The sequence below is a fragment of the Mixophyes fleayi genome, chromosome 4, assembly GCF_038048845.1.
Source record: "Mixophyes fleayi isolate aMixFle1 chromosome 4, aMixFle1.hap1, whole genome shotgun sequence".
Lineage (NCBI taxonomy): Eukaryota > Metazoa > Chordata > Amphibia > Anura > Limnodynastidae > Mixophyes > Mixophyes fleayi.
The window spans coordinates 26,678,224-26,750,312 of NC_134405.1; the positions used below are offsets into that span (position 1 = coordinate 26,678,224).

The 72,089-nt window shown below is 41.2% G+C and overlaps 1 protein-coding gene across 1 annotated transcript; it reads left to right on the plus strand.

Annotated features, from left to right (window-relative positions):
* Window positions 1–2,705: 2,705 nt before the first annotated feature.
* LOC142150586 (galactose-3-O-sulfotransferase 4-like) lies at window positions 2,706–55,775 on the plus strand. Its single transcript, XM_075205787.1, has 5 exons — window positions 2,706–2,824; window positions 35,666–35,770; window positions 44,447–44,477; window positions 46,290–46,547; window positions 55,008–55,775. Exons 1-5 carry the CDS (start codon window positions 2,706–2,708, stop codon window positions 55,773–55,775), a joined length of 1,281 nt encoding a protein of 426 aa, XP_075061888.1.
* The last annotated feature ends 16,314 nt before the right edge of the window (window positions 55,776–72,089 follow it).

The following is a 72,089-nucleotide window of genomic DNA, read 5'->3' on the forward strand; positions in this document are numbered from 1 at the left end:
AATGGCCGCAAATTGGTATTTCGTCAGTGGCATACCATTACAGTGACATAAAAACAAGCAGGCCTGAGGTCTCCTATTCATCAACTGTGACACTAATGTGACCGGACAGATATTACTATTTGGCTGCTTTGTTAACTGCACCCATGATCCCCTGCCACTCTGATCAGTCTTAGATCTAATTATTTTACAGGCCACAACCCCCTCACACAGGCTGACATGCTCCGCCCTCAAACCGGACTCTTGATGCCCCCTGGACCTAGCTACCAGTTCAGAAACCCGAAAAGCTCCGAAAAATGCCATTGAGAACGTGGTGCTGAATAAGAGCTTCTCGTAATCGTCAACTGCGACTAAAACCAGGTTCCCTATCAACTCGTCTAGAATGTTGATGGTGATTGGTAAACGCGCATCAACGTGTGAGGGTCGTGCCCTAGCTCACCCTTTCAGGGCCTTGCTGATCATAAATCCCTTGGTGACATCCGGGTAACCTTGCAGCCTAGCCATGAACGATATCCCCGCCAGGGTAGATGCCATAGAGGCTCTAGATTCCCCATTGGAGTACCTCTCCCACATGAATGCTAAAATAGCGTCACGCTTACCTGCCTCAGACTGATCTTTTTGCTTGCTGTACAGTGACCACCGTCTCCATGCTGACTGATATGACCTCAGGGTGGAGGTAGCTACCGCCTGCTCCACAAGCCCTCTTATGCTGGCTTGATGATCTGCCAAACACAAGAGGGACACGGAATATCAACACTGTGCGCCTGGGGAGCCAGACTGCGGAACCTGCTCCATTGGAAGCGAGACAACGCATCGGCTAACCCATTCTGCACCCCCGGGACATGTCTAGCCCTAAATGAAATATCATGCTGCAAACAGCGTAAAACTAGATGACGCAGCAGGGATATGGCATGATGCGCCGAGGCACTCTGTTTATTGATCGACTGGACCACCCCCAAATTGTCGCACCAAAATACTATGTGTTTCCCCTGCAAAACAGTTTGATTGCTACCACAATAGGGAACAACTCCAAGACCAACAAATTCTTGGTAATCCCCAGCCTATGCCACTCATCAGGCCAGCTGTCCGCGCACCAGTGCCCGTCCAGGTAAGCCCCAAAGCCGCACGCTCCGGAGGCATCTGTAAAAAGGTTGATATTAAAATTTGTTACGGGTGATGACGGCCAAATTCGACTGCCGTTGAACTCCCTTAGAAAGATGAGCAATATCTGCAAATCCTCCCTGATCACTTTGGATAGTCGTACAGCCGCATGCGGCCTACTGCTACCCGCGGTGGCTCTCTGTAGCTTTCTGCAGAAGACCCTACCCATGGGAATCACACGACAGGCAAAATTGAACCTGCCTAAGTGAACTGGAGCTAGAGCCTAACACCTCCGCAATAGCCTCGCACATCTTTGAAACCTTATCAGCTGGGAGCCTACAAATCCCCTCTGCTGTGTCGATCTCAATTCCGAGGAATGAGAGACACGTGGCTGGGCCTTCCGTTTTGTCGGCGGCAATGGGAACGCCTAGCACCTTAAACAAGGCCTCGGTGGAAAACAGCATATCCCGACAACATGTGGAATCAGCTGGCCCGATAACCAAGAAGTCATCAAGATAATGCGCGATCCACCGACACCCCGTTCCCGTCTGGATGCACCAATGCAAGAAGCCGCTAAACTTCTCAAATAGCGCACAGGATATCGAACAACCCATAGGAAGACAGCGATCGATATAGTATCCACCACGATGCCGAAAACCCATGTATTGAAACGACTCCGGATGAAGGGGCAGTAACCTGAAAGCCGACTCGATATCAATTTTAGCTAACAGGGAACCCCTACCGCATTCTTGCACCAATGCAAGCGCAGACTCAAACGACTAATAACTTACTGAGCTCAGAGTGGCATCTATCGCGTCATTGACGGATTGGCCAGCGGGGTATGACAAGTGCTGTATCAGTCTGAATTTCCCTGCCGCCTTCTTGGGGACAACCCCTACCGGGGACAAAATCAGGTTGGGGATGGGCGGAAGTCGAAATGGGCCAATCATACGACCCAAACCAACCTCCTTCCCTATTTTTTCATCTAGCACCTCTGGGAGAGTGAGCGCTGACTTCAAATTAACCGACGCTGCCGTAGAAATGCTGCCCTGCACTGGGAGTCTAAAGCCGAGGTGAAATCCGTCATGCAGGAGGGAAGCGGTATCTCTATCCTCATGCCACGTGAGCCATTTGTCCAGCTCCGCCAAATTAATTGGCGATGGACCTTTGACTCGGCACAGCTGGATTTGCGCTTCTTCCCCTACCCCCACTTCCTCGGGCCTTTGCACATTCGGAGGCTGGATGCTGTCCGCCACATGATGTGCAGTTGTGTTTGAATCTGCAGGATGAACCTCACTGACAGGCGCCTGTGTTAAAATCATAGCACCTTCCTTTCGTAGGGAGGGTCGCTTGCGCCCTCCCCGGCCCTTGAAACCGCCTTCCTAAGTTGCCCTCTGCCGCCTGGTTGCTCGGCCTCATCAGTTCTAGCCAGGTGTCTATGTCCTTCGTTCCTAAGGGCAATCTCTCGCGTCCACTCATACGCTTCCTGAAAAGCTCGTCGTATGCCCTCCAAATCCGCGGGCCGTCTTTCACATACATCCTGCTAAATGTAATGCAATACTTCCGCCTGTTCGCTGGGCCTAGTCTCAAGGTATATTGTCGCAAAAATGCAGAAGGCATTCACCCATCTGGAGAAAGATCGGTACTTCTCCTCCCCCATGCCTGACTTATCACAAGCCGCCGCCAAGGCCTTCGTATCCTCGCCCGTCAATGCGTACATGTCCACGTACTTCCCTCTTTTTATTCTATCCTTCACGCTAGGCCTGATACCATGCGTTATTTCTAACGTTTCGACCTGCCCTAAATTACTGCGGACTACTGGCTGTTTGGTGTCTCCTGCCTGAGTTGTCTGCTTACTGCGCTTTCCTAGCAACTGAGTCTCTAGCAATCTAATCAATTTCCTAGGTCTATCCTCAGAGTCAGATGACCCGCTGCTAGTGGATAGTACAGGGGACCCCAACAGCTGTGTTTTATGTGTAGTAGCGGAACTGGACTCACCCCTGATCGCGGGATTCCCGACTCCGGCAGACGACTCCGCCTCCCTTGCAGGCGCAACCAGGCCCCCTGAAGTCCCCGATGTCGACTCCTCGTCGCCTCTGGATGTCCTCTGATCAAGCGACTCAGACCCGGAACGTCCACCAATGTTGACCCTTCATCCACTATTCGCCGGCTCTGAAATAGAAATAGGAGCAGTAAGCTGCAGTCTGGGTAAATAGTTTAAGCGCCGCGGCGCTAAGCCAAGTCTATCGCCGCCATATTCATGGGCTGGGGCAGGATGACGGGCTGGACTGGAAAACCCCCTTACCTCCTCCCACCTAGGCGCAACCAGACTACCGTACCGCGGCAAACCCCCACTGTGGCCGCTTGAGCGGGCCGCGTCGTGGTGAGGAGGTGACCGGAGGGACAATTGGGCCGAGCTAGCGTGATGATAATCGAAAACTAAACCGTCCCCCCCAGAGCTCCGACCCCCGAAAACCAGCCCGCTAGCAGTACTATCCAGCGCATACTCCCTTCGTGCCAGCCATGAACCCCTCCCCGGTGGTGATAGGCTGTAACGGGTTATGGGAGGCCACACAGGCGATTCCCCCTTCTCACAAAATTGCTCGCAATACCGCTGTCAAAGGCGTCCGCTCCCGCGAAGCCCCCACTCCCGCCTGACCCGTGGCGCAGGCCCCCCGTGTGTCATAGGCAGACCATACCCACCCCTAGCCACCCGCGAATCTACCCCCTGCTGAGACCCCCATGCAGAGCCCCGACCGCTGTGGGGCAGGAAGGGGCTTGGTGGAAAGTTCAACTGATGCGGGGCTGGGGGATTGTAAGCAAGTGATCCCACCCGCGTGATGAAATGGGGGGGGGGGTGGTAATGGGGCACTGCGTGAAAGAAGGATCCCTCTGTGTACTTGTCCCAGGGCTGGTGACCATCCCCCTTCCTACATCCACTGTGCTGCCCGCATGCTGGATTCTACCATCCCCCTGGTCCAGGCTGAGACTCACGGTCTCATGAACATTCCTGCTGGCACCCACTTCCCCCCTCCCCCCTCCCGCCACACTAAAGGAAGATGCCACGGCCGGGCGCGATGGCGCCCTAGTTCTGCACATGCATGACCCGGCTGCCGGACGAGAGCCCACTGACCGGCCCCTCTGCCCGCCAGAGCACCTAGGTTGATGTACCGCCGATGGGCGGACAAGGATAGGGGAACCCGATGACGGGGGAGCCGCGGGATGGACGTTGAGGCTGATGTTAACAGGGGAGCCCTGTATGGAGGCAATATGGTGGGCGGGATGGGAGGGGGAGGGGGACCTGAGGCGAGCCGCCCGGGCTGTAATGCGCCTGGGATGGGGCATGGCGGGGGAGAGCTGAAGGGGGTGACAGTGGGAAAAAGCAAACAAATATGGAGGAAGAATTAAAGGTAAAGGAGGGACAGAGGAGCGGACAATGAGAGGAAAAGAAAAACAAGAGCAATAAGGGAATGGCAGGCTATATGCAGGGGAAGAAAAACAAGAAGAAAAAAAGACAGGCACAAAGAGAAACAGAAAACTTTTAACAGTAAAAGGGGATACTTATCCATTTTGCTGTTGCAGGTTCTCCAGCTGATCTCGTGCTGTGGAATGAGGCATTCCAGGAAGTGCAGCCAACTATATCCCTCAGGGTCCCTCCCCTTGGAGCTACCATTGGTCGGGCCCAACCCAAAGTTAACTCCTTCAGGTTAGTGTTCAGCTTATTACAAACCCTGTCGCCCTTTAAGTGCGTTCGTCCCATGAAGCCTCACTTGTCATTATGTGCGATAATCACAAGTTATCTTCACGGATTAGAGTAAGTAATCCATTAAATATAAAATGATTATTTGGTTTAGTCATACTTACCAACTTTCTGAAGTTGGCGCCCGGGAGCCTCCCGGGGGAGGTGGGCTCCGAAAATTGCGCCATTTTGGACCTGCCCCCGTCACGCAATGACGCAAACGCGTCATTTGACAGCGGGGAGGGGCCAAATGCTGCGATTCCCGTAGAATCTCAGCATTTTGGACCTAATTCTGCCCACTTCACTAGGAAGTGGGCAGATGCGGGAGATTGCAATACTCTCCCGGGAGTCCGTGAGACTCACCCAAAATGCGGGAGTCACCCGGACATTCCGTTTGGGTTTAGTACTTTGAATATATGAAATACCTGGTCATTCTATCAAACCTCAAGAAAATAATGAAGGCAGGGGTTCCTTTAGGTGCTCAAATCAAATCCCACAATAGAGCCGTTGTGCCTACAGGGTTTCCAACCAATTACAATAAACAACATTTCACCAACAACAGTTCTGTAAAAAAAACCTTCTTCAATTCCTGAATTCATGAAAAACAATGTGGCATTGGCTTTAAAAACACTTTATCAATATATTCTTTTAAAACATATAATTATAAACATAGGGCCTAATTTTGAGTAAAGCACCATTTTTCTTTTCTGCCACTGCTGTGTGCCCATGTGTCCTAGATGTGGTAGAAACTGCCGTGTGTTTGAGTCATTGCTCTGTCGCTTACCATCCAGTTAGGTCGCTGCAGTTTTTGTCCGAAAGTGTATGAAAATATTGTGATCTGTGAGGTGGTCAAAATTGACTGCAAATAACTACTAATGTAGGAACAAGAAAAGAGCAAAATTATGGAATTTTAGCATATTTTAGGATTTTGTCTAAAAAAACCAAAAACAAAACCAAAACACAAAGCTAATCCAGATCCAAAATCAAAACCAAAGCAAGTTCACGGGGGTCAGTGAGCATCTCTATTTACAACGCAGGGGGTACAAATTGACTTATTTTTTTGCACGCAAGGAAAATACTGGCTGTTTTTTCATGTAGCACACAAATACTTAATAGCTTATTTGTACACTGAAATTTAAAGTTAATCTAGAACATTCCCTACCCCAAATATAAATCTGTCCCCACATTTTAAATTTACCTCCCCCTCTAATGCAACATGGATTTGCCAAGGTGCAAATTTGTTCCTTTTCTTTGCTAATTCAAAATCAGACCCTTAGGGGCATATTCAATTGTCAGAGATATTTTTTTGTCCCCACGGCGTTAAAAAACAAAAAGTCCAGCGCGGGTTTTTGCCATCAATAGCGACCGTCTGGAGTTAGCGCAGCGGGAAAACTCGTGCAATTCAATTGCAAAAGAGGTAACGCTGCCCCCGCGCGTTAAAAATTGTGTTTGCGAGACATTAGGGGAGTGAAGGGGAGTTCTAACGCGGTCATGTGTAACACAAAAAAAAAGTTTTGTATACATTTCGATACATTAGATTGCATTACACATTAATAATATCTACATTACAGTACTTTCTTTAGCATATTTTCTATTTGAACAATTTTTTACCATACAATCATCTATACCATGTCAAAACACATTACTACATTCATAGTTGTACCAAAAACATACATAAATATAATCAATAGTGATTTATTTATTTTTATGCATTTTTTTTTTTTATTTCATTATTTTTTTTTAAAGAAAATCAACTTACACAAGTTAGGCATTAGTTATAAACATAAGTTTAACTTTTTTTCCAAATTTTTACATGATTTCAGCTACTTTTCAGAGGTTTTTTATTTTTAACACACCCCAAGGAGGTGCGAGATAAAACAGCATATTTGTCTGTTTTACCTGCCGCGTTAAAAAACAATTGAATAGCTTTTATCATCATCATCAACATTTATTTATATAGCGCCAGCAAATTCCGTAGCGCTTTACAATTGGTAACAAACATTAATAAGACAATACTGGGTAATACATACAGACAGAGAGGTAAGAGAACCCTGCTCGAAAGCTTACAATCTATAGGACAATGGGAGTTAGAAACACAAGGGCATGTGCTACATCATATTGCACAATGGACCAGCCAGACTGCAAAGGTAAAAGTACTGAGTGGGCTATGTGTGTTGCAATGTTGGTCAGAAGGTTGTTGTCTTGTGTTAGCTGTGTAGAGGATGGTAATAGGGTAATCTAGGGAAATTAAGATGATGGTAGAGGAATATCATAACCTTGTCTGAAGAGGTGGGTTTTCAGTGAACGCTTGAAGGTTTGAAGACTAGAGGAAAGTCTTACTGTGCGTGGGAGGAAATTCCACAAAGTGGGTGCAGCCCGGAAAAAATCCTGTAACTGAGAATGGGAGGATGTGATGAGAGTGGAGGAGAGACATAGATCTTGTGCAGAACGGAGGTGTCGAGTAGGGAGATATTTCGAGACAAGTGAGGAAATGTATGTCGGTGCAATTTTGTTGATGGCCTTGTATGTTAGTAGAAGAATTTTATATTGGATTCGTTGAAATACAGGCAGCCAAGGTAGAGACTGACAGAGTGGCTCAGCAGAGGAATAACGGTTTGTAAGGAAAATCAATCTAGCCGCTGAATGCAAAATAGATTGTAGGGGTTCAAGTCTGACTTTGGGAACACCAGTAAGGAGGGAATTGCAATAGTCGATGCGGGAGATGATGAGTGCATGAATTAATGTTTTTGCGGTGTCTTGTGTCATATATGTGCGTATTCTGGAAATGTTCTTTAGGTGTATGTAACATGATTTAGATATAGAGTTGATGTGGGGAATAAACGACAGTTGTGAATCAAGGATTACACCTAGGCATCGAGCTTGCGGGGTGGGATTTATGGTCCTGTTATCAACAGAAATAGAAATGTCAGGCAAGAAGCTTCTGTTTTTGGGTGGGAATATTATTAATTCAGTTTTTGAAAGATTGAGTTTGAGTTGGCGAGAAGACATCCAAGATGAAATGGCAGAAAGACAGTCAGTAACGCGAGACAACACAGATGGTGAAAGATCAGGAGAGGATAGATAAATTCGTGTATCATCCGCATAGAGATGATACTGAAATCCAAAGGAGCTTATTAGTTTTCCAAGAGAAGTGGTGTAGATAGAGAATAGGCTGCCTCTCGCACACCCTATACTTTCAATAGACCTTCTACTGGAAAGGACCGTTTCATGAAAAAAACCGTAGCGTTAACAATGGAATTGAATTGCGGGTAAAGTTAACCCGCTCAAAAATGATGAAAAACAGTGTTAAAATGACTTAACGCGCTCTAAAAAAATCTCGCTGACAATTGAATACCCCTCTGTATATAAATAACCATTATTAATGTTTTCCATTAACAAAAGGAAAAGATATAAGGAACTGAACTAAGTAAGCATGCTCAAACAAGTGCAGCAAAAAAACTAATTTGATATACGCAATTAGAACATAACAATGACTCACTAATTAGAAACTAACCATGTCCAAAATGCAAACTAGGGGGATAGATTTACTAAACTGTGGGTTTGAAAAAGTGGAGCTGTTGCCTATAGCAACCATTCAGATTCTAGATGTCCTTTTGTAGAATGTACTAAATAAATGGTAGCTAGAAACTGATTGGTTGCTATAGGCAACATCTTAACTTTTTAAAAACCTGCAGCTTAGTAAATATACTCCTAGGAGTCTTTCAGCCAATAGTCCATGCTCATGATGTTGTCTAATGGGGATCCCTGTTCCAAACAGAGCAGGTTTTTTTTTTTAGTAAAAGCCAGTTCATCTGTTCTTGTGGACAGTCATTGCTTCATACAATGCTAATAGGGAAATCTTAGAGAATATATATGATTCGGGTGGCTACCTTGTGTCCACTCCTCTGAACTTAAGAACAAAGGAAACGTGTTCTCTCCATTCAGTGCTGTAATCCAGTCTAATAACATCGCTCTGTAGACCAGACCCCATGCTTGTGTCTTAGCTCTTAGACCCTCTCGTAATTTTTTTCCTTTCTTTTTTTCCACTATTATTTAGCATTTTCAAACTATAACTTATTTTATATTTATTTATAAAAAAATACTCCAGTATATTAATACATAAATAAATTTCAAAGCATACTCAAACACTTCAATGCACGTTCACCATGTTACCACAATAACAAAGCATTGTTGTCCGCTTTGGTGAATTGGGATGGTTTGCTCTTGCTCCTTTTGGCCTCTGATGCTAGACAATTGCCCCCCTCCAATCTGCCGTTACAGTTGGTTGGCTAGTTTAAGTACGTAGGTGTTGTCATTCATAAATCCTTGCCCAATTATAATTCTTAAGATTTATAGCGTTAGTGGAGTTAGTGGTGCTTACCGCTTGGGTTTGAGAATGGATAGCAGAGGATGAGGAGAATTCAAACAAACCATGGTTGGTCGGACACCGAATTAGTAATGGCAGCACAAGATCAGCAACAAAGGAAAGGTCAAGTTAAATAAGACTCAGGGCTGGAGGTAGTGGCGGAACTGTCATTGGAGCAGCAGGTGGCATGCACCAGGGCCCATGGAGATAATGGGGCCTGCTGCATGGCAGGTGCAGAAGGTGGGAGCCCCCCGGTTATACGGTTAGAGTTAGGGTAGGGTAAGGGTTAGGGATAGGGTTAGGGTAAGGGTTAGGGATAGGGTTAGGGTTAGGGTAAGGGTAAGGGTTAGGGTTAGGGTTAGCGATAGGATTAGGGATAGGGTTAGGCTGTTACTTACCTGATGTCACAATCTAGCGCGGCATGCAGTATCTTTGGAATTACCAGCCGTCGCATGCCAGACTCTTCGGAAACCAACGCCGTTGCTGTTAAGGTCAGTGTATATTTTTTATTCATGTCGTCATTTTACTATTCATTTTTTTTTCGTAGCGATAGTAGGTGTCGGTATCCCAAGCGTCGGGACACCATACCCCACCAAAACGATGTTGATTAAATAAATTAAATCATTGCAAATTGAATACGAATGTGCAAGTTCTGATGTACCTACAGATTACATCAAAAGCTGTTTGATGATGCCAGGCAGAAGACATTCATATGCTTTGCAGGTTCATGTAGATGTCATCTGCTGTTTAAAATTAGCATTCACGCTGACAAAGAAGACTAGCTTGTGACTCCTTAACACAAAATGTTTTTTTTATGAGAACATCACTCAATATCATTCTATCAAAGTAACGAGAGGGAGAAAGTGTGACTAAATAAAGTGTGAGTATCTATGGCAATACCTTGCTACAAATGTTATGTGTCTGTGCATCGTCAACACTTTCACTGTGTGAGGATAGGCTGCAATACCTGATATGAATGGCAGATGGCAGTGCACTGTCAAAACTGACACTGCAAATAGAGAGAGATTAGGGCTATTTATTAAATGTGTATCCTGTTAAATTAGCGTCAGGGCTGCCTGTCGGAAAATATGTCTATTTATTAAGTGTGAATGCAATTCACTTTATTTATTTTAATAGGATTGGTTGCAAGGAGGAAGGCCTATTTATAAAATGTAGGTGTTATTGATTTACCGCCCCGGGTTTGTTGTGGCTTTCTATATTTCACGTACTTGTCTTTTTTACAAATAGGTCACCAACATTCCAGGCTCCAGATAGGCAACACCTGACCATAAAACATCAGCAGCCGCAGGTAGTGAGAGCTGCAAGAACAGGTAAGGTGACATACTAATAAAAGCAAATAGCTATTTTTATTTTTACGTTGCCTAACATTTCACTATTAATCAGCTGGTGAATCCTGATTTATTTATGTTTAGCCTTATGTCATTTTGGCTTAAAAAAACCCCCCCAAAACACCAAGTCTGGGGGCCTTGGCGGCCCCCAGCCTTTTTATTTCCAATTTCAATAGCTGCACTTCTAAATCCCCACTGTGACCACTGTCTCAGAGAATATAATTGGATTAATCTATCTCATGATCTAAAATATAACACCTTAAAAAATGTGTCAAAGATAGATTGGTTCATTGGTTATTCTGGCTGATCGTTGCAAAGAAGAAGAGAAACAAAATTATTATTATTATTTTTAATAGAAACCAAGTTCCTCTATCTGAAGTTATTCCATGTATGACAAAGACACTGGGCTAGTGTATGATGGGAGGTATATATTAGCTAGGTTCCTAATCTACTTGTTTTAAACTGCCAGGAAAATGTTATTGTGTATAAGCTGCTGAAGGGCTATAGACCTGTTGCAAAGCAGGAAACGGGTTATGGATGGAGAGTAAGGGCGGGCTCCATCCACTAGGCCCATTAACTGTGTCTTCCAAGTTACCAGTGATTCTGCAGGTTGCACCTGAGTAGTGCTAGTAAAAGGCTGCAGCTCAGCTCAGTCCGTCTCTCACTGCCTGGGGACAGGAGTTGCAGAGTCTTTGTGAGAGAGAGCCTAATATCTGCCTGTAAGCAATTGCACTGAAAGTTCTATTTGTTTTGTCTTAGTCAGGAGTGACAAGTGTTTAGTTAGAGCTGGACGGTGCGTGTATATTTTGAGGTTTTCTTTCTTACTGAATAAAGCTAGCTGAGGTCAGTTGCACGAAACCTTTGGGCTTGTGTGAAGTCTCTCTGCTGCTATAAACGCTATCTACTCCAGATCATGGTAACGAGCCAGACATTACAAAGGGACAGCAGTCTAATAGGGTGAAGTGGAACTTAAACCAATCTGTCCATTCTCCTCTGACCTCTCTCACTAACAAGTCATTTTTCGCCCACAGAATTGTTGCTCAGTAGATGTTTTTTGTTTTATGCTCAATCCTACGTAAACTCTAGAGATTGCATGAAAATCCTAGGAGATCAGCAGTTTCTGAGATACTAAAACCACCCCCTACGGCACCGACAATCATTCTATGGTCAAAGTCACTTTGATCACATTTCTTCCCCATTCAGGTGTTTAGCCTGAACAACACCTGAACCCTTTTGACCACAGGTGCTTTTATCCATTGAGTTGCTGCCACATGATTGGCTGATTATATATTTTCATTAAAGAGCATGTATACAGGTTTGCCTAATAAAGTGGTCACTGAGTGTATATTTCTTCACATCTGGCTGTTTCCTTACAAATAATTTGTCTGGTTTGGTTCCAATGAAGGGAATGGTATTTTCGGAAACAGTGTTATTATGGTGAGAGTGTTACAGGGACAGAAGGTATAAATATACCTTTTAAAGTATTACTAGTGAATGTGCACAAGTGTTTATTGGACGAAATGCAAGAATTATAAATACACATATTACATTTATTTCTGTCGTTGTTAAATACGAGTGTGGTAATAACGGGTGTAGTACGTGTTCACGATGCTGTAAAGACAGACTAAGCCCAGTTCCGATGTGAGAAGACTCCGACAATTTAAAATGACGTCACTTTGAACCGTGACTTGAATATTTAAAATGGCAAGATACCCAGCGTACAATCATATATATAATGTAAGTACCCTAATCCTAACCCTAACCCTAATCCTGGTACAGTAAAGTTCATACTTACATTCCATGATCGTACGCCGGGATCGTTGCATTACCTCTATAAATATTCAAGTCGCGGTTCAAAGTGATGAGTCTGTGCAAACGTGAGTCTGGGCTGAGTCTGTGTAAATGTAAGTAGTGTTTTTAACATCTTGCTGTCTTTACAATCGGATTATTTAGGTCGTTAAGGTGACTACCACCGGTAATAACAACCAACACCATAATCATGGTATGAATTCTACTATTTAGTGCTTCTTGAGAATGAGGATTACATATTACTGGTTAATGAGAGCATAAGTAATAGACTTGGTGTTGTATAGTGCACATTGATATGTTGCAGACAATAAAGCATTTACATATAAGACAAGAAATAGTGATGAATCAATTGCTTTCAGAATATGGAATATTTAAGAATATTTCACCATACGTTATTTTCACAGTCTTCCATTAGGCAAGGTAAGATTTTTTTTACTATAATTCTGACCTACTGTCAGTTATCTGCCACTGTGCACAGATTCAAATATCCTGGTCCATAGTGTATAGTGACCCCATCACTGCTCGGAAAAGCATTTGTTTTATCTGTTTAACAAAGTGCTAGAGGCAATAAAGGCTACTCACGCATTTCACTTCAAAACCCACTCATTATCTATGTCTGTAAAAGGAAAACTGAATGCAGATATTTTATGCCTTCAGTAGCCAGATAGATTGGTATAACCCAATACCAGGGGACAAGGAAGGTCCAAGCTAGAGACTGTAGGTCTAAATCCCAGTTACTGTAAACCATACATTCTTCTATAATAAGGAAAATACTTGACTAGACACTGTATAATAGCATCCATGGGTCATGTTCTTGATGGTCCTGTTGAGTTCTATTGTCTCTTTGTAACATCTCACTTCTAGACACCAAGCAATGTCAAAGGATGATAATTCCTTTTTCTTGGAAACCAGTTATCATAAAAAAATATAATGCAATAGATTTTATAATTAGTAACATTACAATAGTACTGGCACACATATTTATAAGTATCATCATACATCTTCTATATATATTGTGATGATACCAACCTTAGTTGGGATGGCAGTTACCCTCTGTGGGATTCAACTCACTCAGATAGACCAGAATATATCCAAAATAAGACTTTATTATGACAGCTAAACACCACAAGTCGTTCACAAGTTACAGGGTAAATGGTAGCATGTATCCTCCAGCAGCCTCTTGCAGTCTGCACTCCAAAGTAATAATCTCAGTCTCTTTTAGAGTCTTATCCTCCTGTCCTGGTAGGGTTTCCTCCAGCGGCATCACGATGCCTGACCCAGAGTCCCTTTTGCTGATCTACCATACACCAAGATCATTCAAGCTACAATAGCTCCCCTGGCATTCTCCTCTCCCTATATTCTTCGCTGTATACACAGGAAGTAGGGTCAAATGTCTCAAACCTCCCCCTTACAGCAGGATTCTCTCAGTGGACACTTTAGCTGTTAGACATTACCTTGATTATACAATGGAATGGCTTGACTCAATTAGCTATTTTGGCGGGATACACTAAACAAAGGTCTACAATATAACATCAGGGAATGAAACTGCACACTTACATGAAAGAAGATTTTTGACACATTGTATCAGCAGTGTTACGCCATCTGAATCTGTGATACATTTTGATACAATATAATTTATATTAATACTTATTGATACATTTCTCAATGCTATTTCAGCTAATATATTACTGTGGAGGCACATTGCATATCATCTAAAGGTTTTAACCTAATTACCTCTCAGATTACCTGTTGACCTAGCTAATTAACATGGGCTGCCAGCTGGTTAACTCAGACATTGTTCTGATTACATACCAACTCTAAGCTGCACCTATTAACAATGGACATTTGAGACAAATGGTAATTACCTTAGCTAACACAAGCAAATTGACTTCTGCTGTCCTGTTATTTTCACACAGTATGGCAATACTCTTTATATTTCTACTACATACATTACTACAGGTAATAGCAAGGGCAAAATGTACCTAATAACATGAACTAATGACACACATAATACACCATTGCTCTGGTTTATATACTTAGACAGTGCCAAGGATTAAAAAGTACATTAAACCATGAGAAATGGGTGATGAATACAAAGTTCTCAGTCCATTAGCACCCCGTTTCCTCACATATATAATTGAACAAGTTAGTTGTTTTTTTTGTTTTCTGGTAAATATCTTTGACACCCTTACACTGATTGGGATAAAACCAATGCGAGGTGGTCCAGTTGGATCCTGACCAGACTTTAAGGGGGTTAGGGTCCATGTCGGAGCTCCCCTGGTGTACGCCAGGTTTTAGGGGAGTTGAGGTTCTGGTTGGACCTCTCGTTGGTGTATGCTGACCACAACTTTGACCTGGGGAGCCTGTTCTGGGTCTTTCACTAGATGGATTTAGACGAAAACTTCACAAACTGGTAACCTTGGATCTCAGAAGACATACTAGTGGGTTGAGGTCTTCGTCGGACCTCCCGTTTATATACGGTGGCCAGAACTTTGACATGGGGAGTGTGTTCTGGGCCTTCACTAGATGGATTTGGATGATATTTAATATAAAAACAAAAATGACATTGGGCATCCACCTCATGGGAGTGTTGAAAGAGCTGCTAAGCTGCTAATTATTTTTGAAAAAAGGGTGACAGTTACATCCAACTCATTTATAACTTGAAGATCTAAACTCGGGCAATGCTTGGTACTTCAACTAGTAAACAAATATAGGGCATAAGCTGAATTGCCATTATTGAACAGATACAAAAACCACTTAACTACGAGTATGAGCAATGCTGGTACAAGAATATATTCTGCAATTAAGCCGTCATCCATAAAACAAAAACAACTTAAAAAAAAACCGAATTACTAGCTTACTGTTGCCTCATCACTGCAATTTATTAATAATATTTGAACACATAGAAATGACATGTATAATAAAGACAGACCCTATTTTCCCTACGCTCATAATTCTCCTAAGGCATAAATTATGCTAAACTGAGAAGTATTTTAGGAAAACCTGAAAACCAAAATGAATTATGAGGTGGTTCTAAACTCTTATTCTTTTAGACTTTGATGTGATGTCTACTGTGTCCTCAATGTGCATTTTCAGAAAACTCATTCCGGGATTTGGCAACCAGCATCTTGGGGCCAGGGGAGGACTGGTAAATTTTAGCCTGGGGGGCAAGATTCAACTCAGCAGCCTATTTGGAACATTTTAAAGAGAAAAAATGCAGTTGGCCCTGTGACCCAGCCCAAAGTAGCCCACAATGGGACCAGCCACGGGGGCAGAAGCCCACTGCCCCCCAGCCCAGCCTGGCCCAGCGTGGGGCCAATGTTGCTATTACTGTGACAGTGGTTCAAATGCACTCTGAAGCAGATTTTAAAAAAAAAAGCTGATTTTATAAGAATTTAATATAATTAAAATGCATAAATATATTTTACATGTCATTCATCATTCTTTTGCTCTTTACTCTTCACACAGCAAAAAAAGAACACATGTGAGAGTGATAAAAACATCAGTGGTAATAATCATAAAAATGAAATTCATAAAACTGTCACCAACACTCCCAGGGAAAGATCTATTCTATTATAACAGAAAATGATCCAGAAGTTTATGTTTTTAGACAAGGGCTATGAAGAGCCACCGAGATTAGGAACTTGGACAGAAAGAGATAGAAGTACCTGATTTATCCTATCAATCAGTCATTGAAGTGGGAATTGTGCAGGTATAGAAATTTGAAAAGGCTGCCTAGGTCCCCAGGAGCTTTTGGGGAATTTCATAGTGTATTGTTGGATGCATTTTTACAGTATATAGTATAATGTAAAACATATTAAATAATGCAAGGCTACCCCCCTGTTTCTCCCACCATTCCTGTTTCTTCACCTCTCCCTTATGTATTCCTTGTGACTCTTCAGCTATCTGTTATCTATCTACTCTGCCCATGTTACCCTATCGTCATCCAAGGTTACCCACTCTCTCTCTTCCCACCTCCTCTCCTCTGTGCCACACTCTCTGCTCCTCTCACTCTTATTTATCCCCTGCTTCTCTCACTATGTCCCTTACCCCTCTGCTCCCATCTATCTATATATGTCCCTGCTCCTATATTCCTTCTCAGTAGTAAATTCAGGAAAATCTAATAAATGTTTAAGATATTTTTTATATAAGTAGCCATTGTGGGGAAGTTAGATATATGTGTTTGCATGTGTGGGGATGAGGGGGGATATTGTTTTCTTTAAAATGCTAAACGATTGATGACATAAACATAACCTTAACCCCTTACTCTTATCCTTAACACTACAATATAAATAAAGGACAGCACACGCAACTTGTTGGCAAACAGACAGTTGTTTATTTAGTTCAGTAAACACACTACATTGTGGGAGAACACTGTAAGCAGATCGACAAAGGTCCAATGCCCAGATGTCCCATTCCAAGCACCTCACTGCAAGAAATGTGCACCCCGCCAACCTTGCCAGCCAACTGTACAGTGTTCTCCTGACAGCCAAAGGCTGCACCAGCCATAGAACTCATGCACCATGGATCGTCACAAACCATCGGGTCTGCACCAGAACCCTACCTAAAAAAACACTACCGAGCTTCACACACCATCAGATCTGAACCAGAACCCGACTTAGAGATGGGGGCGCACCTTCCTCACCACCGGCAAAACCAGAAGGAAGGCAAACTCCAGAACTAGCAAACAAGAATGGGAGGGAGGGCAGTTTTTCCTGAACCCAACAGAGCAAGATCACTCGTCCCTGAAATTTTATAGCCCTTTCCTTAAGATTTCCCCTCATGACACCCACATGTTTCTTACCCAAACCTTCCCTTGTTTTGTTAGCCCTTAGTGGCTAAATATAGGGCCTTGACACAAGCTGAGTCAATTGTTAGGCCACTTAAAAATAAATATAGCTATTTATTAATAGCTTTTAATAGTATGTCACCTTCCCTGTTCTTACAGTTTTCTCTACCTGCGGCTGCTGGTGTCTTCTGCTCAGGTAGAATGTTGGTGACCTATTTGTAAAAATGACAGGTATGTGACCTATAGAAAGCCCCAAAAAGCCCCAGTGTTAAATCAATAAAACCCACGTCTTATAATTACTCCTCCCTCCCTGCAACCAGCGCTATTAAATTAAATTAAACTAATAGTATTCACACTCCATCCCCCAACCAGTCCCAAAATTAAATAGTATTCCCATTTTATAAATAAATCTATTTCCATCCTTCCAAACATCCCTGGTAATAAATTAAAAGCACTTACATTTGAGAAACATGCCCTCAACCATCTCCAACATTAAATAATTCATAATCACATTTAATAAATAGCCCTCCTTCTCTTCAAAGTAAGCTCCCACCAACAGTCCACCATTAAATTAATAGCCATCTCTCATCCTCATTACATTAAAGCAAAACCATCTTCCCTTCCCTTATTACATTCATTGATAGGGAGGGCAGGGAGGACAGACACAGACTCACACAGGGAGGGCAATTAGGATGGACACAGATAGGGTAAGAGAGGGAGAGGGGGAACTGATAACAGATCCGCGGCTGGAAATCTTACGCACACCTGCTCTGAAAGGCTAGCAGAGCACTTGTGCAGCTTAAATAAAGTGAGGATAAGAAGTACAGGTATGTCATACCGCCCCATTTTGAACACTGTTTAAGATTGTAATATATTATTAAATGCTGGAGAACTGGCAGAAGAATGTGGACCAGCAGCTGGAATTCTCAGAATTCTCCACATTTATTGACTAAATGTGTGTTCAGTGCTGCCTGAGGAATTGTAACGGAAAATCAACGTCAGTTACCCCCCAAAAATGTGGAAACACTGACATTCACTAAGCTATATAGTCAATAATCCCTGCATTCACCACCCACCCCAAGAACAATAAGTGCATGATATGAAAAGGTTACTGTGTATGTAACATCACACTGAATAGGAACATAAAATATTCTGCAACAAGGAGAAGCAAGGTTCCATAACAATAAATTGCAGATCATATTATGTGTCCAAATTGCTTAGGTTCCCAGCGTAACTCTCTTGAGATTTATTGATTTGGACCCATTTTTAACATATGGGAATTGCCTCCTAATTCCAAACATATTGGTAAAATAATTATGCTGTACATGCAGAAACAAAATATGCCTGTATATGCCCGTATATACATTTTTGCATATTATTGAGTTGCTTGTTCGTAAGCCTAGAGAGTGTTCATGGGGAGTACAGTAGCAGCTGAGAACAACAAGAGTGTGATCATGTAATTATAGTACAAGTAGTCACGGATGCATGTCTCATGGGTGCCGGAGGGATGAAACAATAAAACACAATGATGATGACGTGATAGCCAGTGTGCCTGGAATGTGTCAGACTGTCATATTTACAACTAACACTGTAAACACATAATTCTGTCTCGTGGAAGTCACACCCTGTGGAATTCACCAATAAAATGTTTTTACAGTGAGATATTTTGGATAAAATGCACAACACTGCGTCACGCAAGATATTTCTATGCTGTTAAGTAGAACACAATTGTTAAGTTACAATATTAGAGTGCCTAACTCCCAACTGACCTGATATAGGGGGACAGGCCCTATTTGTTGGCTCTGTCCCAATCTGGACAGCTTTGTCCTGCTTGCGCTAGAATGATGGGAGGTAAATCAATCCACTGGAGCATGCAGTAATGAAAGGGTATTTTGTGGATAGGTGAGAAGGTTAAGGAACGTCCAAGTGATAACAGAGGACAAGGCACTCTCCCTGAGGTGTAGCCATGCCCCCATTGTGACACAAACATACCCCCATGATGAAGCAGACACGCATCCTTTGGTCGACCGTACCACTTTGAAGGAGTCAAGTGTTGGGAAGTATGAGAGTGCAGAGTAGCATTGTCAGGGCAGATGCATGCCCCCCCTCTGGCATCATTCGAACCATCTCCACTGCTTCTTACATTAGCAGGCAGGCGGTGGGATTGGCACCTTCTGCTAATCAGACTGGAGCTAGGTTGTGAAATATTGATGCCCTAGGCAGACACCTAGATTCACCTAAATGTGTCACCGATCTTCCACATTATTAATTTTAATCTGTATAAGGTTTCTTGCACTGGAAACATAAGGCATTGTTTTCAAAACATGTATCATATAAGCTGCAGATATGTCTTAACTGTTTAAATCGGTGGTAATCGGATTTCCGATTACCGCAATTACGACATCACCAATCCCTACAAGAAAAACACGAAATAATCAAAAAACCACTTGAAAATAATGAGACTTAGTTTGAACACGACGCTGGAGATGACCGAAGAAAGCCCCATAATGACAGCAAGGTATTCCGATTGCAGAACTGACCGGCAGTGCAGCCTGACATCATCACGACGTGTGTGAATAAAACTTTAAAGCGGGAATGTGGGGACCCCTAAGGTTAAGTATTTAAACACTTAACCTCACATTGCCGCTTTAAATCTTTATTCAGACTACCCTGACAACCCTTACGCCGACATCTTCACACTGAAGGGTCCCTTCTAATGTTCTATTAGTGAAGTGTAAGAAATATGCAAAACATATAGTTCAGATAGGTTAATAGTTGCCCTTCCCATTATTATTGGAATTGAATAGGAGAAAGCAAATGCAACAATGACAAGCTTTCAAAAACCTTCATTAAGTCAGTTTGCTGCAGACTTTGGCCATAATTAGTGACAATTGGGGACATTTGTGTAAGGTTCATTATAAAATAGACTGGAAATGATTGAAAAAGAAATGTTAATGCTATAAATAGTAATATAGCAGCAAAAACAGCTCACAAAATTTAGATCCAAGACAAAGCCTTTCGTGATTTTTTGGGCAAAAACAGTTGCAAATCTAAAACACGAACACGTTTTGGAACCAAAACCATATCCAAAACCAAAACACGGTTTTGTCAGTGCACATCTCAAGTAATTACATTAAGATGCACTTGATGGGAAACCCAAATGAATAATAACTTTCATTGCAAAATTTAAAATAGTATTAGCAAATTCCTTTAGGTGCGAATTCAAAATATAAAAACAGAATAGTGTAGAAATAAATACACAATGCGAAAAATCATTTTTATTTGGGATATTAATATTTGGGATATTAAAATATGAGATGTCCAGACCTGTAGCATCCTAAGGTATCAATATATAATTAAATCAGCTCTCAGCAGAGTGGAGAGATACCTCATGCAATCTTCACCTTCAGCACCTTCATCTGCAACCTCCTCATTATTAGTACATGGTCCAATATCCAATTTCCAAAAATGCAAACGGGCTGCTCTAATGTAACCCATGTTTCCCAAGAAGAACCCTTGTTCACTAGAGTTATATGCTGGGGATGAAACTTCTATTCAGAAGGGGACCAAGGATACTAAGTATAGTTTTAAATATCAATTGTTTTGTAAAACAATCATTTGCAAGAGGTACCAAATATGACAGCCGGCATTCTGTTACACTAAAGCCATGACAGCTACGTTAGCATTGGATGTGCATCCAATTTCCCTTATCAATGCATCAGGATTTAGCAGATTATTTGAAGTTAAGTGTCCACGCTACCAATTCCTCAGCTGTGCTGAGATGTTAAACAGAAAGTCATTCATTCCCTAGAAAATGCCATTGTACTGACTATCCACTTAACTATGAATATGTGGACAAGCGGTACTGGTCAAACAAAAGACTACATAACCATGACAGTCCACTGGGTAGGTGTATCGCCTTCAGCAGCAGAAGTGTCTGTAGCTCCATCAACATAAGAGTGCTAGCATACAGGACAGTCACAGACAACCCACTGTCTGTTTCTCTGGCTTCTCTAAGGAAGCCTGTTACAAAAACTCAGGAATGTCATAGCAAAAAGTCTCACCCCTCTAAGATTCATCTCGAGATTCCTCTTTGCTGATAATGGAGAGAACATTGTGTGTTTTGCTTTCAGAATTTCCTAAAAAATGAAAGGTCAGTAATTGAGATGCCTGTAACAATTTGGGACATTTTGGGAATTCAGAAACCTGCTGAATTCTACATTGAATGAGCAAGCTGCTGCAATGTAGAAAATTCGAGCCCACCCAAACTCTGTCAATCCGAGAAACGAGCCAAGCCGGCACAGTACTTTCACGTGCCCTCGGAAGTGAAAACGAGGCAAAACGTCATTGTTGCGTTGTCGGATCTTGAGAGGTTTGGATTCCAGAAGTACCGCCCTCCACGGTGATCCAGCGCCATTTCATGGAAAGGCACAGGAAGGGTTATTGGCAGTCTCTAGTGCAGTTGGGCAGCGTCATATCTAAAACAGAAAGAGTAGGGGTGACAGTTTTCTTAAGTCTCCAGTGACATTCTACTGAGTTATAGCTCACACAGAAACAGGAGAGGTCCATTGCTCCATTGCTAATTGTCATTGCTGAAATAGAAATAATAGGGCTGTCAGTGTTCTTCAATCACTGCAGTCGCATTGTACTGCGTTATTATAGCTCACACAGAAACAGGAGAGGTCCCAGTGTTGTTGCCAGTCTATAGTATACATTGCATTGCTCCATTGCTAGGTGTCATTGCTGAAATAGAAATAATAGGGCTGTCAGTGTTCTTGAAAATCTACAGTCACATTGAACTATGTTATTATAGCTCACACAGAAACAGGAGAGGTCCCAGTGTTGTTGCAAGTCTATAGTCTACGTTGCATTGCTCCATTGCTAGGTGTCATTGCTGAAATAGAAATAATAGGGCTGTCAGTGTTCTTGAAAATCTACAGTCACATTGAACTATGTTATTATAGCTCACACAGAAACAGGAGAGGTCCCAGTGTTGTTGCCAGTCTACAGTCTACGTGGCATTGCTACTTTGCTGATTGTCATTGCAGAAATAATAGGGTTGTCACCGTTCTTCAAAATATGCAGTCACATTGTACTGTGCCATAGCTCACCCAGAAATATTAAAGGTGTCAGTGTTTAGTGCTGAAACAGAAATTCAAATAATAGGGCTGGTAGTGTTTTTTAAAGTCTCCATTCACATTGTACTTTGCCATAGCTCACCCACATATAGGAGAAGTTGCAGTGTTTAGTGCTGGAACAAAAATTCAAATATTAGGGCTGGCATTGTTTTTAAAAGTCTCCAATGACATTCTACTGTGCCATAGCTCATACAGAAACAGGAGGGGTTGCAGTGTCCTTGTCACTCTCCAGTCTCCAGTCACATTGTTCTTGTTACTTTCCAGTCTTCAGTAACATTGTTCTTGTCACTCTCCAGTCTCAGTGCCGTTGGTCACACAGAAACAGGGATAGCAGTGTTCTTGTCACTCTCCAGTCTCAGTCATGATAATACTAATCCCTCTACGTCATGTGCTAAAGCTTACATTCAAGTGCACAGTGGTTTTAAGTCAGGGAAACAAAAATGTAGAAAAAAGCTTGTACCTTTTAAAGACAAAGACACCTCTCTAATAAAGGTGAAAGTTTACTGTAGAAAAACATAAAATTGTCAACATGCCATTCTACCCAAAATATTAACTAGCATACCAGCATCAGCTAGCTCCCTTCTCTCAGCTAGATCCCAGCACCTGCAATCTACACTGTCATCATACTCACCTTTATCAGTGTGCACATCATCCTCACACAATACTAATTCATGCCCACTGGAATCCACCATTACAGAAGTCTCTGTACTTTAATGTAATTGCCGGTAACGGACTTCCCTGTGGAATTTGTAGTTCATTTTCATACATAGCTGTCACAAATTTTGGGCAATTCTTTTACACCAGACCAAATGTCAATATGTTGTGCTGACTCATCTGCATCACCACTGGGTGTCTTGGGAAAATGAAGTTTTTTCCTAGCAGCCATTGCTAAAGAAACTGAGGGAGGATGAGTTATTGTGTCATGTACCACTTGAGCTGTCAGCTTGCTGACCAGAAGCTCATTGCATCTCTTGAGATCTGGGTCAGCTGGAAAGAAAGAGAAGACAGCTCTTAAATCATGCACAGTTGCCAAAATGTAGTGATCTGATTGCAAGATGTTGATAACTCTTGGATCCTGGCAAAGCGAATAAAGTACTTGATCTACAAGTCCTTCACAGTTAGCGGAATTGCTTAGTTTCATCTCCTCCTTCAATTTCTCTAGCTGATTTTCCAAAAGTCTAATTAGGGGAATCACTTGATTCCAGCTTACAGTGTCTGAACTCACTTCGCAAGTGACTAATTAGAGTGGTTTCAGCACCTTGCACAACAAGGAAAGTATTCTCCACTGCGCTGGACATTCCCTCTCAAATTTGATTCTTCTTCTTGCAGCAGCAATCTCCTACATTTTGTTGCAGAATGCCGACAATGACCCAAATTATTTCTGGACACAGACAGCATCTCCTGCATGTCACTGTCATTTTTAAAAAAGCTGCTTGTGAGGATGGAGTAACAGTGAAAAGCACGCTTACTCCACAAGCCATGACATTGGGAAAGGAAGGGGATGTATTTTAGTCCAGGGCAGTGGTGAAATTGAAGTAGCTTTGCCAGGAACGAAGAGTTATCAACTTCTGGAAATCGTATCACTTCATTTTGGTGACTGTGCTTGATCCTAGGTTCAAGAGCTATGTCTTCTCTTTATGTCCCACTGTCCCAGATCACAAGAGCTACAATGAGCTCCTGGTGAGCAAGTTGACAGCTGAAGTGGTATCTGACACGATGTCGTCCCCTCCGTCAGTTTCTTAGGCTGCTGATGCTAGGAAAAACTAAGCTTTTCTAAGAGACCCAAGGATGATGCAGATGATTCAATGGAACATTTTCACATTTGGTCTGGTCTGAAATAATTGGCCAAAAATCGTGACAGTTTTGTCATAAAATGAACTAAAAATTCCATGAGGAAGATCTTTACTGGCATTTAGATGAAAGTACAGAGACTTCTATAATGGTGGATTCTAGCGGGGATTAATTAGTATTAAGTGATGATGATGATGTACACACTGATGAGGGTGAGGATGATGACAATGTAGATTGCAGGTGCTGGGATCTAGCTGAGGGAAGGAAGTGAGTTGATGCTGGAATGCTTATTAATATTTGGGTAAAATGACATGTTGGCGAATTTTATGTTTTTCTACAGTAAAGTTTCACCTTTATTAAAAATGTGTTTTTTTCTTCTTTTTCATTTTTGTTTTTGACATTTATGTTACAGAGACTTCTGTAATGGGGGTTTCCTGAGGGGTTGAATTTATAGTGGGTTATGATGATATACACACTGATGAGAGTGCGGATGAGGCTAAAGATAATCACAACATCTTGCCACTGTAGAGTTCATTGGCAGCACTATTGCCTTAGCTGCCTTAAGCCCATTGTTACCTTATTTTGTGGGGGCCCAAACAAACCAAGCACTTCAGCCACAAACGTGTCACTCCTTGTTGCTGAAGTGCTTGGTTTGTTAAAGTGTGCATGTCCTTTTTAAGATCCATTATAAGGGTGGGTGGGAAGCTCAAAAGAACAATTCCATCTTGCACCACTTTTCCTTTCAGCTACCGCTGTGTGCCAATGTTACCTAGAGGTGTTATAAGTGCTGACGTTTGTTTTTACTCATCCTTTCAATTGCTTCTCTCTCTTACGTGTGATCACATACTTTGTTTTTTTACTGGGTTCACCATCTCCAACTGTGTTATAGGAGTGCCCTGGTTGACGGCAATTCTGCAGGGGCCGGTGACACACCCATTTGTTTTCTCATGTCTCTTAGCTGTTCTTTAAACTGGACATATTTATTATCCTGCCTCAGGGCCTCCTCTGTAATATTCTTCTGATGCACAGTGTATCTCTCTGGGATCTGGGATCTCATCCGGTGAGTCACTTTTCCCCGAGAACCGAACCCACCCAAACTTTGCCTAACCGAGTACCGAGCCGAGCAGGCTCGGTACTCTCCCGCCCGCTCGGAATCCAAATCGAGGCTGAACATCAACGTGACGTTGTCGGATCTCGGGGCTTGGTTCTCGTGATACTTGAAAATTATAAATACCTGCCTCCACAGCAATCCATCGCCATTTGACAGAGGGAGAGAGCAGGGTGTAGTCACAGGCTGATTAGAGCAGGAACAGACAATACAATTCTGATTCCAATTCTGATAACAATCGATAGAGAAGAGAGGAGGATAGAGGAGTCTTTTTTGTTTTTCAATATTTGGCACTATACGTGCTTTGGGGTGTCCCCCATTCTTTTGCATTAATATGTCTGGCTGTCAAAAGTACTATCTGTCAGCAGATTTAAAAAATAATTTTTAGCACTCCCAAGTTCTACAATTGGTGCACAACTACTGTTAAGCGTCAAAGCCGAGCTGCGAGATAACAGTAAGGTATTAGAGGATAATGTTTGCTCTGAATCACAAATGACACCAATCCCTGTGGAGAGTCCATCCAACAGTGGGATGTCTAATCGTGAGCATTCTGTTAGTATACCCATAAAGAGGGACCCTTTCAGCAGTTCTGCTGATGTGTGCCTGAACAGCCCGAGTGTAGCCGGTGATACACAAATTGAGGATGCCACTTTGGAAATAAAAGAGGATGAGGGGGAGATTTGTGTAGGCGACGAGGGCGCTAATGAGGATGTTGATGATTATGATAGACAGATACCAAATTGCCTTTCTCAATTTCTATTTATATTCTAGATTATATAACGGCTGAATAGTTTTCTATTTTACTCCTAGTGGAGAGGGGATCTGATACAGACAGATACCAAACTGCCGTTGTCCATTTCTTTGTATATTCGAATCTCTAGTTCTACAGTCTATGCAGGCTGCTTTTTTCTATTTTACTACAAGTGGATGGGGGGGGCTGATGCAGACAGATACCAAACTGCCTTTGTCTATTTCTTTGTATATTCAAATTTCTAGTTCTACAGTCTATGCAGGCTGCTTTTGTTCTATTTTACTACAAGTGGATGGGGGGGGGGGGGGGTGATGCAGACAGAAACCAAACTGCCTTTGTCCATTTCTTTAGATCTTTGACTAGAAGTGTAGGTTGTAATATACACCCAAAGACGATGGCTGCATTGCCAATAGACTAAGATGGAGAGGAAGGCAATCAGGTCCGTGTGCAGAACTAATTACCAGGGATTAAACTGTTTTCTTTCTAATTTATTAGCTTTAAAACTACCTTACTTATCCAAGAAACAGGTGGAGCACTACATTTGGTTACTTTATGCCCAAAAAAAGTGATTTTCCAACAAAATAGCAAAACAAAACCAAAACCAAAACCAAAACACTCAATGGCGGTTTTGCAAAACCAAAACACGAAGGTAATCCAGATCCAAAACCAAAACCAAAACCAAAACACGGGGGTCAGTGAGCATCTCTAATGAAAAGACAGAATGCTTTGTCATATTTTGGGATACCTAGTGCAGGTGAACTGGTTAGTGCTTGTTTGGTGCTGCACAACATTCCTTTGCTTCCGCAGTGTGTATAGACAGGATCTCGTGCTGTGCTCTCTGTGAGCTCATACACTGAGGTGTCTAGAAACAGGTGAAAGGCAATGACTGATGTATTTAACTATTTCTGGCACAACTGCATTTTGTCTTTAGAGTCCTTGTGACTATTGCGTGCAATGTATGAGAACAGTTCTTTAGTATCTGTAAAACAAGTTTCAAAATTAGGTGAACAAATAAGAAGGCTAATAACATACAGAATCAGGACTGAACCAGCTTTGGGGGACTTTGAACCACAGATGTCAGTTACATTTTGATTGAAAAGAAATCGCTAGTAAAAGTATCGATCAATTCTTGACAAAGTTTGACTCAAACATACTGTCGACCACTAGGCAAATAAGCCTTTACTCTTCTTATCTATGGGAATAGGTAAAAATGCATAAATTAACAACAGAGAAATATGCACTATGCATTAGTATACATTTGCATAAATATAGTGACTTGGAACTATAGTATATAGTGAATTGGATACGAAAGTAACTTTCATCATATAAAGCAACTTACCCACTCAGTGTCTCAGCAAAAAAAGGAACCAGGCGACCTAGCTGGAATACCAGCACTGTATCACAAGTCAAATTACTAGCAAAAATCACTTCAGAATGATATTCAGAGATTTATTAAATTATTCTCATACAAGTTTGGAAGGTTTACAATTACATCTCCCTGTCTATACACATATAAAATATAAAAGCAGAAAACAGATGTTACTGTACACTCTCTAGCAGGGTCAGAGTGGCCCAACGAGCTACAGAGGAAATCCCCTGTGGGCCCTACCATCTGGGTGCTCCTCCCCTTACCACTGGGTTGGTGCCCGCCCCCCCCCCCCCCCCACTGGGAGGGATGGGGAACTCAACTTTTGCCCTTCTGCTCCACAAGAGTTTTCTGTCCTCCCTGAGCTCGCCTCAGGACATCTGCATTACGGTTTTGACAGGTGCACCACCCCAGTCAAACTCCCCACATGCCATTGTCCTTGGAGTGGGTTGCGGGCCAGGAAACACCCGGGCATGGAGCCGGCCTGCTTGGAGTAAGAAGCAAGTCTCCCCACTGGGGGACGGGGCCTTCAACACCACTCATGTACTTGTCTCCGATGCCTTACTTACTGTCTGCAGTGACCAATCACAGTAGCCTACGTGTGCTGTGCTCCTCCAATCGGAGCTCAAAGCACACTATTCTGACACTCAGTCAGGTGATTTGTAGCAGCAAATGAAATGCAATGGTGGAACAGGTGACCTGTATGTAATAACAGTGCACAGCTACTTGATGTCAGAACCAACATGCTGCATATGAGGAGCTGTGACAGTGTTACGAGCCGCGGCGGTGCCCAGCCACCGCGACTCCCTTACCTCCGTCCTAGGCAACGGTCGGGACGCTGAGTGTGAAAGCGTCACGTCCCAGCAAGGGGAACTGCTGGGCGTGTGCGCATCTAGATAGCCTGCGGGCTAATTAATACAATGGGCTGTATTCTTGCAGAGCTAGGCTCTGATTGGTTGGGGTCACTATTTAAGGCAATGAGGTCTGCTACCTTATTGCCGGTTATAGCTTCTGACTCCCAGTCTGCTGACCTGCTTGTTCCTGTTCCTGTGTATTGTATTCTGCTGAACTCTCGTGTATGACCCTGGGCTTGGATTTGGACTTCGCTCGTGTATCCCGTGACCCTGACCTTTGGCCTGTTTACCGTTTCTCCTGTTTGCCTGTGACCCTTGACCCCGGCTTGTTAACTGGAATTGTAACTGGCTGCCGGCCCTTGACCTCTGCGTGGACCTCACTCCGCTTACCTGGGTTCTCCCCAGCCGGTACACACTTCACGACCCTCTGTCAGTCTGCAGCCCAGTCTGTCCCCACCATCAGGGGCTCCAGTGAACACCTGATTGGCAGAGTAGACTCCGGGTTGTGTTGTGCGGGCTGGAGGGGTTCCTAACAGACAGGATGTTTTATGGTAGTAAAGTCACAGTTGGTTCCAAGAAAATTGGTGACATAGACTGGGCTGGGAGCTCTGTGTATTGGTACAGTTCCCCCCCACAGGCACTTGCTAATTAGTACAGAATCTGGGCTACACATTTTTTAAGTTTTTTTTTTACATACTCAAGAAAATAAATCTGTTTCTAGTGGGAGTGGACAGGATCATATTTCAGCAGGACTGCAGGCAGTTCTATTGATGTGTGATGGTAAACATAGTGAGAGGTGTGGACAGCAAATGCACTTACTGTAGAGTAGAGGGGATGGGGAGGAAGAGATATAGGAAGAGGGAAAGTTGTTACTTGCACCGATTAAATGGAAAGGTTATAGGGTTATGTTGACAGGTTGTCATTGTGAGTAAATGTCATGGGATGTCTGCCTTATTACAGCAACGCTCCAGACAGTGAGAAAAGAATGAGCCTGCAAATCAGGTTAGTGATAATGTGAATAAGCTGCAGCAAATATAATCAACATGTGGTGCAGGTTGTACAGGCAGCCAAAGGCTGATGGTGGATGCTGGGACTTGTAGAACCACAAATTGGAGAGCCATAGGCAGTCTAAGCCTGAGGGATAATTAAAAAAATGTTCTGCCTTTAATATTGTGGTGTATACCAGATGTCCTACATCACCACTTCCCTGGTCACATATTTTCTCTTAAAAAGAGTATGATGTCCGGGACAGCCCATTTAAAAGGAAAAATAAATGTATATTTGATAATAAGTCCGATTATAAATACTGTATCATGTATTTTTTTTATCCTGTGTATTGGATGTCATTCTTCTTATTTTTTCTTTATTTTTATATATTGATAACTATAGATAGTCCCTTCCCTGCTCTGTGTGCTGGTTAAAATTCTCATGTTCTGCTCTGATTCCATCTGTACAAACAACCTATGTTTATTGCATTTGGTTTAGGTCTCTATTGTCCTCATATATTGTTTTAATTAATTCAACATTTTTGTGTGTCTTTTAAATATACGTGGAGATCATGCTTTAAGGTAATTTGCATACTCTTAATTTGATCATTTTATAGTATATTGGCTTCATGCCCCAAGAAAAGATTTAAAATCAGTTGGATCATTTTTTGGGCATTATTCATAAAGACAGTACACGGATGAATATTATATACCTGTGTGTGCATCTTATGACAACACCAATAGGACCCATGTGATTTAGACTCTTGAGTGCCAAATGGCTGGATCTGTCCATTTTGGCTGAAATGGAAACAGATATATATTGTTCTGTGTGCGGCCAGCATATAATTCTAGTCTGGGTAAGGCTGGGTGCACACTAGAGAAATTTTCACCCGATGTGTTATCTATAATGATTGTACCAACGGCTGATAAAAACAAAAGTCCCAATCAGCATGCCGATTCCTGTGTACACAATATATATGTTTTACACCATTTACCTTCAGATCTGTGCTCTTCATCTGCCATAACCATCGGCTGTAAAGATCATGACTATGTAAACTCCATGGAGATTCTGATCGTGAGTGCATACGACATTGTTCCATCGTTGAACAAGATTTTTAGTTTGGTTTAAAAATCAAATGAAATAATAGGATGAGCTTTGGAATGATAATAGTTCATTGTTGCAGTGTACAGACTTATGCGATATCAGGCTGAACAGTTGTTTATCGGTGATTGGCCAGTTAATCATCTGAAAGCCCTGTGTTGTATACCAAGCTTAGTCTGCACTTCACATGGTCACTTTCTCCCAAGTTTAGAAGCTGAAATCCCTCCCCTACATGTATCTTATTGAGAAGCTGCTTAGTTTACTCATGTAATGTCAGTTTTCTGAATAAGGGGATGTATGAAGGAATACGCCTCACTCTGCTGCAGAAGAAATGCTATAAACCATAGAATTTTCTTCTAGATAAACCTGCGCTCCCCTCACACGCAGCCTTTCAAACTAAACGTTTCTTCCAACAAAATCCAAACACTAAATACCAATATAGTGCCTAATAGCACTTGTGAAACAATCTAATGTCCGTTTTCATATAACAACATATAATAATAACATTTGTGGCATGGACATATTATACAACAAATCCTTCTATAACTTATTCAATTGTATAGTCCAACCATCAAGTTAAAATCCATCCAAATCTTGTGTAACTCTTATCTTGTGGAGGACAGTACTTTTCTTCTTCTACTTTCTACTTCATCTTCTTTCAGTGTAATGTGGAAAAATCAGAAAATAAAACTCATCATAGTGTAATCTGCATGAATATCATCTTATCCTATGTGTCAAATTAATTAAAGGTGCCAGTATGATTTTATTGCCAAAAACAAATCCGGGTTTGTCTATAAGCATACACTATCAAATAGACTGAAATATAAAATCCGTATAATCTTTTACCAGAATAAGAATCTGGATATTAACATGCAGTTTCAACTACACATATATCTCATTCTCAAAATGTTTGTAATAATTTATCACTAAAGCAAGTGAAATCACTTTCTATTACCATAAAAACATCCAAATATATCTGTTAATAAAGTCCTATTGTTTTATTGCCCTAAAAAAACCAAATGTATCTGATATACACTCCAAAAACATACTGGTAGGTTAATTGGCTGCTATCAAAATTGACCCTAGTCTCTCTCTCTGTCTGAGTGTGTGTGTGTTAGGGAAATTAGACTGTAAGCTCCAATGGGGCAGGGACTGATGTGAGTGAGTTCTCTGTACAGCGCTGCGGAATCAGTGGCGCTATATAAATAAATGGTGATGATGATGATGATGATATATGTTAGTACATAGAACTTATATATTGTACCATTAAGCTCGTGGGCTAAAATAAAAACATATTCTTTATTACCAGACACATTGCTGGATATAACCATAAAACAAGCCGCGCTTTCAATCTCATATAAAATCGCCGACACCAGTGTGCAACTAGATGTGCAAACTGCTCCACAGCTCCCAGGTTCACAGAGCTCCTCCCATCCTGCTGCCACCAACGCGTTTCAAGTTAAAAATCTTTATCAAGGCTAAGGGATAACTCCGATAGTTTCGGTATTTAAATGAATCCGGAACAATCCAAGTAAAGTTTGCACCTATGCCTCAATTAACATTGCTGTTCACACGGCACTTTTAACTTTAAATATGTATAAAAGAAATTGCTATTTGTGACACAAATCCTAAAAGTTTACATACACTTAAAAAGACGTATAATACAACAAATCTTTTGAAACATAGAAACAAACAGTACATCTCAATATTTATAAATACAGGTGTATTCAACAAACACTCCTCATATGTGTAAGAAGTCCATTTATACAAATTGTAAACAAAATCAACAAACTTTTACTGTTATCTGAAAATCGGCACCTATACTTATATAGAGAGTCTCATATCATAAGACCCTTACAACATATATATATATTTAACCTTCTGAATGTCCTCCCTACATATTGTTTTTTACAACTTTTATTCTACAATGTAGATGCAGTTTTTCGAGTTACAAGTTATAAAATCGTTTATTTGATACAAATATCCTGTAAAGAGGAGGACGGCTGGCTTCAAATACCTTGGGCAGGTGATTAGCTCTGTAAATATGTAGGTGTGTACTCTGTGTGTCTCTCCCATGGTGGGGAGGAAACCTGTGTACAGTGCAGATTGAGCACAGTCTGCGTATGTGACTGAGCACTGGTGTCTGCATTGCATGGCAGTCACGTGAATGCTTTGTGCATTGAATTGTGGTCACTTGGATGTTCTCTGTATTTTGTGGCAGTCCCTTGAATGCTATTTGTATTGTATATTGGTCACTAGGATGCTCTCTGTTGTATACAGTCAATAAGATGCTCTGTATTGTATGGTGATTACTATGATGCTCTCTGTATATCTATTAACAGTAATGTACAAATTATTTTGCATAATAGTATTGTAACTGCTTTGTCTTGCTTGCAATACATCCCTGTTATTTCACCATGAGAATTTATTGTGAAGTATCTTGTCTCTATTTACCTAATTTACTTCTCACTAATTTGATTGATAAAGATATTTATCTGCAGCACTGATATATATATCCAGTCCACCTACCTGCTTCAAGACACAACATTTCCCACACTACCCTACTGACACCTCATCAGTTACACTCCACCTTGCCTGCTTCCAGGCATCCCATCTGCCACACTGCCCTTCCCTACTGCCACACTGGTCACTGCTATCACATGCCTGTTAGACATTTCTCCTCCCTTCTACCAGACATCCCCAGCTGCTGCATCTCGCCTTCCACCATTCTCCCCAACAGACCCTAAGCTAAACTCCACATCCCATCTAATGGCCTTACATCACTTCTATTGGATGTCCACATCACCTTTGATGGCTGGCCACTCCCCTTCAGTGGGGCAAATAACTAAAAGGTGCTGTGCACACACTATTTCATGGGCCCTTGCCACTGAATTGCCCTGGTGGATCCTTCATGTCCTAGTCCAACACTGCTCTCTAGTAATTCAATCTGAATTAAAAGCAAAGACACTCACTCCCTTACTGAAAGAGAAAAAATAGAAAAATATTGACTGATATCTTACAGCGTACAACTGTGGAACTCCAAGTCAAAGCATGCGTTAAAAAATTAAATTATATATACGATTTTTGGCATTCTGAGGCGAGTCTAAACTTGATTCGGTTTTCGTGCCAAAATTGGTTCTGGAAATGAGACAAAACATTATTTTTGGAAAAATGTCAGATCTTGTGAGCCTTGGAACAATATCTTTGAGATAAATCCCTCTCTCGTTTTCTCATCTGCCATTTTAGAACAGGCAGATGTGGGAGGAAGGTAGCTGGCAGGACTCAAGGGTTTTCAGAATCTTGAAAGTTGATCACTACATTTTGGCAACCATCATCATCACCATTTATTTATATAGCGCTACTGATCCCGCAGCGCTGTACAGAGAACTCATTCACATCAGTCCCTGCCTCTTTGGAGCTTACAGTCTAATTTTCCTAACATACACACACAGACAGAGAGAAAGAGAGAGACTAGGGTCAAATTTGATAGCAGCCAATTAATCTACTGGTATGTTTTTGGAGTGTGGGAGGAAACTGGAGCACCCGGAGGAAACCCATGCAAACACGGGGAGAACATACAAACTCCACACAGATAATGCCATGGCCGGGAATCAAACTCATGACCCCAGTGCTGTGAGGCAGAGGTGCTAACCACTGAGCCACCATGCTGCCCTAACATGCTTGATTCTAGGTGTAAGTCATATGTAATGTCATTCTTTACAACTGACACAAATCTTCACAGATGCAAACAGCTCCTTGTGAGCAAGCTGCCAGCTCAAGTTGCACATGACACGTCTCCTGCTTCAGCTTCTACTAAAAATAGTAGTGCCAGAAAAAATGTAATTTCTGTACGATACAAGTAGAAAACAGTTTAAGGTTATATTCATTGGATGTTTTGCAGTCCTGTAAATTAGCTTGTGCAATCTGTATTTTAGAGCCATGATCTGTTTTTTGATCATTTTGATTTAAGTCTTCTTTGTCTCCCATGCATTTCTCCAACTAAATTGCCTACACAGATCTTCAGAACTTTGTCTATCTACTTGTGTAAATGTACTGATGCTGCTCCTGTCAGTACAATGAGATATGATTCTTACCCCCTCATCCCTTTGCATGATGCATGCTGTCTAACGTTTAAAATATAGTTCGCGTTGTCTTTCAATATTTTAATTTTTGGTTTAGCCAAACCTCCGTCTATCTATTTGTCTAAATGTCTAATGATGATGCTGTCCATCTAATTACCTCTTATTCTTACTACTGGTGTCAATCTGTTGCAAAAACTCAGGAATGTCATTTTCAGCATTCAGCGACCGCATTTAGATATTTTATGTAAACTCCTGTGCCTTTATGTTTTATAGGGATTGTATCTTTTATTACATTGTCATGTGTTTGTGCCACTGCTCTGTCACTAATTTTAGTCAGCCAGCTTACTTGCCTTTAGATAAAATTGGGGATAATTTGGACAGTTGTGTAGAGATCATTAGAAAGTAGACTGTACATGAATGTTAATGCTAAAATTAGTAGCTCAAAAATAATTTTACCTATTTTTCTCATATTTGAATTAATTCCAGATCCGAAACCAAAACCGCCGAGGATATTTTGGCAAAACCAGATTCAAACACAAAACACGAAGTAGTTTTAGAATCAAAACCAAAACCACATCACAAGGGTCCGTGAACATCTCTAGTTCACAACAACAGAACAGGGAATATTGATAAGAATTGTAAGGTTTTATTTACAATTAGATGCATGTGCATAACATGTTATCTTTTTTCAATCCAGAACACAATCTACAATTTTTCCTATGAACTACATTATTATTATTATTATTATTATTATTATTATTTTTAATTTATAAGGCGCCACAAAGGGTCCGCAGCACCGTACATAACATACCAAAAACAGTGAGCCACGACACAACATGATACAGAAAATGAACAAAAATATATACACAGACACAGGTAACATGGGAATGCAAATCAAATTATTTACTGGGGCAATGAGTGAAAGTGATGGTAGAAATCAGCGAGAAGTAGGCCGAAGCTACATTCAGATATAATTATCTTTAACAATTGTATATACATTTTTCCATTTTTGATGTAAAGTACACCTGTTCTTTTCCTGTTGTTTGTTTAAGTGATTATAAAGCGTAGATTTACCAGTAACCATCATCCACCGCTCAATGCTGACTTTGGGCCAACAGGTTATAAGTGGGCAAAAGAGCTGCTCATGAGCCCGGTCTTCTCACTCCACCTCTGTGGTATCATTCTATCATGAGGACAGACACCTCTGATGGATTTTGGAGTTAGTGCAGCCATCCCTGGGGTGACATCTTATAATTTCTGCAGCCACCTTTGAGAAAATACGGTGTTAGTGCAGCAACCTCTTTGTGATAACTCACAGTTGCATCTTCTTTCTACAGGAGAATGAGGTTTCGTCACGTCAACAGACTACAAATCCAGGTCTTTGGTCTTATTGTTTTCACCATTGGCTTTACAGTTCTTCTCAGTGCACATTTTTCAAAGAGGTGAGCAAATAACTAAATGGTTCTGTTTTATAAATATAATTCCTTAACCTCAACAAATCTGCAATGTCGTTATCCAACTTCTTTGCCACTACAATACTAGATTGTGTCTGACGCATATCAATAGCGGCTAGACTGAACCAATTGGCTCTCACAGTTGATGGTGTGATAGAGGAAACTTTCTTACAGGGTTAGATTAATATATTTGCTAAAACATTGCCAGTCTTGTTATATTTTTCACTATGTTTTTCTCCAATATTTAGGCAATCCCATTAGCAAAGTTTTAACTCATATGGAAAAGCGAGTATTATTTTGACAAAAGAAATTAAACTTCATTCAGTAGGGAAAGTAAAGCAAAAAAAATGAGTAACTTTGCACCTTGGCAAGACCATGTTGCATTGTAGGTGGAGCTAAATTTAAAATGTGGGGACAGGTTTATATTTGGGATAGGGCATATCCTAGATCAACTTTAAAATTGGATTGTAATCTATTTACTAAAAACCTTAGTCAAGATTTTCAAATCTAAGTTTAACAGAGTAATGGGTCTATACGAGAAAACTAAGTCTGGGCTCTTGCCTGGTTTGAGAATAAAGATAGTATGAGCCTCATTTATTCTTAAAGAAGGTAAATAATGCTTAAATATTTTTTGATACAATTAAGTCAAAACAGGGACCAGGCTATGTCATTTTATAGCAATCACCATTATAGCCATGTGGACCCGGAGATTTATTAGATGCCAAATTCTTAATTACCGCTTTAACCTCCTGTTCTGTAATATCTCACTTCAGCTTTCCCCGCTGGACATTATTAAGTTTAGGTAACTTAGCCTCATCAGTTAGTTTATGGTGTAGTTTTGAATCAGCTGGATGAGCTTTATAAAGCTCTTCATACTATGATTTAAACTGAGAAAGTGTATCCAATATATCAAAAACACAAGACCCCGTATTTGGATCTTTGATAACAAGTACTCGATTCCGATCTTTGGTGGTTTAGACATATTAGCTAGCACTTTACCTGCTTTATTCCCCCATCTATAATATTTATTTATAATAAAATCAACATTGGTATGAGCATTAGATAGTAAATAACTTTCAAGCAGTTATTTGACTGACTCATATATTTCTAAGTTGACTGTAGTGGGGCATAAGGTATAAGTGTCAAAAGCCTGTTTCATAGACATAAATAAAGAATTATATTTAATTTTAGTTTCTTTTCTATTATTAGCCAAATATGCAATGATATGTCCTCTCATGACTACCTTTGAGGTCTCCTAAAAAAAAGTATTGAGTCTTCCCAATGTTCTAAATTATCATCTGTAAATTCCATCCATTTATTATTTAGATATTCATTAAATTGTTCCGATTGGCTAAGATAAGAGGGAAATCTCCATATTGTTTGCATGATATACGGAGCAATAAAATTTACCTGAATAGAAATTGGAGCATGATCTGAAACAACAATACCATGAAGCTGTGGGTTAACAAACCTGAGAAAATGGGGTTATCCATTACAATTTAATCAATCCTTGACATGGTATTATGAACCCTAGAGTGAAAAGTATAAGAATTTTCCAATGGGTTGTGCAGTCTCAAGGGGTCCGATAGAACATGGTGGGTTTTCAATAAGTGTATACTATTCCAAAGGGAACCAGAAAGAGCAGATGAGGAATGGGATTTATCTAATTTTGGGTTAATGATTGTATTAAACCCCCCCCCCTCCCAATTATCAAATTAGATGTATTATTATATGTCAATAATTGAGAGATATAAGAGAAAAAAATAACGGTTAGGAGGAGATGGAGAATAAATATTTAACAGAGAGAATTTTCACCCTCTATAACAACTTGTAGTAATATGTATCTCCCCTCTGGATCCTGAACCATGCTTTTAATGGAATAATTTAACCGCTTATGAAACACTATTGCCACTCCCCTCTTTTTTGAGATATAAGAAGCTGTATAACAATCCTTTACCCACGAAGCCCTAAGTGACAAACTCTGCGCACAATTCCAATGGGTTTCCTGGAGACAAAGATTTTAAATATTTTTCAACCTTTTTACGTTTTATTGGTGAATTCAAACCAGTCACATTCCAGGAAAACACCTGAAAACACCTAATTATCTGTAAGTCAGGTATATATTCCGATTAAGCACTAGTCATAATCTAAACAAAAAAATAGATATAATACACAATACTTTGAACCAAAAAATAGAGTTTTCCCTCCCATTTTCAAGGCTAATAAATTCACCATAAAAAGCATCAAATTCCAGTCGCACCCGAGTTTCTTATTGAATAATGTTAACAACAATTATTATTTTGTGTTTATCCGGACTTAGTATCTAATTCAACAGAACTAAATAATAACCAAAAACAAACCAAAAAACTCTTGGCCCCCTTAAAGTGTTCCAAAGTATTGAAATAACACATAACATAAAGTAGATAAGTAAATCTGATCAAACATAGAGCATATATGACAATACACATTATATAAATGTACTTGCCTTCCCTTTTTCTCCCTTTTGTTATTTTCCACCTGATTAAATAACAAGCCCCAACCAACTATACCAAAAGTGGGGTTTGTTCAAACACATGAAAATTATCCATTATACAAAATCATGGATATATACAATTCTGGCTTAGAGTGCTGACCTCTTGCCCTCATCATTTAGCAGTTTAGGACTGCCGGGATCAGTAAAAATATATCTCTGACCTTTATCCACAATACGTAATCTCGCAGGATAGATTAAAGAGAATCTAGTATGATTGTCAAAGAGAGTTTTGCATAAGGGGGCAAATTCCCTTCTCCACTGAGAAACTATAGGAGAAAAATCCTGAAAAATCGAAATTTTAAAACCCCTGACAATCACTGAATCTTTTCGCCTATAAGATGACATTATTGCCTTTTTATCTCTGAAATTAAGGAATCTAGCAATTAACGCTCTAGGGTGGTTATCCTGCCTTATTGATAGTTTGCTCTGGACCCAGTCTATGAGCCCTTTCAATGATTACTGCTGTCATAGCAGGAGTATCCCTGTCTGATAAACCCAGATCTTGAACTAGATCGGTTTGTAGAAACTAAAAAAGATCCGGTCCCTTTACTGTTTCTGGGATTCCAATGAAATGTAGATTATTCCGCCTATTGCGGTTTTCAAGATCATCTTGGATTGGGCGGACAATGTGGATTGTAATACAGCAATATTATCTTCCTCATCGCTCACCCTAGATTCAAAAGAGAAAATTCGCTTAACAATTCAACTTGAGCGCCTGCTGCCGCTATAGCGGTTTGTACACTATCCGGCTTTTGTTCTATAACTGGCATAATAACTGCAAGTATTTCTTGTTCGGTATCAGAGGCTGACGATACCATATCAGGATTTGCCTTAAGCATGGTTTCAGAATTTACTACTGATGAAGATAGAGGCTCGGAAGAGAGTGCAGTACTTACAGCCCCTTGGGATCTGGTGGGTGTATTTTTAAATTTAGCCGGTTTTCAACCCGCTGATATATCTATATATCTATGCATAATAGAAATTTTATCCTAGATTTGTGTCTCACCTTGACCCAGTTGTTATTTTAAAGGCCCCCACAAATAATTGTTACAAATAGTTAACTCAAACTACCGCATGGAATCCCCTAGCCCCACACCAGCTTACATATATTCTGAATAAGATGTCAATCAAAAAATGTCAGACAGAGATATCTAACCTGTTAATTATTTAACACTTAATCCTCCTATTAAATCCTTAACTACACAAATCTGTGGGAGCACATTCATTAGTCAATCAGCCTATACAAACTAATCTAACCGTATCTAAACACTTGTAATCTATACCAAGATAATGAGACATTAAAGATTTGTCTTAGCCAACAACAGGGATATATTTACATTTCAGCAATATTAGCACAATAATAACATAGATTTAAATAATATATTGTACCAAGTACATATAAAAAAAAGGTCCAGTAGTCTAATTTTCCATTTCCGTTGATAATCCCGGTTATAAACAACCGTTAAATTACCAAGTACTTCCATGAGATTTTACCGTGATTTATGTCCATCCTGTTATTAAGTTATTTGATTGTCAAGACAGTCCAAAAAAAAAAAAAGCAGTTAATCCTTTTTCGAGCGGAAACCCATCACCTCCTCTTTTGGTCCTTTGATCTTTGCTCTTTGCCTTTCTTGCCTCTTCATAGAGGCCCACTCTGCTGAATCTCTAATGAATCTATAGCTTGTACCAGAGGCTGCAAATATTCGGTTATATTTTTATATATTTTATATTTATATTTTATATTTATGATCTGTAGTTAGTCTCTGAGGAGCTAGCGCTCCCACTACAATAGAAGTAATAAATAATAATAATAATAAGTAATACATAATAACTCAGATAGTTCAGATACCAAAGGATTATTAAGTTTGAATTCAGATTGAGTTTGATTAGCAGCTGATAATTAGCTGGTAATTAGCACTTACCGATTAGAGATAAAAACCTCTGTCCAATGTATCCATATATTAGTCTTATGATATTAAGCTCAGAGTATAGTCTCTCGTCTCTCAAAAACCCTATCCCTTTTTAATTCAATAGTTCTCTTAACTCTTTCTTATAAATGGTATATCAGATAAGCCAGCAGATGCCCCAGCAAGTTTTGAATCCAGATAATAGTTGGGCAGCTTGAAAACACTGTGAAGGCCGGCAAATATTAGCATAACCTGTATTACTGAGTACCTGACCGATTACTTCCAGTTGGTGATTTATCCCCAAAGTGATCTCCTCTGACAGCTCTGCAACTCTGCAGGAAAAGTAGGGGACCACAATTTATGTGCAGACTCCGGAGGGAATAAGCAATAATGCTTAAGCTTTGTCGAAGTCGTATAATTGGATGAACGAAAGTAAATTTGTTAATATTGTTTTACCATGCGATTGCGATCAGTATGCACGTAACATGTGGCACGGTGCGATCGCACGATAAAATACGCACGCATACACTCGCACTCTCACATTCATTTATATATATATATTTCATATTTATAATGGTTCCATTCCACTGTAATTTATGAGCAGATGGTATTTAGTTTATAGTTATATATATATTAAGGTTATATGTGCGCTTTAGTGATATTTAAGGTTCAGGTTACAGGAAACATGTCATGTTTAGTATCATTTTAATCTGCACATTACCATCTCTCATCCGCTAATTTCGGCTTTGTGATCGCTTCCTGCAATCAATAGTTATGGAAGATAAAAGATTGAATGATCAAAATGGCATTGTGTTTTAAGTTGCTTAGACTGGTTTGGGTCAGTTTCCTTGAGAAGCACATGTTTTCAGCTGTTGGGGGAAGGTGATCACCTCTTCCTAGAGAAATCCTTTGAACTGACCTATGACCTGCATCACACTGGACTGTCCTGAATACTGAACCAATGGAAACATGCCATGACATCATCATTAGTTTTTTTTTCAATACTGAAACTGGATACTATCAAGCTGTTTTATCAGCTAAGGCGGACTCTCTTTCTCTCTCTCTCTGAACCTGGCTGCATGTGAGCATGGCTGTGTTCCATGGACCCGGGTGAAGCTCTATAAGGAAAATGTAATGTATTCAGTGTTTTATACTTTCCTGCTTTATTTTAAACATTTTGAATGTGTAACAATGGTTTGGTGTAAAATCCTGCCATATTTTGCAATTAAATACATTGTGCGTTGGAACCACACAAATCGCATTGGACAATGTTTTATTGGTAAACGATAAAATTACTTTACTAGCTTACTTGATTGCAGTTTGGCTGTGATATCCAGGTTCACCTGTTGCCCCCTAGGATTCGACCGATTGAACGGGGACTCGGCCCACAGCTCTCCGCCGCGAAAGAAGCTCAACACCAAGCCTCCCAACATAGCGTGCAACTCCAATAAAACGCTGGTGCTCTCAGTGCTCCTCCCACCGGAAGTCTTCCCCCCTGTTGCAATCCTTCTACAACTTTATCATAGTTATTATAGAGCCAGATTGAGGGGGGGGAGGACAGGTGCTCATGGTCTGTCAGGGGGCCCCATGGATCAGGTGCTCTAAAAGGATGCCAGCAGGGAGACAGCCACCTCTCCCTAAGTGTGACCTCCTCCTATCCCTGTATGTGTGCCCATGTGTGCAGAACAGGAAGAATGGCAGGCAGTAGAGTCTGCCACCCAAAGACAGCACAGATGGAACAAGGTAAGTGTGAGGGAAGGGAGGGGAGTCATCTCAATATAAGGTGTGAGGAAGGGAAGGGGGTCTTAATATAATGTGTGAGGGAAGGAGGGGGGTCTTAATATAATGTGTGAGGGAAGGAAGGGGGTCTTAATATAATGTATGAGGAAATGTGGGTCTTAATGTAATATGTGAGGCAATGGAGGGGGTCTTAATATAATGTGTAGTGAAAGTAAGTGTGGGGGCTTAAAATAATGTGGATGGAAGGTAAGCTATTAATTTAACGGCGAAGTATACGTGGGTGCTAATTATTTAATGGAAACTATTTTATTTGTGTAGTGATGGTGGAACAATTTAATTCATTATTGGGGCAATTTAATTTAATAGTGAGGCCTATTAATTGAAGACGGGGTGATGGGACATTTAATTTAATGCTGGGGTAGTTGAGGGCTATTAATTGAATGTGGGGCTGTTTGGGAAGCATAAGCTCTGTTTATTAAATGTGAATTAATTAGCATTTATTAAACATAAATGCTATTCATTTATCGCAGTGGTAGGAGGGACTTTGCTAAAACATTAAAAGTAGGGCCTATTAATTTAAGGTGCGGTAACCGGATCTTTAATTTAATGCTGGGGTGGTTTGGGGCTTTTAATTGAAGGTGAGATGTATTTGGGTTATTTATTAAATGAGAATATGAATTATTTAATGTTGATTATGGTTGTGGAAAATGGTTATATTTATTAAACATAAATGCTATTAATTTATTGGATGGGGAAATAGGTTTATTTATTAATTGGGAATACTATTAATTTATTGTTGGGGCTTGGTAGAGGGGAATAGGTCTATTTATTAAATATGTACACTATTATTTTAATATCAGGGCTGGTTGGAAGAAAATAAATCTATTTATTAAATGTGAATACTATTATTTTAATGTTGGGGCTGGAGGTAGGCCTACTTTAAATGTGGGTGCTACTGATTTAACACATGGGCTGGTTGGAGTTTTCTAAATTTCATGTACCAATTCTTTTACGGGTGATAATTGTTTGTTTGAATCACTGTTCAGATATTAATGCCCGGACAATAATGGAGGACCCAAGGATGGGTGAATTATAGAGATCCACACACTCTACGGATCTAAACTGCTAATATCAGCTATCCTTACAACCATTCTTGTATTAGTGAAACTCACCCAGAAAGAAGGGAGCTGGACTGAATATTCATCCACTTACATGTTTCTCCTGTTCTCATCAGCCAATCCTCAGTATCTGTGTCTCGATTCCTCACTTTCTGTGTCTTGTGGTCAAATTGCTAATTTTCAAACATAAATCAGGGCGACGAAATTCATCTACATTAAGTAAACAAAATGTGTTGACCACAAGACACAGATACTGAGGATTCGAGTGGTGAAACTACGATGGTCTCATAAGTGGATGAATATTCAGTCCAGTACCCTTCTTTCTGGGTGAGTTTCACTAATAGAAGAATGATTGTACGGACGCCTGATATTGACGGTTTAGATCGTTAGAGTGTGTAGATATCTATAATTCACCCACACTTGGGTCCTTGGGTCCAGAACATTAATATCTGAACAGTAATTAAAACAAACAATTATCACCCGTAGCCAGTGCTTCCCTATATAGGACTATGATACTGTGTACAAGAAAGACTAAAACAACAACAAAATAAGAGAGACCCAGAGTTTTTGCAAAGTAGCAATAAATTATTTTCCCCCATATATTATATACCGACTTGTGCTTAATGCGATAATATTGTTACCATCAACAGATATATTGTGATTTGCTTTGAGTGTCAAGTGGATTTGAAATATTGCTGCTATTCTGATTTTTTTTGCTATTATGTTTTCATTTTATTATTGTATAAGTTCTTGTTTATTTGTATCATGTGTATTTTTTATTATATGACTAGCTGAAGTACCCAGCGTTGCCTCTGTTTATATCTTCAAGCTATTAAGTTATCAAGGAGTTGGATGTAACTGTTAACATTTTAAAAATAATTAGCAGCTTAACAGCTCTTCCAACAAACCCATGAGGTAGCTGCCCAGTGTTGTTTTTGTTTTTATATCAAATGTCATCCAAATCCATCCAGTGGAAGGCTCACAAAAGGCTCCCAGGGTCAAAGTTCTGGCCAGCGTACACCAACAGGACGTCTTACTGGAACCTCAACTCCCTAGTATGACTTCTAGGATCCAATTTTTGCAGTCTGTGAAATTTTCGTACAAATCCATCCAGTGGAAGGCTCAGAACTGTCTCCCCATGTCAAAGTTCTGCCCAGTGTACACTAACAGGATGTCCGACCAGGACACAAAGCCTCTTAAAACCTTGGACAGGGTCCAACTGGACTTAACTCGCGTTGGTTTCATCCCAATCGGAGCATGGGTGTCCGAATGTGTGAACGGACAGACAAACAAACCAAATCCAACCAGTGGAAGGCCCAGAACAGGCTCCCCGGGTCAAAGTTCTGCTGAGTGTACACCAATGGAGGTCCGACGGGACCCTAACCCTCTTAAAACCTGTCCAGAATATCTATCTGGACCACCTTGCATTGTTTTCATCCCAGTCGGTGAAGGGGAGTCCGAATGCATATCTGGACAGACAAACAAACCAAATCCATCCAGTAAAAGGCTCCCCGGGTCAAAGTTCTAGCCCGCGTACACGAACAGGAGGTCTGACCAGGACCCTAACCCCCTAATTGGACCACCTTGCGTCAATTTCATCTCGATCGGTGCAGGGGTGTCCGAATGCAAACAAACCAAATCCATCCAGTGGAGGGCCCAGAACAGGTTCCCTGTCAAAGTTCTGGTCAACGTACACCAATGGGAGGTTCGACTGTGACCTACACCCCCTAGTATGTCTTCTGGGATCCAATGTTACCTGACTGTGAGGTTTTTGACCAAATCCATCCAGTGGAAGGCCCAAAACAGGCTCCCCGGGTCAAAAAACTGCCGAGCGTACACCAACGACAGGTCCGACCGGGACCTTAACCCCCTAAATGGACCACCTTGCGTCGGTTTCATCTCAATTGGTGCAGGGGTGTCCGAATGCAAACAAACCAAATCCATCCAGTGGAGGGCCCAGAACAGGCTCCCCGTCAAAGTTCTGGTCAACATACACCAACGGGAGGTCCTACTGTGACCTACACCCCCTAGTATATCTTCTGGGATCCAATGTTACCTGTCTGTGAAGTTATCTTCCAAATCCATCTAGTGAAAGGCTCAGAACAGTCTCCCAGGTTCAAAGTTCTGCCCAGCATACACCAATGGGAGGTCCAACTTGAACCCTAGTTCCCCTAAAACCTGGCCAGGATCGATCTGGACCACCTCACATTGGTTTCATGCCAATTGAGGCAGGGGTGTCTGAATGCATAACTGGACAGACAATCAAACCAAAACCATCCAGTGGAAGACCCAGAATAGACTCCCCAGGTCAAAGTTCTGGCCAGCATACACCAACGGGAAGTGTGACCTACACCCCTAGTATGTCTTCTGGGAACCAATGTTACCAGTCTGTGAAATTTTCGTCCAAATCCATTAAGTGGAAAGCTCAGAACAGACTTACTGGGTTAAAGTTTTGGGCAGTGTACACCAAAAGGAGGTCTGACCGGGTCCCTAATCCCCTTAAAATCTGTCCGGGATCCAACTAAAACACCTTGCATTGGCTTCATCCCAATCTGTGCAGGGGTGTCGAAGATATTCGCCTACAAACAAACTTCTTCTTATATATATATATATATATATATATATATATATATATATATATATACATATATAAATAGATGGATGTAATTTAAATGTATTGGTTCTTTGAATACATATGTTTTTTGCATCAACTAATTTTTATTAGTGGGGATTTGCATTAATACAGCTATAGTGATTGGTTCAAGAACCATCTGCGCAGTTCAGTATGCTCTTTTCTGTGTGTACTTATATTGGAGTATTAACACTTCCTTCTATGAACAGCTGCGTTTGGCCATGACCTTATCTGTGTGGAGTTTGTATGTTCTCCCTTTGTTTGCGTGGGTTTCCTCCAGATGCTCCAGTTTCCTCCCACACTCCAAAAATATACTGGTAGGTTAATTGGCTGCTATTAAATTGTCCTTAGTCTCTCTCGGTTTGTGTGTGTGTGTGTGTGTGTGTGCATGTCAGGGGATTTAGATTGTAAGCTCCAATGGGGCAGGGACTGATGTGAATGAGTTCTCTGAACAGTGCTGCAGAATTAGTGGCACTATATAAATAGATCATGATGAGGATGATATAATACTAATATTTAGCACCAGAAAATTTTTGTGAGATTTAAAATACTGTTCTCCATTGTTAGGTTCCCACAGATAGCTGCATCATCTTCTCAGACCTGCCAGGCTAAAAGGCACATTGTGTTTCTAAAGACCCACAAAACAGCTGGGAGCACGGTATTGAATCTTCTGCACCGTTATGGAGACAGGAATGGATTAAACTTCGCTTTGCCTACCACACCACACTTCAACTATCCTAATCTCTTCCACTCTCGCAGGGTGAAATGGTTCTATTCCTTAAGGAGGCCGAAGTATGACATCCTGTGTCACCACATGCGCTTCAATCTGCCAGAGGTAACACCACAGGCTTGTGTTCTACTATGATTATCTTTATCATGTGCTACACTGTTGAACATAATCTCTCTATGTGAGGATACCACCCTTAGCTTTCAGAGTCTTATCCTTCCACAATATTACCACTACCAATTAGCAAAATAGTTACTGGCTCACACAGACCCTGTCCTAGTAGGGTTTCCTCCAGCGGCACCACGATGCCTGGCACAGGGACTTTTTTAGCTGATACTCTCCCTATATTCTTCGCCATATACACAGGAAGTAGGGTCAAATGTCTCAAACCTCTCCCTTACAGCAGGGGTCTCTCAGTAGACACTTTAGCTGCAACACATAGTGTCCTTGTTACCATTATTATACAATGAAATGGCTTGACTAAATTAGCTATTTTGGCGGGATACAATAAGCATGGGGATACAATATTACATCAGGGAATGATACTACACGCTTACATGAAACAAGACTTTTGACACATTGTATCAGCAGTGTTACGCCATCTGAGTCTGTGATACATTTTGATACAATAACATTTATATTGATACATATTGATACATTTCCCAATGCTATTTCAGCCAGTATATTACTGTGCAGGCACATTGCATATCATCTAGAAGTTCTAACCTAGTTACCTCTCAGATTACCTGTTGACCTAGCTAATTAACATGGGCTGCCAGCTAGTTAACTAAAGCTGGGTACACACTGAAGAATTTTTCCGACCGATGTGCTATCAATTATACCTATGACTGAAGGTCTGATCAGTCTGGCGATTCATGCGTACACAATTTACCTTCAAATCTGTGCTTTTCATCTGGTCCTTTATCTGGTCCTCTAGTCCGGAGAATGACAGCACAATATTCATTCATTCACTACTGTCACATTATCACACTGATTAAAACCGCCTTGTTATAGCTATCACCATGTCCTAACGAATTTCGTTAGCTTCTGTGACTCTGAAACAAAATATTGTGTCTCAGAACGAACAAATGAATTATTCCTTCTACAGCACTCTCTACATTTATTCACTCTGACATTCAGTGCTAACATTGGCTGAAAAGAGCCCGACTCTGTAAACTTCATAGAGATCGTCAGCATGAGTGCATACACACTACATGATCGTTAGGTGATTGATCGGAAAATATTTAACGGTACGATCAACCACATTAAACGATGATCGGCACTTTGGGACGACTTTAGATCATCGTGTCACTATACACACTCACACGATATCTGACCAAACAGTAGGATGTTGGCTGATTTGTCCAATTATTGGACGAAAATCATGTAGTGTGTACCCAGCTTCAGACATTGTTCTGATTACAAACCAAATCTAAGCTACACCTCATAACAATGGACATTTGAGACAAATGGTAATTACCTTAGGTAACACAAGCAAAATGACTTCTGCTGTCCTGTTATTTTCACACAGCATGGCAATATTCTATATATTTCTACTACATACAATAATGCAGGTAATAGCAAGGGCAAAATGTACCTTATAACATAAACTAATAATACACATAATACACCGATGCTCTGGTGTATATGCTTAGACTGGGCCAAGGATTAAAAAGTACATTAAACCGTGAGAAATGGGTGATGAATACAAAGTTCTCAGTCCAGTAGCACCCCGTTTTCTCACAGTGTTGTGTTCTACTATGATTATTTTTCATCATGTACTATACTGTTGAACAAAATCTCTCTAGGTCAGGGATGCCAACTTAAATATGTGTCTACTTTGAAGTGTTAAACACAGCAGAGCACTGAACATAAGCAGGAAACGAAGCACATTAAAAACATACTTACGTATGTATGTTAAGTCTGATTTCAAAATGTGTCCTGCTCTAGAATAGTAGTAATAAGTGAACTAGTGGCTGATTTAATTGATTTATTTATTGTTACCTAAATGCCCTTATCAAGAGTTATCTACCTAAAAATAAAGACACTTGACACTTATTTGGCAAAGAAAGGTCACAAACTTTTATTGAAAATAAGTTATTTAAAGTGATGGAAAATAAAAAGCCCGACCAATCAGCCACCAGCCATTCCAACACCAAAATTGTGGCAACCAAAAATGTACTTTGACACTTCAAGGCAGCAAAGCCCCACTCTGCCTTCTTTGGCTCTGTAGCTGGGATCTGCCCGAATAGGCAGTGACCCATTACTTATGAACCTCGCTTTTAAGGGAGAGTGCTCCACCACCACCCAAATGACCGCACTTAAATTTAATCTCAGAGTGAGCTACCACTGAGCCTTATTTCCCCAACAAAAACCTACCAATGACCAGGTTCACTTTAGAACGGGCCTTGTTGAGATGATCAGCCCTATTAGTGCCTAACCACATCCTCTGGGGAATAATATCAGACCAGATAAAGAGAATACCCAGCTGGCGAGTCAGGATCATATCATATCATGATCAGACTTAATTCTAGCTATAAGCTCTAATCTTTTGAGTTTTCCAAGTGCCTTCCCACCCAAAAGAATAACTAGCATTTCAGGACGCCCAAACTTGGCTTCATTCAGGGGCAGGGTTCTTAAAAAAGAGCACAACACATGCCGCTAACACTCAGTAAAATTCTCACGCTATGAGCTGAAGAACTCTTACTGGTCTAGTATACAAAGGAATGCCCACAAATCACACCTTTATGATTTCCTGTTGACAACCGGAAACATGAATGAATGATACAGCCCATAACCGATAACATCCAACAGTAAAACACAGCAGGCCTAGCCAAAGAAAAGGACGCTATATGGAGGTAAAACCATAATAAACCTAAAAGGGCCACAGGCTATCAGGGCCATCATTTTGAAGAAAATCCCTCCATGTCCGGTAGAAATGAGGCAAGAAAGGCACATCAAACCTCAGACCAGCAAGGGAAGAGGAACAGGTATCATTGCTTATCGTAGCCTAATATATTTTTTGTAACTGCTAGACGTCCATCTACCCAGCTCCATGATAGGTTTAACGGAACAATCCTCCACAGTCAAAACTGATGCCGTGCCTATCCTAAAAGAATGAGTGCATTATCGACCCAGCTAAGACCCAGCCTACACAAACAATTCTGATAAATCATCCTGGATTTAATTAGTGGAATCAAAATAAGTATGTCTCAACCAGTTACAAGCAGCAGCCGGCATCATATTCATGTAAATACCAGCCAAGTGCACCTGGCAAACCACTTTATTGTCTTTACTCATCATCTTAATCCAATGTCCTCTACTGAGCTGACCAGTTTTTGATCTGTGGATCTTACAAACCAAGTTATGCACAAAAAAAAAACAAACAAACACATTCTTGGCAAACACACCTGTATAGTGCAAAATTGTAGATGGCACCACTAATTCACTAATCCTGAATGCCCCAAAAAATGCTATAGAGAAAGCTAAATTAAATAAGCAAAATTCAAACACATGATATGCAACCAGCGATGCTCCACCCATTAGTTTAGCCATAAAATCCCTATAAACTGATCACCTACTATCCTCTACAACCTGTGTAAGTCTGGCCCAGCATCTTACGACCTTGCAGACCAGAAAATTCTTAATGACATCTGTTTCAACTCGCAATTGAAGAAAAAAAGAAATACTTGCCAACAATGTAAACATAGAGGACTTGGACCTCCCAGAAGAAAAAACATCCCTAATAAAGGCTAACAAACACTGCTCCCATGTCTTACCTCAGTAGCAACTCGCGTTACTGAAATACCACATTATCTACACCTCCCAATAGATGTTCACAGTTGAGAGGGTCAGTGCTTTCATGCTGGCTTGATAATCTTTTAAACAGAATAGGGGCATGACAAACCTACTTTCTTTACCGCAGGTTTCGCAGGACTAAATCTAACCAACACCAAGTGTCTGTTAGGAACTCCTTCAGTCAGCATAACAAAACCCGGAGTCTGCTCATAACAGTGTCTAAGCAAATTAATCTCTGGAGGCAATGATGTTTGATGGTTATTAATCGCCTGTACCACCCTAGAACCCTATGCACTTGTCTGAAAAATAATCCCTCCACAATTCTATCACCACTATAATTAGGATTAATTCCAACAAGAGCCAGTTCCTCATGAGTCCCTACCCGTGCCAATCAAAGGGCCAAGGATCAGCTCACCAAATAAGCCCCAAACCCAGCAGATCTAGCAAACAGCTGGATGTCCCCATTAGGTGTGGGAGAAAGAACACACAATCAAACCCCATAAAAGTGTTGAACAAATGCAGCCACCTCGACATATCCTCTCTTATTGCAGCAGATAGCCAAATAAAATCATAAAATCTTAAAACACCTGCTGTAGCACTCTCAAGCTTTCAACAAAATATTCTCCCCATCGGGATCTCTCAACATGGAAAACTCCTCAGACCCAAGAGAAACTGAACCTGTTTCAGAATGACTTTGCTAACTCTCTCAAACAATTCCAGCATGCTCCTTCCTTAAATTCTACAGGATCAGTTACTTAGCACAGCACACAACCTCCACACATGCAAAGACCTTCATGCCCAACCTCCTACTAGATGCTCCAGCATGGGGACCAGCAAGCTTCATCTTAAAAAGTTGTATCAAACTCTCGTTCTTGCCCTGACAGAGATAACACTCTCAGAAGAAAAATTACTCCCTCTTATGAACTCCATGAATTTCTTAACTGACTGCTGCAATGGTACTGGAGTAGCATCAAGGAAACATGGGGCAAGAGGGAGGGCAGAGACCAGATGACCAATACGGGTGGGTCAGGCCCAGATGCAGTCACATGTGAAGCTTATGAGAGGCCTCATGTGTGAAGGCGTTTGATCCTCCATCTCCAGCTGGTGAGCGGAGTCCATGAAATACTGAGGCAACAGTACTAACAAAATAGGATGTGGCCCTCTAGGTGGATATAAAGCTCATCCCAGTCAGGGCATCACCAGTGACTGTGGCCAGAATAGTGGGGGCAGGAGGCACCAGGATAGAAATTGTTGGGAAGGGCTGGGATTGGGGAACACACATGTCAAGGAGGAGGAGAGTGAGGCAAGGGCAAGAGAGGTGAAACAGGAAATCCCAGGCAATACTGGGGAGGGCAAATGCTGGTGGTACAGGCTAGGCTGGGCAAAGGTCACCTGGGGAGGGCTAGAATGGGAAGGGACAGGAGGGGAGGTATAAGAGTGGGCAGGGAATGGCGTGCAGGGCCGGGGGGAGAGCAGAGAAATTGGGATCTGGGCACAGGAGGGGCAGCAGAGCTGTGGCCAGGGAGATGGAGGCAAGGAAACGAGGAGGGCAGTGCATTTTGGGAGAAACGTAGGCTGGAGAGGGAAAAAACATAATCAAATGCAGGAGGACCAAGGCCATAAGCGAACCAGCTGGACAAAACAAACGGACACTGGGGTTTGTGGGAGAGGAAGATGGGAAAAGGGTAACCAGGAAGGGCATTTCTGGTAAATCAGGGGATCGAGTGGGAGTACTGGGTAAGAAGTGCGGAAAGCGTCAGGAACACTTTTCCCCTACCACTCTGTTAGCGGCAGAGAAGGGGGGAAAGCGAGGATAAGCAGGAAGCCAGCTGCACTATCTATGAGCAAGTGCACATTGGCATCAATGACAGGGGGCCAGCAGAAACCTTGACGAGGCGATGGGGGGCACACGGGGTCTCTTCTGCCTAAGCATGGCTGAAAGCGAATGGAGGGTGACGGGAGGGATGAAATGCAGAAGCTAAAGGTATAAAAAAAACAGAGAAAAGGCGGTAAAGCTAGAAAAAAGGAAACAACAAAAGTATGCCATTAGGCTTACATGAGATTTGGGTTTGGTAAGTGATTTACTACCGCATTTATTTCAGAACTTAGGAAATGTCTGGATTTGAATAAGGGTGCAGGTACACTCATATTCTATGCTTTTTTTTAAAACACAAGTTGCTTGCACTTTGCATCCGACTATGAATCAGGTCCAATATGTGTGCAACACTAATGATTTCATTTCTATATATTGGAAGGGTCTATACGCAGTAATCCTAACAGAGGCAGATATATGATGGCCATTGATGGCCATTGTGAATCTTTGCCCAATTCCTCCAGCACCTGTAAGAGATACACCATTTAGGAGGGATGTGACCATGTGTACTTGTGCCGCAGTTATGTGTTCGTGCTCTTTCAGCTTGCACACAATTGTCCCACCCCATTCCGCCTCTCCAGGTGTAAGGGGATACAGGTCAACAATATGCAAAATCCTAGATACGTATGTGTGCAGATTTACTTGGGTCCCATGAACAGTATGGAAATGTATATCGTACATAAGGAAATTCATGTACGTCCAACTCTAAATGAGCCCTTTATGATGCCAGGAGAGAAATTCTGCGCCATTTTGTTTATACAGCGGAAGAGACATTGTTTATATACAAAAGCCATAACATGCTCTAAGTTCATGCAACATCTCTTGGTAAAGTTGTATCTTTCTACAGCTTCCATTATCGCTTGTATGCAGATGACACACAGATCTGCCCCTCCGGTCCTGAACTCTACATATTAGTCAATGTCTCCAATTTTCTTTCAGTCATCTGCTCGTGGAAGTTAAACAGAAATAAAACAGAAATGATGATGTCTCATTATCATCCTAACCTCTATCTGATTGCTTCCTTACAGTCAATGGTCAATATTGTCCTTATATTCTCCTAATTTCCAAGATTGCCTCACACTCTCCTTTCCTGCATATGTCAACACAATCTCCAAGTTGTGCTGCTTCCAAATGAACAACATTTCCAGATTATGTTTGTTCCTCAGTCAAGAGGCCACTGTGCTCCTTGCTCACATTAACCTTTTCAATGTCTATCTGGTTTTGCTGGCCAGACAAAGCCATCTCCAACTAGACATCAATGCCCCTGAAGACTCATCAGCACATCCTGCCAATTCTTATATGTTGCTTCTCTCTGTCAATCCCTAGTTTGGCTTCCTATAATTTCTAAATATTACAAAATATATATCTGTATAGAATTTAAAGCATCTCAAATCCTTCAGAAGTGGTGATGCTCCAAATGTGTCTCTGGTACCTTAAACCTGCAGCAACAGCTCACAAATATAAATAATTCCAGATTAACTCAAATACATTTGGGCAGCCTATGCTTCAGAAGGTCTTTTATAAGCTTGCTGATATCACATGACAGATGAGGTAATGATAATGTGCTATTTTTGTATTTTTTTTTATCTGAAGGGATGTATATATTAATATTGTGATGTATGATTGTCATGGTGAGACACTGCAACATCTGCGGAAAGCGTTAACCCTTAGAGAGTCAGGAAAAAGTCCCGCCCATTCTCACATGAGAGGAGTTTGGTCCTGTTTAAGTGCTCAAATTCAAACAAGTCTCATTGATGTATAGGGAGGGTGGAAGTCTCACACCTGACCCATAAAGAAGCCAATATTCCCTGTACCTGCTTTTCACATATGTTGCTGTGTTGTACTGTGGATTGTCACAATAAAATTCATATGTGATGGCTGGTGATGGCGATATTAACTCACTACAGTATGTTTACCATGATTTCTACCTAGGTCCCGTTTATAACATTCCTGAATTTAATTGTTCACCAGCATGCACCTGGTAGTATGGACAGAAATATGACTGCAACATCATGTTATTGATTGAGTAATGATTTGCATAGACTACATAGATCCTCACATGCTATTATTATTGTGAACACAGACATGTGAAGAAGGATACAGGAGCCCACCCCCATCCCCCAAAGAAAAAGAAATTGGGCACCCTGTCACCTGTTATGTGCAGTAAACAAGTCTATGAAATACAGGCTGGCTGATGGGGTGTTGCGCAACATGGAATTATTTCCATGTGTTTCCTATAATTTCCAGAATTAAATTTAAAATGCTGTCACTTGCCTGAAAATCCTTCCACAGCCTTTATGTTAAAAAGGTTGACTATAAATTGTCATCCAGTCGTTGCCTGCGCTGCTCTAGTGAACATCAAATGTTAAACTCTCACATAACCTCTTCCCATGCACAGCTACAAGATTTCTCCAGAGCAACTTTCCCTATATGGAATTTTTATCCCCCTCTCCACAAACTTCAAAATCTTTAGATGTTACCCCAAGACCCACCTCTTCAAGAGGACTATTCTTCTATTCCACTATCTCTATCTTTATTACTACTTGCCCTAAAATTGTCCACTCCCTTCGATTGTTATTTTTCCTGTACATTTTGGAAAGTTTTTGGATTGAGGGCCTGTTTGGACAGGGCTAACATTGCATTAGGTTTTAAAGTGACTATATGTACAGTAATTTGCTTGTAACACAAGGCCCTGAGTAATATCCTGTAGATCTATAAATAAAATATAATAATAGTAACATGTGAGTAGTGAAGCTTATGGCATAAGGGTGGGAGCATAAATCTCCAGTATTCCTTGTAGAACAATATACGTATCGAGTGTTCCTGATGTTAGTCATGGTGTGCATATACCATGAAGTATTTACACATGAATAACATAAACTTTATTTATTTCTCAGGTTCAAAAGGTGATACCATCAGACTCTTTCTATTTTACCATTATTCGGGATCCAGCTAAAATGGCAGAATCCGCTTTCTCCTACTATCGTTTTGATTCATCTGCTTTCAGGAGGGCACGTAATTTCAAAGCATTTATTTCCAATCCATTACGTTACTATCGACAGGGAGATAAATCAAACATATATGCCCGCAACCTCTTGTCGTTTGACCTAGGATATAACCCTGATGCCCCGTTTACAGTAGCTTTGGCAAAAGCCCAAATCAAGGCAGTGGAGAGGACTTTTAACTTGGTTCTTCTCGCTGAGTACTTTGATGAATCCATGATCTTTTTGAAAGACAAACTGTGTTGGGAGCTTGATGATGTGGTGACCTTTAAACTCAACATTCGTGGGACCTCAATGCCACTGGAGAAAAATGAGGTAGATCAATTGAGGGTATGGAATTCTCTAGACTGGTACCTCTATTCTCACTTTAACCGCACATTCTGGGAGAAGGTAGAACATTTTGGAAGGGTAAAGATGGACAATGAGGTGAGGAGGTTGAGAGAAAGGAGACAACAGTTGGCTGAAATTTGTCTCGAGAGCTTGGAGCCTGTTGGAGCAGAAGACATTAATGACAAAGCTATTAAGCCTTACCAATCTGGGCAGGCTCAGATCCTGGGGTGGGCTATAAAAACAAATCTTTCACTTGATATCCATACACAGTGTGTTAAAATGGTAACTCCAGAGCTGCAGTACATGGATCTCTTATATAGACGTAATTTTTAAATGGGGATATAATAAGGGTCAGAATTTGCAATTACTCCTGCCTGGGGGATAGGTCTTTGAGAGGACTACAGAAGACCAATGTGAAAAACATACTCTTCAGGCAAACATTTGAAAATATAACTACTGGATCTGTCACCTTTTAGGGAAAACTCTGATTGAATAATGCGTGTGTTTAAGTCACCATCTTTTTTTATGGGTGGACAATTACTTCATCTGGCCTCCACTTTCTTCATGTCTTCTTATAGATTGAGATCTAGTGAGATCTCAGATAATGTTTGGAAAGACATTGCTATATTGTAGACAATTCACTGTTAATCATGATGATGATGCTGACTCTAAGACAGTCCAATTTGGATACACCTGAAAACTGAAAGTCATCTGGGGAATAGAAAAACATTAAAGTTTAATATATTCCCTAATTGACACTTTGGACTGAGTTACTAAAAATTGTGACTTTTGTGTATGCGTAAAAAAGGATTCAGAAATTCAGGTTTCTGTGACTGTATTTTAAGCTGTACATATCTTTATATTTGTGCAACATTAAAGTTATGGTATAGATACATCAAAAGGCAAATTTGAGCCCGTCATCATCATGAACTCCGAAATTTGCACCAGATCTATAATACTTGCAAAACACAACTACTGAAAGGTCTATCCCAAAAATATATATGTAAGTCAAAATCTGATGCATCTCTAGGGGGCATGTTTACATTACTTGCAAAAGACTGCAATGCCAGATAATAATCCCATAAAAAATGGTAGCATCATTTGCAGTCGAAGTGGAAAATGAAGAAAACAAATGACTGCTATGTCACCAACAGGACGCAATGAAGCCAGATGTGATCTGGCCATTTTGCCCAAGAGACAAACGTTTGGATTTTGTCCAGTTTGGCCATCCACATTTGTGCCCAAATTTAATGAAAATACTGTCATTTGACTCGTCAGGATTGGCCCATGTGTGGCCACCACAAGGTACTTTAAAGTGTACCTATCGGAGCTAGAAATGTATATTTAACAAGTGTTTAGTAATTATTGATCCTTATTGTTTAAATACCAGATTCAAGTCCCTTACTTTAACTTATTTTGTTTAAAAGTGCAAGTTCAAATGCCAGTGAAAACACATGTCAAATGGAAACATCACAATTGGGTATGTGGTCATTGGTAACAAGGGCTTTCATCTTCAGTACCATTTCTTGTGTTGCACTAGTTTTAAAAACATTAGTACAAACCACAATATTAATCCCTAAGCCTTGCCTAATTCTCATTAATATTGTTAACCTTAGTTTATATAGTGTGAACATATTATGCAGTGCTTTACAGAAAATGTTTTTATAACTGAGGATTGAATTAAACACGAGGAACGTTAAAAGCTGAGGTTTGTGTATATAACTTGTTGTACCTCTCTAGAGGGTTGTGGAGCAGACAGGGGATTTGGTTACACATAGTGGTAGTATTTCTCTGAGGCAGGACTTGCTTATTGTCAGGCTATAAAACTCCTTGGCTAAGAAGGTTTCTGCCTCTAGGATCCAGGAAAGTTGGGCCCTCCAGCCTCCCTGTCTTTGCTGGATCTTTGGCTCAGGTCCTCGGGCCCTGCTCACCTGATGGGGTTACTGTTTGTTTTTTCTAGGTTCTGGTGCTGGATTTTCATGAGTACCTATCTATTATTTATGGCTTTGGGCTGGTCTCTATGGTCATTGTGTTTTGATAACCAGAATGGTTTGTTTTGTTGGAAAAATATGTGCAGTTGGCGTCCAATGCTTGGTGTACGCCCAATACTTTGGTTTGGATGATTCTGAACCTGTTTCCCTTCTGGATTCAGTTCAAGTATCACCCTTGGGCGTCGGCTTGTTGGTTGTGTTCCTTTCAGCCCAGAGTGGATTCAGGTTCTAGGAATTCTGGATAAGTGTTCCTCACATTAAGGATAAGGATAAATGTGTGCCTGGGTGAAAGTGTTACCAAGTTGGATTGATATCCAGAGAGTAAATGACGTCCGTTTGAGTATCCAGATTTTTGTGGCTAGCTGTACTGCTTAATGTTTTCACTTCCACCATACAGTGCTGCTAAATAAACTAATTTTATTTTCCACAATTATGTCTTGGTGTCAATTATTTATAGTACATCGTTAACAGGGTAAAAGAGGTTAGAACATCAACCAATAAGCATTTTAATAACATTGCTTCAGTCCTTTTTCCAGTGGAGCTTACCGTATAAATTCTCTACCACACAAACTAACATTAACTTGCTGGTAAGTACTTGGAATGTCTGAACTAGAGCTCCCAGAGGAAGCCCATACAAACACAGTGATCAAATGCCACACAGATAGTGTCCTGGTCAGAATAGATTCCATGGCCTGATTCAGGTGAAAAACTGTTCTCGCTAATCAAATGCAGTGATTTGGGGTTTTATGACACACTGGTGAGGGCCAGGTATAAGTAGAAGAATAAATGTGTACAGACCCTGAAGTTGGAGAATGAGATCCTTGTAGTACTGTTATATGTGAACAGTAAGATATAGAGCTATTTGCAACACTGTAATCCCTATAATAAGAATACAGACAGGAGGCAACAGTACAGGTCAGAAAACCTTGCACCTTTGTTAAACATAATTCATAGCCCCTACTGGTTGATGGGGTTGGATATTAAGTGTCCACATTCAAAATGTCGACAGTCAATATGTCGACACCATAAAGTGGCGACCACAATGTGTACATGTTCATAATGTCAACACAGTTAAAATGTTGACATGTAAAATGTGGACAGGATTGTAAAGTTAACATTCAAAATGTTGACATAAATAAACAGCTGTAAACAATAAAAATGGCTGGTTAAAACTAGGGGGGGTCTGCATTTATTTTTGTGGACCTGAACTCCATAGGGAATCCAGCTCCATTCTGACCAGTTAATATTTCTATATTTTTTATTGACCTAAACGGTTCCTCCAGCATATAGCTTTCCCTAATTTACACCTTACACCTAGTGGTTACTTTGTTTTTACCCTGCCATATTAGACAGTATCCTCTAAATAGGAAATGGCATACAGCAGCGGTTCCCAAACTGTGCGCCGCGGCTCCCAGGGGTGCCGCGGCGCTGTGACAGGGGTGCCGCGGCCAGGTAGCGAAAAAAAGAAAAGAAAAAAAAATACATACCAATCTGGAGGCACCCGGGACCCAGCATCCTCCCTCCTTACTTCTCATTGAACGTCGGGCGTGATGACGTCATCACGACCCGACAGTCTGTGACAAGCAGGAGAGAGGAGGATGCTGGGTCCCGGGTGCCTCCAGATTGGTATGTATTTTTTTTTAATTATTTTTTTTCGCTACCTGGCCGCGGGACACAGGGGGGACAGAGTGTGATGACAGAAGATGACAGGGGCAGAGTGTAATGACAGAAGATGGCAGGGGCAGAATGTGATGACAGAAGATGGCAGGGGCAGAGTGTAATGACAGAAGATGACAGGGGCAGAATGTGATGACAGAAGATGACAGGGGCAGAGTGTAATGACAGAAGATGGCAGGGGCAGACTGTGATGACAGAAGATGGCAGGCTCAGAGTGTGATGACAGTAGATGACAGGGGCAGAGTGTGATGACAGAAGATGGCAGGGGCAGAGTGTGATGACAGAAGATGGCAGGCTCAGAGTGTGATGACAGTAGATGACAGGGGCAGAGTGTGATGACAGAAGATGGCAGGGGCAGAGTGTGATGACAGAAGATGGCAGGCTCAGAGTGTGATGACAGTAGATGACAGGGGCAGAGTGTGATGACAGAAGATGACAGGGGCAGAGTGTGATGACAGAAGATGGCAGGTGCAGAGTGTGATGACAGAAGATGGCAGGGGCAGAGTGTGATGACAGAAGATGGCAGGGGCAGAGTAAGATGACAGGGGCAGAGTGTGATGACCGAAGATGACAGGGGCAGAGTGTGATGACAGTAGATGACAGGGGCAGAGTGTGATGACAGAAGATGACAGGGGCAGAGTGTGATGACAGAAGATGGCAGGGGCAGAGTGTGATGACAGAAGATGGCAGGGCCAGAGTGTGATGGCAGGGGCAGAGTGTGATGACAGAAGATGACAGGCGCAGAGTGTGATGACAGAAGATGACAGGGGCAGAGTGTGATGACAGAAGATGACAGGGGCAGAGTGTGATGACAGAAGATGACAGGGGCAGAGTGTGATGACAGAAGATGGCAGGGGCAGAGTGTGATGACAGAAGATGACAGGGGCAGAGTGTGATGACCGAAGATGACAGGGGCAGAGTGTGATGACAGTAGATGACAGGGGCAGAGTGTGATGACAGAAGATGACAGGGGCAGAGTGTGAAGACAGAAGATGGCAGGGGCAGAATGTGATGACAGAAGATGGCAGGCGCAGACTGTGATGACTGGAGATGATGGCGGGCACAGACTGTGATGACTGGAGATGATGGCGGGCACAGAGTGTGATGACTGGAGATGATGGCGGGCACAGAGTGTGATGACTGGAGATGAAGGAGGGCACAGAGTGAGAGGTGGAGATGAAGGAGGGCACAGAGTGAGGGGTGGAGATGAAGGAGGGCACAGTGTGTGGATGAAGGGCTCAGTGTGAGTTAGGTGTAAATTACTCTTTGACAGAAATATAATTGAAAAAAATATATAAAAATATTGTTATCCCTTGGATTTATTTGTAATATTTTTGCATACAACTAAATAAGTATTTCTGTCCTGACCTAAAAACTTAATACGTTTCTTGACCCAACTACTTATAAAAGGGGACTGCTCAGTAATTATTTTGGAGGGGTGCCTTGAAAAAATTATGGTGACTCTAAGGGTGCCGCGAACTGCAAAAGTTTGGGAACCACTGGCATACAGGATTAAAGGCAATGCATGGCTGTGATATGCATATGTTAAGTGAGTTTCCTGAAAGATGGTGTCGGGTTAACTTAATTACCTCACGGACCAATTTTTTTACAAAAAAAAACACAGGCAGCAATATATTTGTATGCAGCGTGCAAAAGCTTAGAATTTTGTTTGGATCACTGAGGATTAGCACAGCTGGCATAAAGGATTAGAAACAAAATATTGAAATGGGACTATAAAGGATTTCATTTTTGGTTGAATTTTCTTTATGAATGTTGAAAGCACACCTAATACAGGATTATTGTCATAAAGGTAAACATTGATACCATACATTGAGAATGTTGGCGCAATGGGCCTCTATCTAGTTTAATACATTAATGTTCTAAATGTAGCTTAAAACATGATACAAACAACATGGTCTGTGTGAATGAGTAGATTGCCCATTCACCTTTTAATCTTCACCTTGCTTCTCAGATAATCTTTGCCATATGCCTGATTGCCCATTATGAAGGAGTAATGGTTATTCTCTGGATAATCAGTAACCAGGCCCTGGATGAGGAGGGATTTATCACGCATATAGCCTGTAGATTGATTGCATTATATGATTTCTAATTTAGAAAAGATTATCTCCTGTTGCAATAGTGGTACAATGGCAACATGTGTACCATTTACTGTCTCAAAATATCTCCCTACTCGACACCTCCGTTCTGCACACGATCTGCATCTCTCTTCCACTCTCATAATATCCTCCCATTCTCGGTTATAGGACTTTTTTTGGGTTGCACCCACTTTGTGGAATTCCCTCCCTCGCACAGTAAGACTTTCCTCTAGTCTCCAAACCTTCAAGCGTTCTCTGAAAACCCACCTCTTCAGACAAGCTTATGATATTCCTCAACCACCATCTTAATCTCCCCTATTACCACCCTCCAGACAGCTAACACAAGACAACAACTCTCTGACCAACATTGGTACATACACAGCCCACTCAGTACTTTACCTTGCATTCTAGCTGGTCCAGTTTGCAACATGATGTAGCACTTGTCCTTGTGTTTCAAACTCCCATTGTCCCATAAATTGTAAGCTTGCGAGCAGGGTTCTCTTACCTCTCTGTCTGTATGTATTACCCAGTATTGTTTTATTAATGTTTGTTCCCAATTGTAAAGTATTACGGAATTTGCTGGCACTATATAAATAAATGATGATGATATGTTACAAATGAGCAATATTATAAAATTGCAGCTTTGTCTGCACTCGAGTACCTCATCCAGTGACAAATTAATTTACTGTCTGATGTGCGTAGTACCCGTTTGAGTTCCCGACTAAAAGCTGTTGGGCCATTCCTGCCGCTACAGCTACTGTGGTCTGGAATGATCCAGATGCACAACAGTTTAATCAGAGATGGTATTATTGCGTGAATGCCAATTGTATGCTCTAGGTCACTGCCCAATGCCCAGAGTTTCCAGGCTGACATGAAATGGGAGCTTATAACCTCTGTCTTAGGTATCCCAAAGAGGCTTACTAGTGACCTGTACACTCCCTGTACCTGAGGTTAGTCCTACTGGTGGCGCTACCTCTCTTGCTGCTGTAGGACCAGCATGCAATTAACAAAATATTTATGTTAGGTGTCTTGATAATCCAAGCTTCATATGATAACATTTGCAAAACATATAGACCCCCCATTTTTGATTATTAAGTATGTTTGATAAATGTCCAACTTTTTGTAATAGGTTTCTATTTTGCTTTTCCAAAAGATGATTGCTCCAAAAATGACTAGATCAAATTAGTTATGTAGGAAACCATTTGTTATTTTTTTTATAACAAAATGTTAAAAGTTAACAAGCTGAAGTGTTAAAGGATAGTTTTTGTCTAGTGAACATGTCTGGAGACACAGCTACTAAATATTGTCAGGAAAACTGAGATACATTTTTGCAAATGTAAATCTGTAACAAAGTTAGCCAAAAATGTATTGCACACATGTTTGATAATCATGAGACAGTACATTGTGAGTCATTGCTGTACTCAAAAAAGTGTGATTCCCTTTGTGGCTATGTGATGGGTATATCTTTAAGAATTTATCTAATTTTTGTTGTGAATGCTTGCTGACCATGGGCCTGATTCATCAAGGAATGGATCTGCGGATAATACGATAATCGTCTCTGCCCATGCTCAGAAAAGGGAGATCCATTACAATCCGTTGTGCAAGCTGATATGTTCCATTGAGTAAGCTAAGAGTCTCGCAAATTTAAGTGAAATTCCATCACAACTGCATTTACAAAGTTTTCTGACCACTTGAGAAAAAAGGGTAGGGAATGGGTGGAGATCTTAAATAAGTTGAGAAGAGTAGGCGTTATCTCCGTCTGTGTTGGATAGTTGAATTTTATCTCAAATCATTGCTGAAAGTTGAAAGTTAAAGTCAGGTTCATGTTTAAATCCAAAGCAGCTAGCTAAATAGCAACAAAAAATAAACTGTTTGAAAAGCATTGTTTGTTTAAAACACTCACAACTAAATATGCACAACATAAATATAAACACACTTCACATAAAAAAGTTTTTGTTTTTTTGTTGGTAAATTTATTTTATATTTATATCAAACATTAAACATTAAACATTGTGTACATTTTTTTAAAAGCAACCTCTTTTTAATTGCAACCACAATTGTAATTAATTGCAATGTCAAGTGGTTGATAGGTCAACAGTTAGGTGCTGATGATATTTGGGGATTAGGCTAAACCCGAAACTGCCGGAATGCCGGAACGCCGGAATAAGTCAGCTTACTATAGCGCTGCTTGGTGTCTTGAGTAAAGCTAGTGTTGTGTTTTCTATGCCTGTATAGTGCATTTTGTTCTGCTACACAGACATGGAATGGATGGCTAAGGTATTGCCAGACCCATTCCAGCAGCCGGAATAAAACCTAAAAATATTTTATATGTAGCTGTAATATTAAACATTGTGTATTTTTAAAAACAAACAACCTCTTTTTAATTACATGCACAATTGTAATAAATAGCAATTTAAAGTGGCTGATATGTCAACAGTTCGTTGCTAGTGTTTGTAACAAAACATCTTACAATATGTTAGTAATAATATGCAAAAAAAATAAGTTATGGGAATTAAAGGGATGATTTGTGCGAACTCAATCCAAGCGTAGTCTTACACCATGAACACTTTGGACAGCCACACAAATATGGGAAGGATATTTAATGATCCCACAGAGACATGAGCATTGGTGAGAATTCAAACTCAGGTTTGCACTGTTGCAAGGTAGATTGTCTAACCACCACGCCAATGTGCAAGTGGTTAATACAATATGTGAATGAAATAGAATAGACTGAAAAGTTGAGCAGCAACTTCTGTCATAAAAAACTTTTTCATGATTAAATTTTAATTAATGTCAATACTTTTAAATATTATAGATAGTTTACATTTTTCGAGATGGAAAATGAGTCATGTATAACAATAATAATAATAATAATAATAATAATAATAATACAAATTATCATAATAGTTAGACTTCAATTTTTTTTTAAAGTTTTTTTGGACACTTAAGTTTTTTGGGTTTCATCTGCAGATATGTCTTTGCAATCCAGTCATTTTTAACTGCTGATTCTCTGTGTTGTAGCTGCACACATTTGTCAACATGACATTTAGCCATATTACCCAAAATGTAGCAGGAATCAAACTCATGAACCCACTGAAACAATGGGGATTGTTTAATTACTACACTAACGTGCAAATGGAAACAGTGTGTGCATGAAATTGACTAGAAGGAAAAGCTGAGAATCACAGTCTCTCCTGACAAACAGTTTACCGCCAATAATTTTGTTTCAATAATAATCTATTAGATGCTTATTATCCAATCTACAATTAAATATTTGAGACCTCAATGCTTGGTACATGCACAGTTTACTGTCGAAGTCGTATAATTGGATGGAAGAATGTATATTGATTAATATTGTTTTACCGTGCGTTTGTGATCAGTACGCCACGTGTTACGTTTCATGGCGCGATTGCACGATAAAACACGCATGCATACACTCGCACTTTCACATTCATTTATTTATATATTTCATATTCATAATGGTTCCATTCCACAGTCATTTATGAGCAGATGGTATTTGGTTTATAGGTATATATATATTATAAGGTTATATGTACACTTTAGTGATATTTAAGGTTCAGTTTACAGGAAACTTATCATATTTAGTATCATTCTAATCCCCAATTTGTTCGCAGACATCCGGTGCAATCGCCAAACAGAATGCACATTGCGTATGGTAGTTATAGATTGTAGGCAATAAATGATTAGAATGATATTGTCTGTGTAGTGTAAATAGGCTAGTTTAAACTGGATTTTGGGCGGGAAAACTGGAGTGTATCCGCTGGAGAGCTGACCTCCACCTTTGGATATTTTTGTTTGGACTGGCCTATGACCTGCATTACACTGGACCCTCCTGAAGCTTGGATCTATAGAAGTAAGCCACATCATGTGTATTGTTTTCTCTGTATCACTGAGCATATATATACAGCTCACTGGGACCAGCTAAAAGAGTCATCACTGACCACAGTCTTCTGGACTGAAGGACTGACTAGCTGGATCCAGCAGAGGGCGCAGCGTATGTATGTATTGTAACAAAAGGAGCCATTTAGCTGGCAATATGCAGATAAAGCAGGGAAGTAGAGTAAAACATTGGCACAGTTATGTACCTAGGTGGAGATTAAACCAGGTAAAAACATATGTGTAGTTTAAAATTGATTTACTTACATGATTTAAAAGCTGCTTCCTCTCAGCAAACAGACAGGGTGGGTCTGAAAGTCTAAACAGAACCAGGGATGGGCGTTTCCTTTTAAAGAGAAGGTGGGTGTGTTACCTGTCCATCAAGCTAGGCCTGTGGGAGAAGTGTCAGGTGTTAAACCCTGCTTGTTTCATTGTTCAGGGAGACTAACGCTGGGGTAGCTGGCTAGTCTTGAGAGAAAGCTGGTCTATGTATAGCAAGCGTTTAGGGTCTCCATAATTGCTGTGAAAGTATACGGTGTCAAAACATTTATTACCATCCTGACACTAAAGAACTATAAAAAGGAAGAAGTTGTACGCATGTGCTTCACCAGTAGCGGGCTCTTGCCACAAGTGGTGTCAGGAGTGGGATGCTCCGGGAAGCAAGTTTCCGCTACCCAACCCGCGCAGACGTCAACATGGAGGAAGTACTGAGAACCCTCGTGAATGTGGCCGCTGTGCAGCAACAGCAGCAAGCTCAGATGCTACAAGTCACCGAGGCACAGATGGAAAACACAAGGCTCTTAAGAGAAGAGTTAAGCCAGGTGAGGCATGACAGAAATGAACCACCTGGTCCTGTACTCCTGAAAATGTCACCAGGTGATGACATAGAAGCATATCTGGTGTCCTTTGAGAGACTTGCAAAAAGGGCAAAATGGCCTCCTAAAGATTGGGCTGAGAGACTGGCGCCATACCTGACTGGTGAAGCTCAGCGAGCTTATATGGATCTAGATGAGGAACGGGCCTCTGATTATTCGTGCCTAAAGTCTGAGATATTGGCTCGCATTGGAGTTTCCGGGCCAGGCCGAGCCCAGCGCTATCACCAATGGCGCTATGATAAAGAAAAACCGGTCAGAGCGCAAGTCGCTGAGCTTTCTAAAATGTTAAAGAAATGGCTGCAGCCTGAGGAGAATTCGCCTTCTCGGATTATTGAAGTTCTGGCGATAGATCACTGCATCCGGGGGCTGAACCGCGATTTGCAAAGGTGGGTGCTGCAATCAAACCCACAAACTTACGAAGAGCTTGCCACCGTGGTAGAAAGGTTTTGTGCGCTGCAGCAAATGACTAAAGAACCTACATTTGTGCCAAAGCCGCTGCCGCGCCTAAAGCCAGGTTTGACAATCCTTGCTACAGGGCCCAATAGCAAAACTGCTACGGACAGAGGGCTAGGTGCAAAGCTGTCTAATCTGAAGTGTTTTAAATGTGGTGAGCCAGGCCACTTTAAGGCAGAGTGTCCTAAACTACCGGAACCCATGGACTGTTCCGTGGCACGTATTGGGCCTGCATTTCCAAGCTGTTTTACCATGAGTCCCACATCAGGAAGTCCTTGTTTGTTCCGGGTGACTGTGCTAATCAACCAAAACCTTGTTCTGGCCTTGGTTGACTCGGGGAGTGAACTCTCATTGGTTTCCAGCTCTGCCTTACCCGAAACCATAACTTCTTGGTTGCCCAAGGTGAAGGTTCTTTGCGTACATGGCACGACAGAGGAGTATGAAAGAACAATACTACCAGTCACAATCAAAGACAAAACTGTTATGGTGGTAGCTGCCATAGCACCTAAACTCCCATATCCACTCATTTTGGGGCGAGACTTCCCACTGTTTAATGATGTCCTTGGTGAGCGGATCCGGCCAGACATGCCGGCAACTGATGCAACGGTCGGAAGCCCGGTCTTAAAGGAACCGCCTAAGAATCCACAACATCTGGACATCGATCTTTGGGAACTGCCAAACCGGAATGCCATCCTGGGAGTTACAGCAGAAGTTCCACAAAAGCATCCACCTGTGGGGAAACATGGACAGTCCAAACTAGCATTGGTCGGTGATGTCGCAGATGAGCCCACCCCGCCTGTCAGTGAGGATATGGACTGGTCCGCAATACCAATTTTGTTTCCTCTGCAGGACTTTGCTCAAGACCAACTTAATAATGCCACTTTGGAACATGCCTTTAAAAGTGTGACTGAGGTAAATGGGGTAGCGAAAGCCGCCCAGCCTGCAGAAGGTATACCATGTTTTATTGTTAAAAATAATTTCTTGTATAGAGTTGCTACTGTACAGGGGTAAAAAGTAGAACAATTAATGGTTCCTCAGGTCCATGTACCCCTAGTGTTAAAAGCAGCACATACACATGTCTGTGGGGGACACCTAGGGGAGGATAAAACATGGGAACGAGTTCTGCTTAGGTTTTACTGGCCCGGTGTACACATGGCAGTGAAAAAGTATTGCCGGTCCTGTCCCATTTGTCAGAGAACCTGTCCCAAACCCATGTACAGGGCACCTCTCATTCCAATACCAATAGTAAAAGTTCCCTTTGAACGGATAGCTATGGACCTTGTGGGGAGAACTGGAAAAATCAGCACGTGGGCACCAATATATACTAGTGGTGCTTGACTATGCAACCAGGTATCCAGAGGCAATTCCCCTACGAAACATAAAGTCCAGCACCATAGCTAAAGAACTGGTATTGATGTTTACACGCTTGGGAATACCCAAAGAAATTCTCACAGACCAGGGTACTCCATTCATGTCTAAACTGATGAAGGACATGTGCCAGTTGCAAGGGGTTACGGCGCTTCACACCTCCGTGTACCATCCACAAACAGACGGCTTGGTGGAATGCTTTAACCGCACATTAAAGCACATGCTCAGGAAAGCAGTAGCTCAAGAGAAAAAATATTGGGACACTCTTATTCCCTACTTGATGTTTGCCATCCATGAGGTACCTCAAGCGTCAATAGGGTTTAGTCCATTTGAGTTATTGTTTGGGAGACAGCCCAGGGGTATCTTGGATATGTTAAAAGAAGGGTGGGAGCAGCAAGGTCCCAGGGAGCCAAATCTGGTACAATTTGTGTCCCAAATGTATAAGAGGCTAGGAATTGATAGGGCCCATTGTGCAGCAACATGTAAAAGAGGCTCAGGAACGACAGAAGAAAAGTTATGACAAAAGTGCTGTTGTTCGATCTTTCAAGACTGGGGACAAGGTCCTAGCCCTGGTTCCTACCCAGGAAAGCAAACTTTTCGCCCATTGGCAGGGTCCATATGAAGTTCTAGAGGCTGTCGGTCCTGTCAATTACAGAGTCCGCCAGTTAGGTAGGAGAAGGGAGGAGCAAATATATCATGTGAACCTCCTTAAACCCTGGCATGATGAGGAAACCTCTCCTCAGGTAGTGAGTACTGCCATTGAAAAGTCTGAAGTGCCCATAGAGCCAGCTTTGTCCATTCAGCAGAGACAACAGACTGAAGAAATGATTCGCCGGAACAGGGATGTCTTTTCTTCCATTCCTGGGCGCACTACCTTAATCGAACACGACATTGTCACTGCGCCAGGAGTCATTGTAAAGCAGAAGCCGTATCGTATTCCAGAAGCCAGACGGGTGGACGTGAGAAAGGAGGTCGAGAAGATGCTCCTCTTAGATGTAATTGAAGAGTCCACTAGTGAATGGAATAGGCCCATTGTGCTTGTCCCGAAACCCAATGGGACAATTAGGTTCTGCAATGACTTTAGGCGCCTAAACAGTATGTCGCAGTTTGATGCCTATCCGATGCCACGTGTGGATGAACTAGTGGAAAATCCTGCTGGTAGCAATTATTTAACAACCCTTGATCTAACAAAGGGTTATTGGCAAGTTCCCTTGACTTCCACGGCCAAGCCAAAGACTGCATTTTCAACCCCTGATGGTCTCTATCAATATAAAGTCCTACCCTTTGGGTTGCATGGAGCACCTGCCACCTTCCAAAGGGCTATGAATAAATTGCTACGACCTCACACAGCTTATGCAGCTGCTTACTTGGACGATATAGTGATTTTTACCCCAGACTGGGGATCACATTTAGCCAAAGTTGAGGCGGTCTTATCTTCATTATGGTCCGCAGGGTTAACAGCTAACCCAGAGAAATGTGCTATAGCCATGAGAGAAGCCAAATATTTGGGGTACATTGTTGGTCGAGGGCATGTAAAACCCCAGCTAGACAAAGTGGAGGCAGTCAAAAATTGGACAAGACCAGAGAAAAAGTCACAGTTAAGAACCTTTTTAGGCTTAGTAGGTTACTACAGGCGGTTTGTAAGCCACTTCGCCACTAGAGCTGCTCCACTTACGGACATGTTAAAAAAAAGTTGTCCAGATAGATTAACCTGGTCTGACTCTACAGAAACCGCCTGGTCTGATCTTCGGTTAGCTCTTTGTCCCTCTCCAGTTCTACAAGCACCAGATTTTACCCGGAGGTTCTTCCTCCAAACTGATGCTTCTGGTGTTGGCTTAGGTGCAGTCTTGTCACAGGAGAAGAATGGAGTAGAAAATCCTGTCCTGTACCTAAGTCGTAAGTTGCTTCCAAGGGAACAAAAATATGCCACTGTGGAGAAAGAATGTTTCGCCATAAAATGGGCTACAGAAGCTCTGCGCTATTATCTCCTAGGCAGAGAGTTCACCCTAATAACAGACCATGCACCATTAAGATGGATGCAGAACAACCGGGAGGTAAATGCTAAGGTAACCCGCTGGTTCTTGGCACTACAACCTTTCAAGTTCTCAGTAGAACACAGGCCTGGGATTCTACACAAAAATGCAGATGCGTTGTCACGAAAATATGCGCTCCTCGCGAAGTCCGCGTCCCCCTACTTGGAGACGCTAGGGGAAGGGATATGTAACAAAAGGAGGCATTTAGCTGGCAATATGCAGATAAAGCAGGGAAGTAGAGTAAAACATTGGCACAGTTATGTACCTAGGTGGAGATTAAACCAGGTAAAAACATATGTGTAGTTTAAAATTGATTTACTTACATGATTTAAAAGCTGCTCCCTCTCAGCAAACAGACAGGGTGGGTCTGATAGTCTAAACAGAACCAGGGATGGGCGTTTCCTTTTAAAGAGAAGGTGGGTGTGTCACCTGTCCATCAAGCTAGGCCTGTGGGAGGAGTGTCAGGTATAAAACCCTGTTTCATTGGTCAGGGAGACTGACGCTGGGGTAGCTGGCTAGTCTTGAGAGAGAGCTGGTCTATGTATAGCAAGCGTTTAGGGTCTCCATAATTGCTGTGAAAGTATACAGTGTCAAAACATTTATTACCATCCTGACAATAAAGAACCATAAAAAGGAAGAAGTTGTACGTGTGTGCTTCACCAGTAACGGGCTCTTGCCACAGTATGTATTTGGTATCGGCTGTATTGTACTTATTTATTGAACTGCTAAACATTTGCTTCTGCTAAAAAATTGCTTGTGCTTTGGAACCACATAAATCAAATAGACAATGCTTATTGAAAAACGATGAAAATACTTCAATAATTTGGGGGCTCGTAGTTGGTGCTTACGCTACCGGATGATACGCAACGCATACGGATTTCGGTTCCTTAACAAAGGTTGGAGACACGTCGTATGCGAGAAAGAACGCAATGTGTTCAAAAAATGTTGTTCATTCTGTGTTGTGAAACCAAATGTCCGTTGTTGCATAATCTAAGGAGCGCTAACTTGAATCTAGGGACAAGAAAGAACCGGTTTCTTTTTATTGTCGTTTTGCATTTTAAATGTATTACATTGCATAGCGTATGTGTACTTCCTGCATTGTGTATGTGTACTTCCGGTGTTGTTGCCACGTGTTTAAACAGTCATTTTAATAGTTTGATATATGTATAGTATAATGACTTGCTAAAGCCTCTGAAACGTTATTACTATTGTTTGGAAAATTGATTTTATGCACACAAAAAGTGTATATTGTGTGATTTTGTGATTTGGATACACAAAGAGTTGATTTACTGTTGAAAAGAGACAGGGACAAAGGTACTGTTTGAAAAGAGAACAGGATGTTAGTAGTATATGGTAATTATTATTAGTATACAGTGTGTATTTTAGTAGTATACGGTGTTTATTAATAGTATACGGTGTGTTTATTCGTAGTATACGGTGTGTGTTTTAGTAGTATGCGGTGTTTATTAGTAGTATACGGTGTGTTTATTAGTAGTATACAGTGTGTATTTTAGTAGTATACGGTGTTTATTAGTATACAGTGTGGTTTTTAGTAGTATACGGTGACGATAAGTAGTATACGGTATGAATTTTAGTAGTATACGGTAATTATAAGTAGTATACGGTGTGAAGTTTGGTAGTATACGGTGTTGATAAGTAGTATACAGTGATTTGAAGAAGTATATGGTTTGAATAAGTAGTATACAAGGTATACAGTGGAAAAAAATTTCTAAGCAAATGTTAGAAATGGTTGATGAGGTTAAGGAAGGACCGATTGGTATGGCGAGGTTTCTTATGTTTAAGAAATATGGTGCGTAAGCAACGGCATATTACGACAAATGGGTCAAGATGACCAAGGATTGTGAGAGACCTTTTCCAAAGATCGGTAGTTTCAATTCAGAGGTGTTGAATAATGTTACAGATAAAGTACAGTTGATTAAATCACCAAAAATGAGAATTGAACATGATGACTGTTTAAAATTGTGGCAGCAAGAAGGGTACACATGGCAAGGGAGCGCGTGCACAGCGGAAGAAGGTGTGGTGCAAAGCACGTACACAGCGGACGTATCCGTTGAGAAACGTGGAGAACTCAGTGCAAGCGCACTCCCGCTGCAAAATGCGGTTGGGGTGGTAAGTACAGCCAATACCAAAAATGTTAAAAATGTAACCAGTAACTTGTATCCTATATTAAGTTATGTTAGGGATAATGTATCAAGAGAAGAAGGTGAACCCACCGTCATTTCAGCCATTGCCCATG

Bases quoted from the DNA above. Each gene is read 5' to 3' on its own strand.
- LOC142150586 (XM_075205787.1), top strand. From the start codon at position 2,706: ATGCAGAAGGCATTCACCCATCTGGAGAAAGATCGGTACTTCTCCTCC. The intron at 2,825-35,665 runs GTACTTCCCTCT...TTCTTTCTACAG, and splicing joins GTCAATGCGTACATGTCCAC to GAGAATGAGGTTTCGTCACG. The intron at 44,478-46,289 runs GTCCAGAATATC...AGGTTCCCACAG, and splicing joins CCCTAACCCTCTTAAAACCT to ATAGCTGCATCATCTTCTCA.